This window comes from Ambystoma mexicanum, chromosome 2p (assembly GCF_040938575.1).
Source record: "Ambystoma mexicanum isolate Mex_15411 chromosome 2p, UKY_AmexF1_1, whole genome shotgun sequence".
NCBI lineage: Eukaryota > Metazoa > Chordata > Amphibia > Caudata > Ambystomatidae > Ambystoma > Ambystoma mexicanum.
The window spans coordinates 994,103,529-994,175,617 of record NC_090923.1 but is presented as its reverse complement, the minus strand read 5'-3'; the positions used below and the strand labels follow the sequence as shown (position 1 = coordinate 994,175,617).

The window sequence follows — 72,089 nt, the reverse complement described above, 5'->3', positions numbered from 1 at the left end:
ACTGGACTAGACAAGGCTACGCAGCGCCGCATTCTACCCCCTCTACCCTGCCTTCTACCCCTTTGGGCTAAGATCCCATACCTCTTTTTTCTTCACAAAAACCTAATGGCCATATAAAGGATAGGTAAGAAAAAGCCTCAGTAACATTCACACAGACCTGATTTTGCCCTCACTTTTATCTTGTGCGCTCCGTTATCTGTTCCACTTCTCCCAACCCCTCTTTTTTCACCCTCTGAAAATTTTGCAAAAACGGTACTCACGTGTTCAGTCGGGTGGTTCGAGAGCCACCATTCACGGTCTATTCACAATCTGGTCCGAACCCCAACCAAGTCGTGGCCCGCCTCGACAAACAGTTTTTAGTTGGGTATTTGGAAACAGAAAACCCTTGGACCCTCTCTTGTGTGCACGGCTGGTCGACTGCAGAGGCGATGGTTTTGCTGGGGGGCGTCCCTGATCTTGTCGCACAGCACAGGGTCTTGGAGCACCTGTCCCAAATCGCATCGCGGGGGTCACCAAATGTAAAGGCCCATCCCCGTCTTAGCACGTGCAATACAAATAAATAGACGCACCCCAACTGGGAATGAGACTAAGAGAACAGGTTGCGTGAGTTAGTCTTTATAAAGAATTGGCATCCAGAGAACTCTGCTGCCCGAGGGAGCTCTGACAAACAATACACTTACAATTGATTATAAGGGTAGAAAGCGTCATAAGTGGTGTCATGCATGAATATTACAGAGTTCATTGTGGTTGGACACAAGCTTGTGTTGTAAAGGCGCATATAGGTGCTGCTCCTCTGTGGTTGGCTGCTGGGATGGCGGGAGGGTGAGCGTCACGAGGTCCTTCTGCCTTCTGCCTTCTGCCTGCCTGCCAAGCGGGGGCTTGGCAGGCAGGCAGGGTGGCTGCTAACTAAGCTAACACAATACACTACAGTGAAACATGCACTAAATAATAGTCATAACAACTGCTTTGAGCAGATCATCATAAACCTATGAATTGTATTTGTGTAATCACACCATTACTTATTGGGACTTATATGGTGTACCAGGTTAAGGGTCTTGACCAGTATGATAACATCGGTTGAGGGTAGGTCTGGACTTATCAAAGAGGCTGGGGGGGGGTTGACGTTTTTTAGTTGCAGGAGGCAATATACTGTGACAGAGGTCTGATTTTAGCTAAGGGCATGCTGGAGTGGCCTTCATGGCAGGGTCACATATCTGGTACATCAAGAGAATACCTTGCAGGGACACAGGGTTACGCTGGCAGTAATTTTCCAACAGCGAGGGTAAGGGGGCAAGGGCAGGTTTGTGGAGATGGATGAGCTACACGACCTGGCTCAGGCTGGTTCACACACGGGACAATGATCTCAGAGGAAGAGCATGATGTTACATTTTTTTGTTGTTGCAATTGCCTCTGGCTCGAGCGTGAGAATGGAGCTGCGAAAACTTTCAGACACAGTGAGAAAGGGCGGTGGCCCTGTGCGCAGTGTGCATGGCACTGCTAAGGGGAGAGAAGCCTTTTCGTATTATCGCAGTGAGGCCTAGTTAAAAAGATGGAGTCGAGGGTGCACAAAATGGATGCCACGTGTCCCGCGCAACAGCCCCATCTATGCCAATGCCAGCATAAGGCTGATATTAACATAAGGGCGATGGAGGCGTCCCCCACCATTGGAAGAGCACATGGTCCAAGCTGTACTGAATGCATGGCGGGGGGGCCCAAACAACCCCTCACTCCCACACACTATCGCAGCTGCCTTTCCATCACTTCACCCCAACCACATTATCTCCAATTGATTCTTCCTTGTTCCTTTAATCTCAGCAGGGGTGGAAGGTGAAGCCGGGGTAACGAGTGCATTTGGGTGCTTCAAAAGGAGATGTTATAGGCTTCTGTGGATTGGGGAAGAGGCGGAGTCAAGTGTTTCTACACTTTCTGAACACACTTGGGGTGATCTACCTCTCTTTGCCCACTTTTTAGACCCCTTCATAATATTGTTCCCTTAAGTGGATACTTCTGTGAGCCAGCAACAGTGACTTAAACTGTACACATGTGCATACCTTAGTAGAGGTAGGGGAGCCAGGCGGAGTTCAGGAAATGGCTGACTGGAAGGAGTCAAGACACGGTCTGAACCAACCTCCTTGCCTAGTAGAAACTAATAAAATAAACTTCACTGGCACCTGCCTGATGTTTTGCGTTGCCTGCACTCCCACCACTCCTCTGCACAACACATAGCCCCCCTCAGAGCCTTGTAAGCAATCCAATTCATTTTTCTTAACATGCCAGATGCAACAATCATTGGGCCTCATTATAAGTGTGGCGGTGCCGAAATAAGGGTGTCGGTAACAATGTAACGGCACCCATTCCGGAAAACCACACTGCAAGTCTTCCTGCAGAGGCCGTTGCACCCGGCAGGTCTGACCTGCCAGGCGCAATGGTCCCAGTAGGCAGACTTGTCACGGAAGAACAGGCATTGTTAGCAATGGTGCCAGTGCTTCTTTGTCCCCATTCCCATGGAGTCGTAGGAATGGAGACTTACGCTTTCACCCATCTGATGTCCTGGGCCGCCGGGACTTGTAATGTCCCAGTGGCACCGGGATATCAGGCGGTGGAAAAAGTGTAGGTTTTCTCGATGCTGAAAAAGTTATGTGTGTTCAGCTTGAAGATGTACTGGCCTTCATTACGACCCTGGCGTTGGACCATGGTGCTAACAGCATCATGGTCCATGCCGGTAACTTACCGACTCTGACATGGCGGAATGGGGAATTACAGCCCCATTCCGAGGTTGGCGGGGCGGTAATTCCCCATGCCGCCATGGCCCTTCCCCATTCCCATTTTTGCCCCATAGGGCTCAATGGAAATGGGGAAGGCGCTAAGTACGGTGCCGCAAATTACGGCACCGTACTTAGCACCAAGGTCCCTTTGCGGGTTGGATTTTAACGCCTGCAAAAATCAGGTGTTAAAATCGCCAACCCGCAAAGGGACCTCGTAATCAGGCGTTAAGGGGTTAACGGCGCCGCCACCTTTTACGGCGCTGTTAACCCCTTAACGCCAGGGTTGTAATGAGGGCCACTGTGTTTACAGTTTTGTTTGGGTGTGGTGGAGAGTACATGCACATGTAGGTCTCAGAACAGTGCCCAAGGATTGACAGCGCATGGCATAATGTAAAATAATGGGTAGTGCCAGAGGCACTTCCGAATAGGGATGCTAAACCATTAGTGGCTAACTTCAAGAACTTCTCTGCGGGGCTGTTATGATTGTAATGGTGTCATCAGGCCTGATATGATTGTAACAGCACCGTCAGATCTGCTGTGATTGTAATGGCACAGTCGGATCTGCTATTATTGTAACGGCACAGTGCCATCCCCTTTTGCTTTTCAGGCATGGTGTACGCTTTTGTTGGGGACACTGCTGCCCGTAGGACTGCTATTCTTTTAATAGCATGGTGCCTGCATTCCCAAGCAAAAATGCTACACCTTGACTTTAACAAAAGCACATCTTCTGACCGTATCTGCCCCAGATTTAGTGGGGCAGTACCAATATTTCTCTGAAAGGTTGCTGTATTTTAGAGGGGACACACCATTTTAACAAAAGTATAATATGTTGTTCTTAACTGTTCATATTTTTCAGTGAAAATACATTTATCTTCTTTTCAACATTTGTATAAACAATGTTTTTGCTGTGGTTGTCCTTCATTAACTGGAACAATTTATGTCACTGTTTTGAAAACTCCCCGTCCATTTTATAAGACACTGGGTCATTACGAGGTTGTAGGTAGGTAACAGTCCTTACCCACATGGAGCAAATACTGTGTCAGTGTAGTAAAGAGCCAGCTAATAGAGGGCAATTACGAGTTTGCGTGCACAAGCTTTGCGCCATGCCGGTAATAATATTACCGGCATGCTGCTAAAGTCCCAAAAATGGCACTTAGCGGCATCATGGAAACCGCAGACAGCACTACCGGCATCAATGGATACGACATTAGCGGCCACCGCTATTAGTGGTGCCCCCTAATGGCGGTGCCCGCTAATAAGCGGAACCAGAAGTAACGTCATTGCGCCGGAACGGGAAAGTGCACTATGGTCATCTTGAAAACCACAATCCATTGCAATCCCATGGCTACAGGCACTGAAATCCAAAACCGAGATCCCAGCCTGCCAGAAAATGACACAGTCCACCCTCAAAGGTACACCTCGTCTGCGCAAACAACGTTTCTGCGACAAGGAGCTAAACATGCTGGCTGACACCCTGGCCCAGCATGCAGATGTGATGTTCAGCACAGACCTGCCCCGTGCGACACAAATGAAGAAGAAACAGATCTGGGAGGAGGTGGCCCAGAAGGTGTCCGCAGTGGGGACAACCACACGCAATACAAAAGAATGCTGGAAAAGGTGGAACGACCTGCGGCTGCGTTCCCGCAACATACTGATTTCCAACCGTCTGCAGGCCCAGGCAACAAGAAGAGAGCCATCCACGCCCATCAGGCTAGCACAATGAGAGGAGACATGCTGCTCCCTGATACACATGGAGGCCATTGAAGGGGTGAGGCGTGCTGAGACAGGAGTAACATCATCGGCTGATGAAGGTGAGTGAGCATTGGCACTACACAAAAGTGAACACACACAACCAACCCAAATCCAATGGCTGAGTCCAAATGGCAAGTTGATGACAGCAAGTACCTTTCCCATCACCACCCACCTAATGACTGCCCAACAGAAATGCCACACCCCTGTCATGGAGACACGCAACCAACCCCACTGACACAAACCACCAGTGTCCAATTCCAAACCCAAGTACCATCAGCATGCAGACACACACATGCAGCACTGCAGAGAAGCAGGCCCCACCAGTGTCACATCCCACTGCATAGTGCAGACATCTCCTCCACCAAATGTACACCAGAGCCCTAGAGTCACATCACATGGCACGCACACCCTGAGGCATGTACACCGCATGCAATCCACGGCACACCCGTTATCCACCAAGCAAACTGCATGCACAACATGGATGCACTAGAAGGATGCACAGGCACTGCACCACACACCCAACACCTGTAAGCACCATGTCTGCCCCTCCAACATGCAGACAGCAATGCACAGGACCCAAAATGTACTTAGATCAATATATGTTGGATGTCCCTACACCCATGACTCATGCCCTGCCTCTCCGTCCCACACAGGCACAGTATCAGACAGCGATGACAGGCCCACCACAGAAACAAAGCCAACAGCACCAGGCAGAAGCAGAGGGGAAGATGATGGCACCAGCCCGTGCACGTCAAGGGCCGGGCGGATGAAAACCACCACCCCCATGCCACAGCGGTCTGGTAAACAGGGGTCACAGGACATAGGACCTGAGGAGCATCCACCCTCGACACATGGGAATGTGCACCGGCCTGGGAAATTGGGTGCCATCACTGCACACCTACCACACGGCACACCGGCTCCCAAGCCCACAGACCAAATGACCCAGCACCACTGCAGCCAGCTCATGTGGACCATGAGGGTACACCAACGGCCAGCAATGGTGATGCTCCTCAGTCAATGGCCACTAGTGATCCAGGGGAGGTGGCCCAATCCGCGACAAATAGTGCAGAGGTTGATGTCCAACAGGACGAGGCTGACAAGGCAGGGCAATGTATGTCGGAGGACAATGAGGGAACACCATCCATGAAGCACACACCACAGCACTCCCTGGGACATGGGTCGTGTGGTGGTAGCTCTGGGGACCCAAATTCAGCCCTCAAATCAGTCCAACTCCAGCTCCCATACGACCATCAGCAGTCAAGGACATACGTGACCTAGAGGCCTGCATCACCCGCATGGAGAAGCTTCAGCAGTCCATGGACGAGATGTTGCAACAATTCATCACAGTAGGGGAAGCCACATGCCAGGCCCACTGTGACAGCACAGAGGCACTCACCCGTGCTGTGAACCGCGTTGATAGGCGGGTGCGCCAGGGCATGGAATCAGCCACCCAGGCACTCACACATTTGGCTGCCACCATGGCACAATGCCCTGCAGCACCTGCCGAGTCACAACCCTCGCCATCCACGAGCAGTACCACTGTAAACTCAGCTCAGACAAGCCCAGTGCATAGGTCGCTACACACCATGCGCCGGCCAGCGGAGCCACAGCCTCCATGCAAAAAGGGCTGACTGTAGCCGGACAGACATTTGGGATGGAGGCTGTTAGAACTCATAATGTGTGCTGGGACGTGGGTGTGTGGGGGAGTTGAGGGATGGGGGTGTTTGGGGGATTTGGGGCGGTTAGAGGGATGAGTGGTGGAGGGTGGTGGGAGGGGACAGGGTGGGTTGCATCATGGGTGGGCTGTTGATCTATGTAAATAGTTTTATTGATAATTACATCTCATTTGGAAACATATAACATGACTGGACAATGCTTATTGAGTGTGTCAGAATTTAATGCCAAACAGCGTACACTGCCCAGAGTCCCCTGAACCCAGTGCACAGCGTGTGTGAATTGATGCACCCTCTTCATCACAGTGCATCAAACGTAAATGTCCATCACTGATTGGCGCACAGCACGTCCCTCATGGGCATTGGCACATGGCTGATGTACTACTCTTATCCTTCATCATCCCCATCTTCACCCGATGGTTGCTGGTCAATGTCAGGTGGCAGGGGTAAGTTGCACCGGATGCACATGTTGAGCAGTATAGCACAGACCATGGTGATCTTGTCCACCTTCTCAGGCCCGTAAAGGAGTGCTCCACCAGACCTGCTGAGGCAGTGGAAACCTGCCTTCAACAAGCCAAAGGTCTGCTCGATCACACCATGGGTACGGATTTGAACCCGATTGTACTCCTCTTACCGTGCCTGGTCTGCGGGATCCGAACAAGGGTGAGGAGTCACGGATTCAAGGTATAGCCACCATCACCTGTATGGGGGCACAATGAGGTATGTGTGACTCAATTTGTGGCATTACACCTGTAGTAATCACTATCATGGGTGCAGCTATTTGGTGTTCACATGCACATGTCCCTGGATGCATGCATACAGGTACATTTGTTGCAATGTGTGCTGGACAATGGTCTGCAGGTAGGTACCTGTGGCCAGGAAGTGGTGCACAGACACTACCTTGAGTAGAGGGGGATGGCAGTGTGGATTTCAATCAGGCTGACGCTGTTGACGTTTATCATGTCCACTATGGTGGTGATGGTGTCCCAGTCCAGCCGGTACAGGGTGTGGATCTGCTCAGGGGTTAGGTTGCATGGACTGGGTCTGATGCAAGGGATTGGTGGGTGCCTATGTGGTGCCTCTGCCTGCACTGGTGGGACTTGCTGGGCCTGTCTGACCCTCCTGCATCTCCTCTGTGGTGCCTGCTGTTGTTGTTGCTGGTGTAGCAATGCAAGCATGTCCTCCATCCCCAGTATTGCTACTACTAGTGGTATCATTTTGGTGTGGGAAGGGGTGTGGTGTGTGGGTGTGCTCCTTTTGTGCTGGCCCAGACTCCATTGCCTCCCCCTGTGCTGATTGTGTGCACCTGTGGCAGTTGTGCACACTGCGCATAGCAGTTTACGGGTGCTTCGCGATGCCGATATTGCTGGCATGCCGGTATCCCGTATTAGCGCCTTCATGATGCCGGTATTTGCATGTTCGCCTGACTTGTGATGTCCTCCTGTTAGCGGCATCCCGGTATTGCTGGCCTGAAGGGCCACGTGCCTGCGCCCTTGTCGCTTTTAGAGGCACCGTTATTAGCGGTGCCTCTAATACCGGGTTCTTGGGTCGGAATAGCCTGGAGCGGTATGTGATGCTGGTAATCCTTTACCGGCATTGTTTTTCCATTGCCTCCAACCTCGTAATGACCCCCACCGTCAGAGCCTTTCGTAGCAAGATTTAGACAGGACTTGCACTTGAACAACTGCTAGACATTGGCACCTGTGCTGGCATTCTCAGCATCCAAGACCCTAGTGAGAGAAATCCTATTTACCATTTACCAACCTTAACTCTTACTAGGTTCACTGGTGGGTAGTTTGAGAACATGCCATTGCTATGCAGAATTCCTCTTTCTCTTCCATGCCTGACACATCCCCAAAGCCGGCCATCTTTCCAAAAGCACTGGCTTGTTCGTACATGCCCTTCCTTATGTGATAATGTGCCTACTGTAGAAATATGTGTACTTTTGAAGTCATCGGATTTAACCCCAACTCAGAAGACTTCTTTTTTTATTGTATATTTGGTACATTGTAAACCTCAATACATTGGTATGTTAACATAGAGTATAACAATATAGCAACATATTAAAGTAAAATACTAACAACTTACATTATTAAATTAGTACCAATGTAACCTTTCTGATGCACGGCTCTCCATAAACCATTAAAATGCATCAATGAAGATCTAAAAAAATATTTCATGACGTCAATTCAACTTAGTATTAAGAATTTCAAAAAGCTAATTTAAAAATCAAGTAGTGATATTATTGCCTTCGATTCGTTTTCTCCATACAGAAACACTTGCATCTTCAAATTGGCTGTAGACAAAACGAGAAAAATGAAAAAACGAGAACAATGAAATTGCTGATTTCTCCAATCTCATTCTTGGGCCTATTCATTCACGTGCAAAGACATCTCCTTCTACTTCTTAACAGGGAGACAATGGGCCTCATCATGGGTTGGGTGGAGCGGCAAAAATGCAGCGTAAACACTATTACCGCTGCATTACTGCTCTGCTCAATCCCGAGTTTGGGTGGTTTGAGCTAGAGGTAAATTTCCAGCTTTCCGCCCATTTTCAGCGAATTACCTCCAGCGATATTACCGCTGGTGGTAATAGTGCCGAAAAGCCCCATAGAGTCAAATGGACTCTAAAGAAATGGGGAACTACAGTGCCACCCCAACTCAGGATCTGGCGCAAATACAGCTGGGATACCACCATGGCCCTGATGAGGCCCAATGTCTTCTATAGTCCAGTAACTACTCTTCTTAGAAAGGTTCCTATAGTTTTGTTTAGAATGTAGTACATTTATTTATTTATGTATTTATTTGTCTGTTCATATGGCGCCAGATCCCGCAGGCATCAGTTTAGTTTAGGCCACAAGAGAGTTAGAACTCGCAGCAGATTGTAATATCTGGCTAGATGATTCCAGAAGGCCAGATTCCAAAGAACTCTGGGAAAGTTTTTGAAATTCATGGGCTACGGCCACTAGTAATGCCACCCTCCCATATTAAAGGCCACTGTCTGGATTTGCTCTTGGTGAGAGACAAGCACATCTCATTAACAGACAGCCTACTGATCTACTGGCTAGACCACTTTGTTCAACACTTTACCCTGACCCCTTCTATGGAGAACAATGTAGGGACTAAAGATAACTCTCTCATACTAGCCCAAAAACTTAAATATCTGGGCAAAATCTCAGGATCATAAGTTAGAGAATTACTAGCCTCTGTAGATATCACTCTAACAAGCGAGGAATTTCTTACTGCTGGGAATGAGATTATAGATTTACTGTGCATCCGACTTGGCACCCATGAAACCCAAGAGGAGAAGGGTTTCTAAACCCTGGTTCACACAAAACCTACTGCCAATGTGTAAACTAATTAATCTAACAGGGTGGAAATGGTGACAGAACCAAACCCTGGAGAGGGCTGAAAAAGCAAGAAAGGCACTGACCAACTATAAAAAAGCTATTTTTGAGGCCAAGAGAGATTTCCTACACAAAGAAATTGCAGCTATCAGTAACAAATCAAGAGAAATGTTTTATATTATATCTAAGTTTTGCCAACCCATCTGCAAGGTCTCTACCACAGTCCCATCATTGGCACAGGCCAACAGTTTTAACAAATTCTTTGAGGAAAAAAATCAAACATATTAAAAAAGACATTGCAGTCAAAGTCCAGACCTCAGCCCAAAATCCCATACGATAGATGACCGGCCAGCCTCCACCTAAAACTGTGCAGCCGGAGTAGGCAGACCCTTTGGCCTGTTTTGACTTTCACCCTATATCGGAGAACGATATTTGCTCCTTAGTTACAGCACTGAAACCCACAAACGATTCCTTATTTCCCATGCCTGCTTACGCAGCAAAGCGCATGGCTCAGGAAATCTCACCATTTCTGACTGAGTTTATCAATAAATACTTGAATCATTGGCTAGTGCCCCAGAGACTAGAAACCTTTAGTCTAACACCCTTATTAAAAAAACTAACTTGGATCCTACAGTTCTTCAGAGCTACCGACCTATTGCAGGACTTGCATGACCAGGGAAAATTTTGGAGAAAGTAGCTACCTGACAACTGCCAGATATTGGGGAAAGGGAGTCACTCCTCGATTCCTTTCAATCTGGCTTTCAACCCAAGTTTGGCACCGAAACGGTCTTGATAGCAGTACAGGATGAACTTTTAAAGGTCGCTGGCCAGGGTTAGTAATGCTAGACCTGTCCACCGCCTTTGAAACGGTCAACCATACTATCTTGCTGGATCGGTTGAGGACGGTTGGCAGAGTCTCAGAGCATGCCATTTAATGGTTTAAATAATTCCTGTCGAATCGCCAACAGCAGGTGAAACATGGTGGTTTCATTTCAGATCCTACCAGCACAGGATGTGGTGTACCGCAGGGGTCCACATTGTCACTATTACTTTTTAATCTCTATCTTCAACCACTGATGGAGATCTTGAGGCATCATGGGATGAGCCAACATTCCTATGCAGACGATACCCAGATCTTCATCAAAATCAGTGATTTTGAGGAAACCTTTGGTAGGGTCAACATTTGCCTGGAAGAGGTTAGTGACTAGATGTCTAATAACCAGCTTCAATTGAATGCATCTAAAACAGGGTTTGTCCTGTTTATATCTAGACATCTACTCACAGATTCAAAGAATTGCCAGTTCCCAATCTTTTTGGTGTAAAGGTAGGTTTTGCCTCCAGGGTAAGGAACTTGGGTTGTATCTGGCAAGACTATTTTGGAAGTGAAGGCCAAGTAGGAGCCAAGGTTCAGGCAATGTTTTAGTCACTGATACTACTGCGGAAGGTTCTGCCTTATATCCCAGATGAAAATCATGCAACTATAGTGGGGGCTCTAACCAATGCCCATCTGGACCATTGTAATAGCCTGTTGATGGGCATTTTGGCCAAACAACTTCAGAGACTCCAAAAGGCTCAGAATGCGGCTGTGAGTTTGGTCTGCAGGGTGAGCAAATCAGCCCGCATGTCTCAATCTAGTTGAGCGCTTCATTGGCTGCCAGTGGAAGAGCATATTAAGTTCAAAGTGGCATATCTTATCTTCAAATGTGACCTGAGGAATAAGATTAATCATTACCAACCTTCAAGATGTTTACGATCCAAAGAGCAGTTGCTACTGAGTATCCGCTCCTCTGCCTTTGTGTCAAGGGGGGATAGAAGATTTGCTGTCTTTGGCCCAACATTGTGGAATAGAATTCCTAGAGAGATCTGGGCCTTGGAGACTCTTCAACAATTCTGTAGGGCACTAAAAACGTTTTTGTTTAGATAACAAAATTCCATTTTGGTTGATGAAAACCTCTGCCTTGAGTTTTAAAGGCTAAAGGAGAGTTTACAACAATGCCAGATCTTCCATGGTACCCACTTACAGGACTTAATGGGAATGGGGATTTATAATTTACCAGCGGCTGACTTTCCGGGCCGCCAGGGTTGTAATACCCGGGTGGCACAGGGAAGACACGCGCCAGTGAATATTTATGGGTCCGGCGGCAACCCGGCTTGTTACTGTCGGATACGTAGTGAGCCCCACTGTCTGCCTAGTTGCTGTTTTCTGTGATTAACCCAAAAACTCCAGAGTCATGCAGCAGACGTCAAAGACAGCCATCTGGGGAGTCAATGTTATGATGCGCGGTCCTACTCAGATAACTGCTCATGGGAAGGAGTGGGCATCTGTTGGCGCAGTTTAGCTGTGGGAAATAAGGAGAAACCAGGGCTAGTAAGGTTCTAATTGATAATGATATTTAGTAAAACGTCTTTCTAGAAAATAGCACCAAGTGTTGCCTAGTATATTGTGTTGAGATGATATTTGGGCAAACTGAAAAATCCTAGTATTTTCAGTCAAAAAAATTTGAATCAAACTTAGATAAAATTGCTGTTAGTGTATTTTTATGTCTTGTCTCTGTGGTATTCACTATGGGTCAAATCCAGAATTAACTGTTGCAATGGCCTCTCCATTGGGCACCTAACAAAGACACTATCAAGCGGGAAGAACCAATATCTATACCGTTAGGCTCATGTTTTAATTTATATGACATGGAAACATTGCTAATGGCCCTGCCAATGCAATGTGAAGCACATGTGGGCGTTTAACGACTAGCATGTGTTAATGTAACTGATGCATTAATCTAGGTGTCCATTTTATTTGCACTTTAATGTTGCCGCCAATTATGTATGTGGGTTTCCTAGGATGGGGGTGCATTATCAAAAAACAGGTGTGGTTTTGTGATGGGTCAGCTTGGGATGACACTACAGAAATATCCGAGATGGCACAGTGTGAGGCATCGTTAGCTGCTTGACCATGTTTATTGTCAGAAGGATAAATAAAAGCAGGAAACACAGAGATGGGCTATGTGCTATCTTTGGCTGCCTGGTGTGCAATGCTTGGCTACTTGTGGGGGTATTTGACACGATTCAGTGGTTCATGGATTAGTACAGAAGTGAAAAGCCAGATGTTAAGAATGCAGTTGGAAAAACAGCCGTTGCCATGTTTCGGGTGTTGTGGTTTGACGGCTGTAAAGAACAGAGCTGCAGACGCTTAATGGATGTCTGGGGCGTTTGATAAGGTTTGGGGAGGGGTGTATTTTTAAAAACAGCTGATGTTGGGCGTGGCGGGCAATGATGACCATGCAGTCCCGTTCGTAATGGGCTCCGAAAAAAGCCTGGGCCGTATGTATAATGTCGCCACCTCAGGGACGCTGCTGCTCCAGCTCGCAGAGGGATCTTGGCTTTGGAAGCAGGTCGCAATGTAATGTGGCGACCCTTCCTATCCTACATAACAAGAAATTAATGTTTGAGCCTCCCCACCCCAACTGAGAGGACTCCTTCTAAGATGGTGCCGGCCGATCATATGAACAGCCACACGGAGAGATAGACTCCCCCCAGTTCCTTGGAGCTCTTTAAGGGACAGAGGAGGAAGCAGTTGTGTACCTGTAGTCCCCTGGTGTCTTCTGTGTCTTCAGATGCAAACTCCGAATCAGAAGAGGCTGTGCTTGAAACACCGCCCGACAGCATTCATTTGCTCCAGACCGCTAGGCGTAGCACTCAGGCGGTGATGGTTAGCCACTCCAGCTGCCTGGGAACTGTGCGGCTCGGCTGCATTAGTCATTGAAGTAACGAGGACAGCTGAAGGCACAGCAAAAGACACAGCAAAAGGTGCAGCAAAAGAATGACTCTGGGAGGGGAGCAGGCAACCGTCCCACTCACCACATTTGGGCTTAAACATCGCCGGGCAGCCCAGAGCCCTGGGTGTGTCCCCCTACACTAACGTGCAATTTGTATAGCCCCTAGGCGGAGGGGAAATCCTGCTGAATGGTTGGGGGCCTCAAAGCATGGAACTAGTAAGGCACCTTTACCCTTCAAACACACCACCTCACGGTCCTGAAAATTACAGAAACCTTGGCCTCCCTATATTGTCTCAGTGACATCCATTCGTATCCTCACCCAAAAAGCTATTCCAGAGGGCCCACAACTGGCAGCTATGTCTAAACAACATAAGCCTAAAAGAAATTCAGAAATAGCAACCATGTTACACCCGCCAGATAAAGGGAAGAAAGCAGAGCCCCTGATGGTTCAAATTCAGTCTCCAGATTGCCCCCAACAACACAATTAGCTACAAAAGACGATATTATGACAGATATAAAAATGGAGTTTCGTAACTGCATGGCCGAAATCTCGACTTAGATGGACTGACTGGATCAGAGAGTACTCAAGGTGGAACAGAGGCTGGGGGAAGTCGAAGATCAATCAATGGGACACTTCACAATGATTGCAGAACTCCAGCGCCAGATCCAAGCCCTAGAGGGGAAGCGTGAGAAAATGGATTCCAAACAAGAAGATATGGAGAACAGAGCCCATAGAAACAACTTATGGGTCAAAGGGGTTACTTTGCCAGTCTCGGATCAAGCACTGGCAGACTACATAGGGGACCTATTCCAAACTCTCCTGCCGCAGATTGACAATCCATTGCTCCTGTTAGATCACACTCATAGGCTGTGCAACGGTGAGGGCCCAATACCAAATTCCACCCCCCCAGATGTGATCAGGCGGCTGCATTTCTTTACAGTCAAACAGGAAATTCTAGCAGCATGCCGCACACAGGGGGATTTGATTTTCCAAATAGCTCCTCTTCAAGTTTTTCAAGATCTCGCCACCTCGACGGTATGGAAGAGGTAGTTGCTGGGAACCCTGACACTGTTCTTACAAGATCAAAAAATCAGATACCAATGGGTATTTCCCTCATCACTTCAATTCATCTTTGAGGTCTCTGGCGGAGGCAGAAGACATTCTGAGGGGTCCCTCAGGAGAAAGATGGTGACTCGTCAATGGAAAAGCACTCTCCACTGAGGTTTGACTGCCCCTAAGCCAAGACGGAATACATGGACAAAAATAAGTAAAGGTCGGAAACCTGCAGGGCCTTCATATCATATGAAATGATTGCTCGGCGACCCTTTGAGGGAATTCCTACTTCACTGCTACATGACCTGTTGGCGTTTCATAACATTTAAAAAAGTTCTGGAGTTCAGGCTTGATTCAGCCAATGCCCGGCCGAAAGCGCAATGTCAGTCAAAGGTCATAAGGGCTTAGTGCCCAGTTTTTGGTTGACTTTATTTTTGTTATTATGGTTATTGTTCATGGTTTTGTTTAATAATTATAAAACCCGGTTGGCGCCTGGAGCTAGATTTTACAGCCAGCTATATGGCACGCATGACCGTTTGATCACTCCCTCTCCTGAGAGGGACTTGGACTACCCGCTGAAACCCACCCTACCAGAAACTCAACTTTGTAACTCTCAATGCCAAAAGCTTGAACTCCCCAATAAAATGCAAATCAGTGCTGGCACGCCAGAAAAACTTGTATGGCTCACTGATATTTTTACAGGAATCTTACCTGGCCCCTTGATGTACCCCAACTGCGGAATGCGTATTTTCTGAGGTAGTTCCACGCCCCAGTTGATCCAAAAGTGTGGGAATGGCCATTTCTGTATCAAGGGTTACGCTGTTTGTCAAGCTTGACATACTGTCAGAACAGGAAGGACAATATGTCTGGGTCAAAGGTTTATTATACAGACAATTCTATATGTTTATCTCGATATATGCCCCCAATTAGGGTCAGGAGTCCATCTTCCAGGGCCTGGAGGCCGTCTTTCTTTCCTTTCTGGAGGGGCAGGTGATTATCGTGGGGGGGGGACTTCAATGGGGTTCCAGATCTTTTCCTAGACAAATCTCATGAACCCTCTACGAGAGACTTTAAGATTGTCTTGAGCTTGCTCCACTTCTTCAAGACCCTTGGGGTGATAGATACCTGGAGAGTGCTGCAACCTAGCAGTAGGGATCTCACCTTCTTTTCATCATACTTAATTCGGGAGTACATCGCGAGTACATCGCACTTCCTCCCGAATTAACCTCCTCTTGGCTACTCCCCAACTAATGACATATGTAGACGAGGTAACGATTGAACCCAAAAATCTATCCGATCATGCCTTAGTCCTTCTGAAATCCTGTTCTTTTGATCAAGGACCCCGACCTAGACCCCAACAGCGTCTTTATGACCCCATCTTAAACAACATGACATTGAGGGTCGCAATAGCGAAAGCCATTACCAATTATTTCCTTGAAAATCCTGCCAACCTCACGTCAACAGTAACTACTTGGGAGGTTATGAAAGCAGTCATTAAGGGTGAATTTATAGCCCATGCAGCAGCCTACCAAAAGCAAATATGGGAGAAACGCTCCCAACTGGAAGGGGAACTGGGCGAGGCTGAAAGAAAACTCAATTAAAGTTGGTCCCCAAAGAATCATTGGTCCGTACAGGTAGATCGGAATAAAGTGAAAGTCCTATATGCTGAAATAAACAGCCCAGTCCATATTAGCCACTAGACAGGGATACTATGCCAAAGGAAATGAGGCTAATATATTTTTGGTCAGGAAACTAGCGATCGCCAGACAACACAACTTTATAGTTGGGCTTCGAGACCACCGAGGCAGGGTGCAATATGCAGAGGATTTAAAACTACAACTGGCTGCTGCCCATCTGACCTAAACTATGTCAGCATCACCCCGAAACCTGGCTGAGCAGGCACACTATATACGAGAGGCCTCCCTTCCCCATCTTCCTGAAGCAGAATATGTGGCCTTGGAAGCTCCAAAGTCTCCAAAAGAGGTAGAGTCTGTAATTAAATAATTGAAAAATAGAGCCCACAATGGTTTCACTACCAGGTTCTAAAATCTTGCAGACTCAACTCATGCCCCTACTTACTACTGTGTTTAACTAATTTTGACGGATTGGTTCTATGACCGCCTCTATGCAAATTTCTACAACAATCCTATTGCTAAAAGCATGAAAGCACCCTAGAGACTGCGCCTCGTACAAGCCAATCTCTTTGTTCAACCTTGACGCAAATATATATTCCAAAGTCCTAGCTAATCGATTATCCGGCTCCTTCCCCAACCTATCAATCCAGATCAAACAGAATTTAACCTAGGCAGGACAGCAAGGGATAATATTTGCCAGTTTTAGCTTTGGACGCAACACAAGCATTTGATATGGTTGATTGGGCCTTCATGCAAGCCACTCTTGAGGCCTTTCAATTTGTACCCATGTTCCGTAAAATGATTCTAGCTAATTATAGTGCCCCGAAAACCTCACTGCGGGTTAATAACGGCCATAGAGTCCCTATCCCGCTTACTTGTGGCACTAAGCAGGGCTGTCCCATGTCGCCCCTATTGTTTGCCTTGATAATGGAACATCTAGCCCAAAAGATACAAAACAACCCCTCTATTGAGGATGTACCAACTGACCCGTTGCACCACAAAATATCCCTCTACGTCGACGTCATGCCTCTTACCTTGATCAATGCTCAGAACTCCTTAAAACATGGCGTTTTAGAGGTAAACTCCTTTGGAAAGATGGCAAGGTTTGAAATGAACTATAATAAATCAGCGGCCCTAGTAGTGGTGGGGTTGACTTCCATTGATGTTCGCTCCTTACAGCCACTCCATTGAATACTTAGGAGTTCGTATTGTGGCCTCTCTGGAGAAGTTCTATGCGGTTAATTTTTCGGCCCTATTTAAAGAATTAGAAACTGATCTCGAAAGATGGTCATCCCAAGAAATTTCGCTAATGGGTTGTGTGATGGCCTGCAAGATGAACCTCCTGCCACGATTCCTATACTTCTGTACCGCCCTACCAGTGGTGATTCCACAAAGTCCCCTTCTCTGCCTACAATGAAAGATGCTTCAGTTTAGTTGGCGGGGCAGAAAGGCGGGGATTCCCAAAAGAGTATTGATGGGCAGTGCGCGCCTGGGAGGCCTTAGGGTTCCGAACCTGAATAAATATTCCAGACCCGCTCAGCTGGTATGACTCTTTAGTTGGCGGGTTTCCCCAAACGCACCGAAATGGGTTAAAATTGAGCAAGCTGAAATTCTGCTTCCTCTTCACTCTCTGCCACACATTCCTCACTAAGACCGTACATTTTGGCCATCGCTGCTTTCTACCACGAAAGTCAAAGTAAAAATATAGAATTGCATTATGGGACTTAAGGACCAAAAGGTATAGGCCCTCTCACCCATAATTTTTCATAATCCCTCCTTTACCCTGGGCCTGGTGTTTGGACACTTTAGCCATTTGATTAGGGGGACCTACAGATTATATTGCAGTTATTTGATAATGGTCAGCCCCGTGCTTTTGAAGACTCCAAGGAGAGGTTTCACCAGACCGAATCAGACAGATTCACATACGCCCAACTTCGTCATTGGGTCACACACCCCTCAGTCAAACAAGGGGCAATGCGTAAGCTAGAGCCCATCTAACTCACCATGCAGGTGGAATCTTTGGGAGGCAATATGGCAAAGTATTTAAATTACTGCAGGATGACTTCCTAACCTCCCAACCCAACAACATGTCACAATGGGAGATAGATATTGGCCGACCATTTGATGATCAGATGTGGTTGGATAGCTGGAAGTGAAGCTACTTGTCCTTCTCCTGTGTGACGGACAAAGAGTGTGCCCTGAAGCTTGTACTCCGCTGGAACCTTCCCCCTCTACGGCTTCACTGTATGCAAAGGGCCCTGGGTCCCCCTTGTTGGCGTAAAGGTGGGGCACAGGGCACATACTTCCATATGTGGTGGGACTGTCCCTTGGTTAGCATTTTTTGAGGAACAATAATTACTTTTATTGAACATATCACACACGTCAGACTCCCACTTCGCCCCAAGGTGCTTCTGCTGCGCTTACCATGTCCGGGCGCTGGCCCATTTTTGCAGATGGGGTAACCTCCATATCACCACTCTAAACTATTGGGATGAAAGGGATCCTGGAGGGGGAAGAGTGGGGACAGTCGTGGGTGATGATATCTGTAAGCCTATTGCTCTATGCTCGTGTTGATTCTCAATGTTGCAACCGATTTAAATAAAGTTGTTAAAAAACAGCTGATGTCAGGACTGAAATGACTCATGATGTGTTAATAGGAAGCTACAGACTCCTAGGATGTCTGGGAATGTTGATAAGATTTGGGGAGGGGTAGCTGTGCTTTTAAAAGAGCAGTTGTGCCGGCTCTATCAGAATGTGAGAGCACTAGCAAACTGGCACTCAGAGAACAAAGTGGATTTTCTGAAGCTCAAAAGCTAACACTGGACACTGCATTGGCCGGAGGCCCAAGCTGTGTGATTAACAACAGTCTTCAGGAGCATGCTGTAAAACATGACTTGGGCTATAATTGGATCTGTTGATGCTTAAGTCTTTTGCCGACCAGAGGCCTGGACTCCTTCTGTGCACCGAGCATGTGTGGAAATAAACACTTGCCGGCTTGTGCTGGGATCACTGGGCAGCAGACTTCAAACCTTTGCTTGCTACAATTAAAAGGTAAGTGACCATTTTATTTTAAATAAGCAAAATGTCAATTTTCTATGTCAGCCCTATGCTGGTTTCTGGGGTTATTTTAGGCTGATTTCAATTGTATTTTTTTTTAAATATAAAATGTCTGGGGCTTTTTGTTCAAGCTCATGTTATTATGAGGAACATAGCAGTCGCGTTTGTGCTCGGGAACAGATGAGAAGCTGCAGGCTTACAGCTTTGGAAGTTTGGGTGGAAGAGGAGGAGGCCTTTACCACTTTGGAATCCCAAGTGTGAGCAGGCCTGTCCGATAACAGACAGTGGGAACTTATGAAATGGTGTTATTGATTTACATGTAAAAGTCTTGTTTTAGCTGCTAATGTGATAGTGAGAGTATTTAAAGAGATCGCATGGCTTGGCCGACTGCGGCCTTCTCAGGAGTGCTGGCTGCAGCATGGTAGATCACATGCTGTGTTAGCTACTAAAACCTTGGGCCGGATTTAAATGTTAAAAAATGTGGCACTCAGAGTAGGGCACTTCTACTAAATCAATGCTTAACAAACCCTCAATTTGTTAGGTTGGGGACTTGTTGAAGTGACGTTGAGCTTTGATTGATCACTTACAAAGGTTACATGATTTGAGCAATGTAATTTACATGTGAACATCTCAAACAGTGCTCCATTTCAGTTCAGTTGAGCCATAGTTGAAAGCTCATGGTTGAGCGCTATAGTGATTTTTGGTAGGGATTGTTTAAACATTATTAATGGAATAGTAAGAAGATGACAATTTCTGGCCAGGGTTTGCTGACTGTACTCTTCTCACAGGTGTGCGGCTGAGACATGTCAGATCACATACTTGCTAGTTAATGATACTTTTTTGTTTGATTTAAGCCTTTTTAATGGGTTAGTAAGGAAATAGCATTTTTGGCTAGATTTATCGCGTGGTCGCCATCTTTTGTGTACCCGTGACTTGACAGAGCTTATGTTGGGTCACTAATTGAAACTTTGGACCTGGTGCCATGTGTTTCGCTGGTATAACAACCCTATATTTTTATTGGAAAGGTCTGTGATAAACACATGAGGATATTTCTTAAAAATGAAGCAAATGTTACTTACCTAGCAATATTTTAGTGTGATATGCGGAGTGCGTATTCTGAATCCATATTTGTTTGTATTTATTTCGAGACACAGTGGATCCTATTTGTGGGAATGCGCAGTCATCAATGGTGGATCCAAGCATTGAGGATATGAAAATGTGTTCATCCGTGTATGTGAGGAATGTGTGAATGGATCAAAATAGCTCATTGGGCTCATCAAGGGCAAATGGATGGGGTGCCCCAACACCAATGCATAAGGGTGTTCTTGTTGGATCAGATCAGAGGGCCAATGGAATCTGGGAGCCTACTATGACACATAGGGCCTCATTACGACCCTGGTGGAACGGGTTAAACGGCGCCATAAAAGGTGACGGCGCCGTTCAACCCGTTCCGCCACATTACGAGGTCCCCTCGCGGGACACGGTAAGCACGCCTGGGAAAACCAGGCGTGCTTACCGGGTCCCGCGAGGGGAAGAGGGAGCAAACAACGGGCCATCTCGTAATGGCCCGTTGTTTGCTCCCTCTCCCATCCCCATTCTGCCCTATGGGGCAGAATGGGGATGAGGAGCACGGCATTACCGCCATCCGCGAATGGGCACTTACCGACCCATTCAACTCGTAATGGGCCGGTAAGTGCCCATTCGCGGGTGACGGTGACGGATGCGAGTTCGGCGGTAGTCGTGCCTGTAATGCAGGCACGGCTACCGTTCGAACTCGTAATGAGGCCCATAATGTTTTTTGTGCTTCAGCAAGGCCCAACGGTTATGGAGTCCCAACAATGGAGATTGTTTTTTGTTCTTCAAGAAGGCCCAATGGATGGGGAGGCAACAATGTGATTTGGCAAGGGTAAATGGATGGGGAACCCTAACGCAGCCAGAGAATGGGTTTGTTGCTTCATCAATTTCTATCGGAACAGGACCCCAACTACCAACAAATCATGGTACTATTTCAGCAACAGGTCTAGACACTTGCCACCATGGGAATGCCTCACCGACAGGAGGTGGAGCTTGCTTACCTCTGCCTGGTGGGCGTATTTGAACTGGTGGAGGGCCCGTGTTATGGAGGCAGTCCTGCACTCTGGGATTGCTACCGACTTGCTTCAGCATGGCGCCTTGGTTGTCCGTCCCAACAGCAACGCAAGATGGATTGGTGGACAGTACAGTTGATATAAATGTGCAGCCTTGTTTTGCAGGTGTGAGAATGGGGTCGCTTGTATTACCGGTGTCTTCATGCATGGCTTTGGCAGGGCTGGGTTGAAATTCTGCTTTAAAAGTGTTCAGCTGCCTCAGGCCAGACTGGAGCTGAAGCGTGAGCATGGGCGTGGAGATATAAATGCTGGGTCTTCCAAAAGACAAACGTTTCAAACTGGTGTAAGAAATGAGCCTGTTGTTGAAAGACGCCCCAAGTCTAGAGGGATACGTTTAAGCCTAAAAAAATAAAATTGACCTACTAGTGGGACATGGGGTGTTTCATCAATGATTTCTGCTTATGCACCTGATCTTCAGGGGGTAGCAACAACAGTCAACTGTGCTCAGCTGGGGGATGATTCGGCTCAAGGGGTGGTGGTGATTAGTGATGTTGATGCTGTTACACCTTACCCAGTAGTAACTACAGGATAAGGTCTAGCAGCTAATAACTGCGAATTCAAAAGAAATGTGGTTAACTGTGAAGTTGAGAATATTATAGATAGTATTGTTAATGTTCTACTGAGCCCATCTAACAATGCCAACGGAGCTGAGGCAGATCCTTTGACAGTACATGTAGAGTCTATTGAACAGTGTGTACCAACTCAGACACCATATGAAGACATAAGCAATGGTGAGGATGAGGGTGAGGGGGATGTCGGTACATGTGGTAAGCCAACTAATGACGGTGGGTCATTTGATGTTATAGACACAGTGGTCGCTGCTTTAAGGAATGCTGAGTATATGTCCTCTCAGCAGCTTACTGACATAGCGCACTATCTACAATACATCCCTTGAAATATTTCTTGATGACCCCGGTACAAATGTGCATAATGATGGCAATGTTGCAACTGAAAAGAAATGTAATACCTCCCTGGCTGCCCCTGTTGATGCTCAAGATGGTGGGGCCGACAGTATTGCCATTGTAAATAGCACAGCCACATGCATTGATAAGACAACAAAAACTCAAGGTACAGGTGTTAATGATTTGGGGGAGGGGTGTGATAAAAGACAGGTGGCCCCATTTACTAACAAAAGGACCTTGATGCTAGTATTATTATTATAGACGCTGAGGATACATGCAGACAAAAAAAGACCCAAATAGAGTGCAAAAGACCAGTGCAAAACAGGCAGGTACCCCTACTTTAAACAAAGTCATCAACATGTTTTGGCCCTGGTCAAAACTCTGAAGCCTTACTGTAAAAGCAAACTGGGGCAATCTGTTATCAGTGGCACTATTGAACATGTTGAATGGGAGGTTTCCACACTTAGTGGCAGGGGCTTCTGGGGCATCCATGGGCAGGCAGGCCAATTATCCCAATACCGTGATAGAAGGTGCCACAAATGTGGAACATAATACACTAGCCCCAGAGTAATCCGGTGAGTTTAAAAATCACAACACTGATTCTATCCCACAGATATCTGGTGAAAATCATGATGTAGTGATAGCTGGACCTCTTACAATCAGCCCTTCTGTCAATATGCACCCAGAAAATATGGCAATCATCAGATATAGCCGGGGGCAGCAAAGTTTTATGGCTAGCGACTAGCGTGCACACTAAATCCAAATGACCCATTGGAAAACAGACACATTTTCTAAACAATCAGCAGACCGCTAAATCACAATCTCGTAATCAGGATCAGTGTCAGGAACGTGCTCTTGCGCGGAGGTAGCACGTACACCTGTCTCCCCGTTGGGTCTTGGTGCCTGGAGTATTTACAACACAGGCCTCCGCGACCCGCCGGGGAAAGAGGGTTAGGGTCCGCTGGTTTGGATAGGTAGGGGGAGTAAGGGAAACCGCATTGAGGAATAGGAAGAGGTTGTGTATGGGGAAAGGGTAGTTGGGAAGGAGTTGAGAATGAGGCCACTTCTGGGGTTTCAGAGTTCACTGATTGCTGCCCAAGCACTCTCTCAGAATCTATTGGTTTGGTTTAATCGACCCAGATATGTTCTCTGAATTCTGGCACGTTAGGTACTGTTTATCCCATTACAATCTGCATAGTAAAGATCTCCTAACAGTGCTTACCAAACACTACTGAACCTACAAGTATCCTGGACCTTAAGATACCCAATAGCTAGCAAACACAAACATTATTTGTTGTTAAAATCAAACCATACATTATCACTAGCTACAAACACAAACAAGATGAATGCACTTAGTTTCGGATCGTGCGGAGTTGGATTCTGTCTTCAACCGACCAAAGTTCAATGTTCTAGCCCTGCCGTGTGATTGGCGGAACGCCGCTACAAAGAAATCAAAACATTAATGAGCTTGTGCCTGAGGATCATAGTACAGCTTGACAGTTTCACTGGCTCTACTCTAGTTGTCTACGACATGCAACGTAGAGGGTTAAAGGGTTAATGGTGCCGGTGCCACAACTCTATGCTGCAAGGTACGGAATCCAGCATTAGCGCCAGGCTCAAGGGTTAATGGTGCCGGTGCCCCGACTCTAAGCCGCAGGATTCGGAGTCCGGTATTAGCATGAGGCTCAAGGGTTAATGGTGCCAGTGCCCCGACTTTAATGTTGCCGAGCTCAAAGCCCAGCGCCAGTGCGAGATTCAGTATTACGGGGCTGTCATTAGTTTCACCCCACATGCAAGTTTCCGGCATTAGTATGCTCAGTGGATAAGAGTAGAAGTGCACTTATCTGCTGTCCTTAGTGGGTCCTACAGTGTTCACAGGCAGGGAGTGGCCCCGCAAGTTGGCAGCCTGCAGGAGCCCGCTGAGACACGTCTTCTCCTTCTGATGGTCCAGAGCGCAAGCGGGGATCCTCGTGTGTTCCGCGTGCATGCGCAGTAGGATGGGCATCATCCCGAGGATTCCCAGAGGCTCGCAGGCACGTGGGCCTTCTAGGAAATGGAGTGTCTTGTCCTCTTCTAGGGTCCTGAGGACTTCTAGGCCCATAGAACTGGCTCCAAGCCTTCTGCCTGCATACAACACAAAGTAGGGTCCTATAATAAGGTTGTTTACATCTCCCTTTACCCTTGCCACACCAATCCCCTACATTACTGGCATTAACAACCTGGTACTGCACACTTGCCCCAGTTAGTTGTGCTGAGTTCCTGACAGTACTCCCCCTCCCAACAGGTCCTGGTTTAGAGGGATGGTTGGCATTAAATATACAGACTAGGCAAGAAGCATGTACATTTGCAGCTGGCTCCCATGAGCGCTCTTCGGGTCCATATCCTAACCAATCCACTAAATATTGCAACACCCCACGTCGCACACATGAAACTAAGATAGCCTTTACCTCGAACTCAGTAACCCCATGCACTACTGTGGGCAGGGGCCTTTTTTGGTGGATGGATGCTGGAGCTGGTTTTAACAATGACACATTTATGATTTTCTCAACTAAAAAGAACCTAGAAATCGTGGCTGAAATTTCATGGGGCCATGTAAACAGAGATTGCGTGTAGCCAACCTTACCTTATCACCCACTTTATACTGCGGACCTGGCCGCCTCTTTTTGTCAGCAAATATCTTATATGCTTGTTTTGCTTTTTCTAAATTTGTGAGAATATTGTTCCATACATTCACTAAGTGCTTTCTGTGTGTATGAGCTGCGGGTACTGCATCAGTAACACTGTGAGGAATTGGTTGAAATCGGGGGTGATAGCCATAAGTGCTATAAAATGGGGTTACCTTAGAAGAATGCATGACATTATTGTATGCCAACTCAGCCAACCAGAGTATGTCTGCCCAAGAAGCGTTGTTATCATACGTCAAGCATTTGAGATACTGCTCGAGTGTTTGGTTCACCCGTTCTGTCTGCCCATCTGTTTCCAGGCGGTTAATCTCATATTAATGCCCATTGAATCGCAGAAGGCCTGCCAGAAATGGGATGTGAACTGTGAACCTCCATCAGAAACTATGTGCTGAGGGATGCTATGTAAACGCACGATATTCAGGGGAAAGAGTTCTACTAATGTCGCTGTAGGGACCCCCTTGCAGGGTATAAAATGTGCCAACTTACTCAGGGAGTCCACCACTACCACTATGGTGGTGAGGCCATGACAGGCTGGTAAATCTACTATTAAGTCTAAGGATATGGTATGCCAGGGCACTGGTGGTGTGGGCAAGGGTTGCAACATACCAGCGGGTCTTTGGTGATCAGATTTATTCCTCAGACAACATTCACAAGTTTGCACATACCGCTGAACGTCTTGTCTCAGCTGAGGCCACCAAAAGTGCTGCATTGTTAACTCACAGGTTTTGGCAACCCCGGGATGGCCCACGAAAGTAGAATCATGACACCATTTTATGGCTTGCTGTCGAATTGCTGGGGTAGGGAGATACAAGGTTGTGCTATGAAATGGGAGTCTATCTTTTACTGGTCGCATTTTTCTTGGATCGTTCCATTGCACTAATTCTTGAGCTGTCATTGCTTTTCGAATGTTATAGAACATATCGTCCACGGTAATGCTGCCTATGATGCGTGCAGACGGTACTATAGGTCATGGTTCCTCCTCCCTGATTGCCTTGAGATCTGGTTCCAGATAGCGGGATAGTGTATCAGCCTTTCTGTTTTCTGTTCCCGGACGATACATTACCACAAAATCATACTCAGCAAAAAAGCATTGCCCAACGCAGTTGTCGGGGGCTTACAGCTTTGGCAGATTTCAAGAATTGTAGATTTGTATGGTCTGTCAGTATAGTAATAGTATCACGGGCACCCATCAGGTAGTGACGCCACTCATCAAATGCTACTTTGATAGCTAGGAGTTCTCTATCAGCTACCACATAATTACGTTCTGTGGGAAGTAAGGAACGCGAGTAGTAGGTTTCAGGATGTAATTGTCCGGATTCGTCCCGTTGAGACAAAATTGCTCCAAGGGCATAGCTGGAAGCACCAGTTTCCACAATGTTCGGACGAGTGGGGTCTGGGTGAAGCAACACAGGGCTGTGGTAAGTGCCGTCTTCAGGGCTTGGAAACCTGCTTCTGCTGCTGCATCCCAACGGAATGCTATTCCCTTTTTGAGTAGACGAGTAATAGGTTGCACCTTTTTTGCAAACCCATCGATAAATCCCTGATAAAAATTGGCAAAGGCCAATACTGTTTGGACTTTTTTCACAGACGTAGGTGAAGGCCACTCTACGATGGCCCGAACTTTTCTTTGGTCCATATTTATGCCTTCATGGGATAGGATGAAACCTAGAAATTCTATAGTGGATTGATGGAATTCACACTTTTTAAGTTTTGCGTAGAGTTGATGTTCTCTCAAATGCTGCAAGACGGCATTCACATGCTCCTGAAGCCCCTCTTCATTATGAGAATAGATGAGAATATCATCTATATAGACCATGGTAAACACGTCCAAATATACACGCAAGACTTTGTCCAGAAAGTGCTGGAAAGCGGGAAAGGCGCGGGTGTGTTTAAGAGTCCGAATGGCATGACTTGATATTCGTAGAGGCTGAACCTTCTTCTAAAGGTAGTCTTCCACTCATCTCCTTCACGCAACCTCGCTTAATGGTAGGCTCCACGCAAGTCGAGCTTCGTGAATATTTTGGTGTCTCGTGCTTGATCTAACAGGGTGGGTATTAATGGCAGAGGGTATCTATTCTTCACAGTTGTACGATTTAGAGCTCTGTAGTTGATGCATGTTCTTAAATCCCCGGTCTTTTTTGGGACAAAAAACAAGGGAGACGATACAGGCGATTTCGAGTGACGTATGAAACCATTGGCTAGGTTTGTCTTGATATAGGCTCTTAAGTGCTCATTTTCTGCTTCCCTTAACAGATATATTCGACTACAAGGCATGGCTGCCCCAGGTTCCAAGTTTATTCTGTAGTCGAATGTTTGATGGGGTGGTAAAGTCTCAGCAGCAGCTTTACTGAACACATCTCGATAATCTTGGTGGGCTGCGGGCAAGGCGGTCTCAGTACTTCCAATTACATGTCCCTTTTTGGATGACACCTCTTGTTTGGGGTTTTCCACACTGGCATGCTGACAAAACTCAATGCAGTTGCTTGACGAGATGCGTAACGAACCTTGAGTCCAATCAATTTCGGGGTTGTGAGTCCCTAACCGTGGTAACCCCAGGATCATTCCGAATTGGGGTGCCGCAATGACATCAAACCTGATGTCCTCATGATGCTGTGGGTTGCATTTCAAATGCACCCACCTGGTTTGCCTTGTAATAAGGCCTTAGGTGAAAGGTGACCCATCCACTGATTTCACTTCTTCCTTTCGTTCCTTGATGGTTAGAGGGATCCCTAATTTGCTTGCCAGGCTCTCGTCGATAAAGTTCCCAGTAGTTCCTGAATCTACCATTAAGGACACAGGTACGCGCTGGCCTTCCCAACTAACATGTCCTGAAACCGCTACGTGTGCCACTCTTACTTGTTGTGTATTTGCAAGGGATTTAGGGGTATCTGTAGATTAGCTCGTCGGGGGCACCCTTACTGGTGAGCTTTCACATTTCCCGACTGCTCTCCTTAAGGCTTGGTAGCACAGTCTAGAATGAAATGCCCGTCCTTCCCGCAATAAAGACAGAGCTTCTCTCGGCGTCTCTTATCCTTCTAGTCCTTGGTGAGGGGGCCCACACCGTTCCTATTTGCATAGGTTCCTCTGTGGACTTTTTATTCTTACTGGGTTTGATCTGTTGGTCTAAAAGAGCCATGGGTTTAGCATCCCACTTTTGTCTGTCTTGCCCCCTATTGCTCTGTCTGTGGTCTAACCGCATGGCCAAATCAATCATAGAGGAGCATGTGTCTGGCTGCGGGTCCACCTGAGCAATGAGGTCCTTTGTTTCATCCTGTAACCTCTGGTGGAATAGAGCAAGACGTTTCTCCTGGGGCCAATCCATCTCCACCACCAACTGGTTGAATGTGGTAACGTAGGTGACTAAATCCCTACCACCTTGGCGCAGAGTGAGCAGTTCTCGGTCCTTGATTAGTGTAGCTGCCCTATGGTTGAAAATGTTACAAAATTCCTCTAGGAATGTATCCCAGTGGTACAAGAGGGCATCATCTTTAGATACCAGAGGCGTAGCCCATGATGCTGCATCACCACCAAGATAGGAAATCAAAAAGGCCGTACAGGCCTGGGTGGTGCAGAAGATATGTAGCTTAGTAATGAAGTGCAGCTGACTTTACATCACAAACGAATTGATTTTTACGGGTCCCGATGATACAGTTCTGGGGCTGCCAATGGAAGAGGGGGCTCCGTAGATACCGATACCTTTCCTGGGGTGGGTGGAGTTGGGTCCACGGGCAAGGTGGTGACTTGGGCATTAGCCTGTACAGTAAGTGTGTGCACTTGACCTGCTCGGGTTTTATAGTCATGTCTAGTGGCTTGCAATTCTGTTTTGCTTTCCCTTAATGCGTTTAACACGTCCTCCATGGTGACGTGCTACCCAGGCATTTAATAATACTTGGGCTTGCGCTCCTGTCAGGAACGTGGTCTTGCATGGAGGTAGCACGTACACCTGCCTCCCCGTTGGGTCTTGGTGCCTCTAGTATTTACAACACAGGCCTCCGTGACCTGCCGGGGAAAGAGGGTTAGGGTCCGCTAGTTTGGATCGGTAGAGGGAGTTAGGGAAACCGGTTGAGGAACAGGAAGTGGTTGTGGATGGGGAAAGGGTAGTTGGGAAGGAGTTGAGAATGAGGCCCCTTCTGGGGTTTCAGAGTTCACTGATGGCTGCCCAAGCACTCTCTCAGAATCTATTGGTTTGGTTTAATCGACCCAGATATGTTCTCTGGATTCTGGCATGTTAGGTACTGTTTATCCCACTACAATCTGCACAGTAAAGATCTCCTAACGGTGCTTACCAAACACTACTGAACCTACAAGTATGCTGGACCTTAAGATACCCAATAGCTAGCAAACACAAACATTATTTGTTGTTAAAATCAAAACCATACATTATCGCTAGCTACAAACGCAAACAAGATGAATGCACTTAGTTTCAGATCGTGCGGAGTTGGATTCTGTCTTCAACCGACCAATGTTCAATGTTCTAGCCCTGCCGTGTGATTGGCGGAACGCCGCTACAAAGAAATCAAAACATTAATGAGCTTGTGCCTGAGGATCGTAGTACAGCTTGACAGTTTCACTGGCTCTACTCTAGTTGTCTATGACTTGCAAAGTAGAGGGTTAAAGGGTTAATGGTGCCACAACTCTATGCTGCAAGGTACAGAATCCAGCATTAGCGCCAGGCTCAAGGGTTAATGGTGCCGGTACCCCGACTCTAAGCCGCAGGATTCGGAGTCTGGCATTAGCATGAGGCTCAAGGGTTAATGGTGCCAATGCCCCGACTTTAATGTTGCCGACCTCGAAGGCCAGCGCCAGTGCGAGATTCAGTATTACGGGGCTGTCATTAGTTTCACCCCACATGCAAGTTTCTGGCATTAGTATGCTCAGTGGATAAGAGTAGAAGTCCACTTATCTGTTGTCCTTAGCGGGTCCTACAGTGTTCACAGGCAGGGAGTGGCCCCGCAAGTTGGCAGCCTGCAGGAGCCCGCTGAGACACGTCTTTTTTTCCTTCTGATGGTCCAGAGCGCAAGCGGGGATCCTCGTGCGTGCCGCGCGCATGCGCAGTAGGATGGGCGTCATCCCGAGGATTCCCAGAGGCTCGCAGGCACGTGGGCCTTCTAGGAAATGGAGTGTCTTGTCCTCTTCTAGGCTCCTGAGGACTTCTAGGCCCATAGAACTGGCTCCAAGCCTTCTACCTGCATACAACACAAAGTAGGGTCCTATAATAAGGGTGTTTACATCTCCCTTTACCCTTGCCACACCAATCCCCTACATTACTGGCATTAACAACCTGGTACTGCACACTTGCCCCAGTTACTTGTGCTGAGTTCCTGACAGTACTCCCCCTCCCACCAGGTCCTGGTTTTGAGGGATGGTTGACAAGAAATATACAGACTAGGCGAGCAGCATGTACATTTGCAGCTGGCTCCCATGAGCGCTCTTCGGGTCCATATCCTAACCAATCCACTAAATATTGCAACAACCCAAGTCGCACACATGAATCTAAGATAGCCTTTACCTCGAACTCAGTAACCCCATGCACTACTGTGGGCAGGGGCCTTTTTTGGTTGATGGATGCTGGAACTAGTTTTAACAATGACACATTTATGATTTTCTCAACTAAAAAGAACCTACAAATCGTGGCTGAAATTTCATGGGGCCATGTAAACGGAGATTGCGTGTAGCCAACCATACCTTATCACCCACTTTATACTGCGGAACTGGCCGCCTCTTTTTGTCAGCAAATATCTTGTATGCTTGTTTTGCTTTTTCTAAATTTGTGAGAATATTGTCCCATACATTCACTAAGTGCTTTCTGTGTGTATGAGCTGCGGGTACTGCATCAGTAACACTGTGAGGAATTGGTTGAAATCGGGAGTGATAGCCATAAGTGCTATAAAATGGGGTCACCTTAGAAGAATGCATGACATTATTGTATGCCAACTCAGCCAACCAGAGTATATCTGCCCAAGAAGCGTTGTTATCATACGTCAAGCATCTGAGATACTGCTCGAGTGTTTGGTTCACCCGTTCTGTCTGCCCATCTGTTTCCAGGTGGTTAATCTCATATTAATGCCCATTGAATCGCAGAAGGCCTGCCAGAAATGGGATGTGAACTGTGAACCCCCATCAGAAACTATGTGCTGAGGGATGCTATGTAAATGCACGATATTCTGGGGAAAGAGTTCTACTAATTTCGCTGTAGGGACCCCCTTGCAGGGTATAAAATGTGCCAACTTACTCAGGGAGTCCAAAACTACCACTATGGTGGTGAGGCCATGACAGGCTGGTAAATCTATTATTAAGTCTAAGGATATGGTATGCCAGGGCACTGGTGGTGTGGGCAAGGGTTGCAACATACCAGCTGGTCTTTGGTGATCAGATTTATTCCTCAGACAATATTCACAAGTTTGCACATACCGTTGAACGTCTTGTCTCAGCTGAGGCCACCAAAAGTGCCGCATTGTTAACTCACTGGTTTTGGCAACCCCTGGATGGCCCATGAAATGAGAATCATGACACCACTTTATGGCTTGCTGTCGAATTGCTGCAGTAGGGAGATATAAGGTTGTGCTATGAAATGGGAGTCTATCTTTTACTGGTTGCATTTTTCTTGGATCGTTCCATTGCACTAATTCTTGAGCTGTCATTGCTTTTCGAATGTTATAGAACATATCGTCCACGGTAATGCTGCCTATGATGCGTGCAGACGGTACTATAGGTCTTGGTTCCTCCTCCCTGATTGCCTTGAGATCTGGTTCCGGATAGCGGGATAGTGTATCAGCCTTTCTGTTTTCTGTTCCTGGACGATACATTACCACTGTTGAAAATCACAACCATACATTATCACTAGCTACAAAAACAAACACGATGGATGCACTTAGCTTTGTATCGTGCGGAGTTGGATTCTGTCTTCAACCGACCAATGGTCAATGTTCTAGCCGGGCCGTGTGATCGGCAGAATGCGGCTACAAAGAAATCAAAACATTAATGAGCTTGTATCTGAGGATCATAGTACAGCCTTACAGTTTCACTGGCTGTCCTCCAGCTGTCTACGACATGCAACGTAGAAGGTTAAAGGGTTAATGGTGCTGGTGCCACAACTCTACGCTGCAAGGTACAGAATCCAGCATTAGCGCCAGGCTCAAGGATTAATGGTGCTGGTGCCCCGACTCTAAGCCGCAGGATTCGGAGTCCGGCGTTAGCATGAGGCTCAAGTGTTAATGATGCCGGTGCCCCGACTCTAATGTTGCCGACCTCGAAGCCCAGCGCCAGTGCGAGGTTCAGTATTACGTGGCTTTCATTAGTTTCACCACACATGAAAGTGTCCAGCATTAGTATGCGCGGTGGATAAGAGTAGAAGTGCACTTATCTGTTGTCCTTAGTGGGGCCTGCAGTGTTTGCAGGCGGGGAGTGGCCCTGCGGTTGGCAGCCTGCAGGAGCCCGGTGAGACACATCTTCTCCTTCTGATAATTCATAGCGCAAGCGGGGATCCTCGTGCATTCCGTGCTTGTGCAGTAAGATGGGCGTCGTCTCGTGGATGGCCCGAGGCTCGCGGGCATGCGGGCCTTCTAGGAAATGGAGTTACTTGTCCTCTTCTACACTCCTGAGGGCTTCTATGCTCAAATAACTGGCTCCAAGCCTACTGCCTGCATACAACACAAAGTAGGGTCCTATAATTAGGGTGTTTACATCTCCCTTTACCCTTGCCACACCAATCCCCTACATTACTGGCATTAACAACTTGGTACTGCACACTTGCCCCAGTTACTTGTGCTGAGTTCCTGACAGTCAGGTGCAATAGGGGTGATCCTATGGGTGAAATTAAAAACACAAGTGTTGTTACAGTCAGGCTTCCTGTCGAGAGTGGGGGGGAAGGATATCTAGTTTAGAGGGACCCTAAAGGCACTGAGTGATCCTTAATATGGTGCAGACATAGAGCCCAATGGCAGCAGTTATTTAAAATCTTCAAAAAGGCCAGGTTGGTCTTATCCAGAAATGATTGTCCTGAAATCTCACAACCACAGACCCCCCAGTGCCCAGATACTCATATGTATTAGGAGAGGGTACAGACGTATGAAAGAGTTTATAAAACATTTACAGACGTGGAGAATTATGAGGAATTTAGATTTGTAAACCTTGATAAAAATAGGCTCCTTGGGACAGAGGTTAGCCGTTATAACAGAGACCGTGGAAAACACTGGGCCGGCATGTATTGGAAACTGCTGGGATAAATTATTTTGTCCAGGCACGCATGGATGCTGATGGTTTAACCCGGCCCTTGTTTACAAGGCGATCCTGGCTGAATGTTTTCTGCATTTTATAATCTGCAGATGCTTCTGCAGAGTAAGATCGAGATCATGTGTTTTGCATCATTAAGAATTGCAGCATTAATTGTTAGTCCCCACTCCGTAAGTGCTTGTGAACCTTAAAGCAAAGTTATTCACAGCCATATTACAAAATCTAAAAGCAGATGGTTGTTAAACTTTGATCACAGGCCCCTAAATCTGCATCTGCTGTCTAGTCTCATAGCTTTAATTGAAGAACAGAGCATAACAGACACCGATACATATGAAAAAGCTTTGAAAGCCCATGAAGAGCTGGCCATTCTGACGGACACCCCTGTAGGGTTTGGAAAGGTGGTTCTCTTGAGATGAATTTGATAGACCCATCAAAATACTGTACTTTAACCAGAGTGCTTGGCAGTATTTCCTGCTAACGGAAACACTTTGTATGTTTTACATCACGATGATCATTTCTATGATATAACCCATCTAAAAATGTTCCTGGGCTAAAAACCTCTGTAAGCATTGTCACCATATTTTCAACAACAAACATAAACACAGCTGTCAGTATAATTGATGCGTGTGTTTAAGAGAGGTGTGTGAAGCGCTCAAGGTGAAACCTTCAAAATGCCTGCAATGTCACACATTTGTGAGGCTGAGGGCGTGTCTAGACATGCACATTCAGAAAATGGCACTGGGGGCTTGTTGTGTGTGAGCCCTCTTATGACTTCCCCGCGTGTGGGAAACTTCTCCTGAGAGTCAAAAGTGTAATGGGGTAATCTTTCAGGTGTGCAAAGTGTCCGTTGTCAAAACAGATGAAAACCTATGTTATATAACAGCCGGTAACCTCAAAATAAAAGCAAGTATTCTATTGTGTACGATCATGGAGGCCCGCCAAGAGAAAATAACCTACCGACCGAGCTACATTTATGCTAGGTATGTTAAAAGGCGGGATTGGTGGGAGTGGTAGTTTGAGGGTGATTCGTGTGTGGGTGATTTTGTTAGCACCTTTGTGACACCTAAATTCAAAAGCTACCTGTTGGAGCTAAAGGCTCCAACAGGTATTTTATACTCAAAGAGTGAATTAAAGTGAAGCTCATTGCACAGGCCGTTTATGTGGTAGCGTCACAAATACCTTTTATTTACTCCTTCAACTTCCTACCCATGAAACTCAGTAAACTTCTAAAAGCTTTTAGTTTCCCCATTTCAAATGGCTTCTTGCCACATCTTTTGAACACAGTGGCTAGCCAGAACTACGTAGATCCAATTCTACCCCCAGATCAATATGGCTGTCAGCCCATGATGCCTAGTGAGAAAGAACAGTTCATGATGTGGTATAAGGCGAATTAACACATACAAGCTTGTAATTTGTTCAAGGATGGGAACATTGAATTGACCCATGGGGAACACCTCCCTTTAAAAGTACCATGCTAGCTAGTTGCTGTATGCAGATCTACAGACAACTGAATCTAAAGCCTGAAACAATCACGCTGCTGCCCCAAGATTCATACCACAGGCCTCATAAATGTTATTCCACAGCGGCTTTTCAGTGGCTCTTAGATCTAGCAGAGAACGGGAACATTGCTATACAACACACCCTAACGGGCAGCAGAGAGAAATGCTACAGTAAATATGGGGTGGACGAATATACTCTGTTTGAGGTGTGGAAACAGCCCATGAATTCAACTGCTGCTTCTACCATGGGTATCCCAATTGGTAACCGGCTAGGGGTTTCAATACTTTGACAGGTAGTAATTATGAGCAGTTGCATAGACGCAGCCTGTTGAAACAGACTTCCCTAGTCAGGCAGGGTGTTTGTGTTGTCAGTATCTGAGAGCACAAGTGGTGCACAATGGTGCAAAACAATCCAAAAGAGGGAAGGTTTCTTAAAGAGAAGAAGCTGCCTGACCCCATTAACCTCCATGATGCATTATATGTGGGGGTCGTACAAAAGCTTTAAAGTTACACCATCGCATTTCAGAGAGTGAGCAAATACACTCTTTAGATTTTAACAGTCTATATCCCTCTGTGAACAATGAGAAACAATATCTGCTGGGGCACCCCAAGATCATTTGGGACAGTTTCGGAGATATAGACCAGTACTTTGGCTTGATCAGGTATAAGGTCCACCCACCCGAGGTCTTTATTTACCCATCCTACCCTATAGGTGTGCCAGTAAGCTAATGCTCCTGCTTTGCGTACATGCATTGAGACAAAACAGACCAAGTATCGGCATGCAGATGAAGAGCAAAGGCTGATAAGTACTTGTGTATGATCGAATTACAGGTCGCTTTCAAACTCGGCTATCGACAAGGGCACATTCACTAAATATGGCATTTTTAAACTATCACTCTAGAGCTCTTCTGTGGTTATATTCTGATGTTCCTCCAACAGAAACATAGGGCCTTCAGTATACTGTCACAATGTGTGGACAATGATGCTAACCAGACCTACGTGGACGATTATTACAAACATCAGGGCATACACTTGCATAGGAAGCACATCGAGGACAACCCTGCTTGGTGGCTGTTGGCAAAACTATGCCTTAATTCACTGTGGGGCAAGTTTGCACATAGAGTTAATTTGCCAAACACAACCATCATCTCAAACCCCAATGTGCTTCACGCTTATCTATTCAATAACTCTTGTAACGTGAGCAACTGCATGCTCATAGATGACGAAATGGCTGGTTCATGCTGGCAATACCCTGAGGAATATCCAACAACTTCTGACAACACCAATATATTCATAACCGTGTTCACAACTGATCGCTTGCCCTTGAAGCTGTACGCTGTGATGGCGCAATTGCAAGAGAGGGTTCTGTATCATGACAACAATAGTGTTATCTTTGTTAGCGCCCCAGGGAATGTCAACCTGCCCACCACAGATTATATAGGGGATATAGCTTCAGAGATTGCACCCGTCAAATACATTGTCAAGTTTGTATCCGCAGGCTCCAAACATACATCTATCATACATCTCTACATACGGTCAGTTGAAAGTAAAAGGCATAACACTGAACATTAACAATACAGTTGAGAGAAATGTGACATTTTAAAAGATCAGGTACAGTCCTATACACAGGGAGATACGCGTAACACCTTGCTGTCTATCACTGTTACAAAGTTGTATATCGTATGCGACAAAAAAGCGATGGGAGATTAGCATGAGCACTCTACAGAATACTCTCAGATAAAAATATGCTGGCACCAGTTGGCTTGATGCATCCTTATGGCTATTGGATACTAGGCTCAACATCCATTTGTGTGTGTACTGGCAGGGCCTTCCAGCTGCGGCAAGAGTTATTCTGTCAGGAAACTTCAAGGAAGAACACCCACACAGTGATGACTCATTTACCCACAAATATTGTGTGGCTGTATAGCTGCTGGAAGCATTTTTATAGAACTTTACAGCAGCAGTTTAAGCACCTTTCAATTTGTAGAAGGTATGCCGGGTAGTCTCCGCGACAACCCTTTACTACCGCAGAGCATGGTGAATATGATCATTCATCGACAATTTGATGATAGGGGTTGGGCAGAGTGCCAAACTTGAGGAAGCTTTTACTCCATATTCCCATCACTGCAATCTGAGTATTTGTTACATCATGCAGAAGTTGTTCAACAAGGGTAAGAGTAACAGATCTATAATGCTAAATACTAGTTATTTGGTGTTATTTAAAACCCCCCGTGATAAGCAACCACAAGCCATGATAGTGCAACAGATGCATCCATCCAAAACGCATTTCCCCATGGAGGCTTTTGAAGATGTGACCATTAAGCCCTACGGCTATCGGTTGGTTGATTTAAAAACCACAGAGGATTATAGATTGCACACTGATATATATCCACTAGGGCTACCCACTATTTACACCCGTTAAAATACATCTAGGAAACACTCTTAGCTGCATTACCGTGTTAGCAGCTGTTACAGTGTTCAACATGTCAACACGCGTACGAAGAAAGATTGCGCTGCTCAAAATGTTTGTATATGCCACCCCTCAACAATGCAGGGCCATTCTAGCTATGGCAACTGATGATCTGGTGGCCACTATTTCAAAGATTGTCTATGACACTTTAAAGGGACATGTCCCCCTAACACACTTCCAGTAAGTGTGTTGAAAAAAAAGAAGAGTGTCATCAAGAAACTGGTCAATAAGTGGATATCCATATGGGCTGAAAGAAAAGTGGTCTCTCAGGCCAGTGGATTCATAGGATCCCTCATAGGTATAGCCCTACCACAAATCACCAGATTGCCCGGGGGTCAATGATGGATCACACTCACAAGAGCTATTTGGTGGACAAATGCCAGTTAGAAAGTCTGGCATCTCCAACACCTCAGATGATTGGTATATATGGAAGGTTGCCACCATGTGAAATGAAGGCTGTTTTAAACACACTTCATTCAGTAGCGCATGATAAAGCAGCCTTACATGCAGATATTCTGCATAAATACTTAAATCATTCTAAGCACAGTGATGCAGAAAAAACAGACTACCATTATACCTGCCGCCTGATGCATCTAGTGGTGTGAAGGTCCCACCAGCGGTAAACCAGGCTGTGGCAGATGTGGTGAACACAATTAGCCTGCGCTATAAACCTAATGCAGAACTATTGCTACATAAAATGGAGCTTGAAAAGGATGTGATGTTGTGTACCGATAGACAGGTGTTAATCTACAGGGGTAGGGCTTTAAGGGGCTCAAGACTGCATGATCTAGTAAGGGGTATTACAAGTCAACAGCCAACTTCAATATAAAATAGAAGCCCCTATCGGCTGGAATTAGTTCATGCAAGTGGTTGCTGATTTAAATATTCCAACATCCCAACATCCATTGTAGGTAATATTACCCAACAACTCCTTCTGTAGAGGCTAAAAACTGGTGCCCCCGCTATGTCAAAACAACAACACAGTCCTATAGATATACACAGGTCAATCAGCCCCATAAGCAGATCCCAATCACACAGCCCTAAAGCAAGGTGGAATACCTGGGGTTTTACAGAGGGCCTCATTCCGAGGTGGGCGGTAAGGGATACCGGGCACCGGTATAGAGACCGGTGCCTGTAATCCCTTACTGCCCAATTCCGAGGTCCCTTAGCGGGAACCGTAAAGGATGTGTGGCCTGACCACACGTCCTTTACGGGTCCCGCTAAAGGACCAGGGCGCTAATAATGGGCCTGCTATTCGCGGGCCCGTTATTAGCACCTTCCCCATTCCCATTGAGCCCTATGGGGGCTCAAATGGGAATGGGGAATGGTTTGGTGAATGGGGACTTACCGGGTCCTCCAGGGTCAGAATGACCCGGTAAGTCCCAATTCAACCAGACCGGTGCCGGACCCGGTATTGGAGGCAGCCATAGTCTTTACCCAGCCCCTCATGCTACTAGGATGACCCTATCACCAATACCTCTGAAGTGCCCAAGTCTTGCAGGAAACATACATGTCTAAGTTGGGTGAATATTTGAAAGAACTGTGCATTTAAAGGTGACTCAAGGAAAGAGTCTTCCTCCTTGAACTGTGATAAAGTGACATTCAAACTACCAGAAGAAATCTAGACCTATATGTTTTGAACCCAGTCACCATTTCATAATTTTGTTTGTGATTGTTTAAGTACATTTTCAAAACAGTCAATAGTGACCTCCATTCCAGCATTTGACTGATAAAGAATATACTGTGTTGTCCGCAGGTAATAGCTTTAGAGTATTGCACTGGCAATGTAGTATAACAAAAATACTTTGCAATGCTTTTCACATAATCCTTTAAAACTCCTATGTATATGGGGTGTTGCGGAAAGTGGGCCAAGCTGTCAAACACTATTAGCCCACCTCCAACCACAGAACTATCCAGTGCATTCTGCACCGGGCCTGTGGAGCAGTGTTCACCCCCAGGCTGACCGGAACGGATGCAGGATAGGCCCATGGGGCATGTTTTGCTGGCTTACACACCATGAAATATTTTCGGAATCTGTCTATGTGTATGCAGAAATTCTTTTGTCTGTAGAGTAGCCATTAAATAGCAAAAGATATGATTCTATGAGCGGTGATCTCAAGAATGCTATTGAAAACACTCCACACTAGCAGCGAGTATGTAACGGCTAGGTTTCCTTCAACTTTATCTAAGCGCATGGGTTCCCACTCCGCAATTGGTTGAAATGTCCTGCTCATGGGTGTATGGGTCTTAGATCGAAGGCCAGTAGTTGATAGCCAAGGGCATAGTCATTGTATGTGAGTGAAACCGGTGCATCATGCATGTGCTTCCCCGTAATAGAAACTTGCCCCATGTACTCCCTGATTATGTTTGGAAATCTAAAGTTTGGAGCGTATGCTTTTGCGGGATCAAGACACCATCCTTATGCAGCGCTGCATGATTCTTGCTACAGTGATTGAATTTGAAGGCGTTTCGATCATATGCGCTGGTGTGCACCACTGTTTCAACAATCCCCATGATGAATATTGGGAGCTGTCCCCGAAACAAGTTGTCTTGGCTGGTACTTTAAGGGCTACCCTCTCAACCGGATACTTCACCTTAGATATTTGCAACTCCTCTGCATGCGCTAGTCTAATAGTTGGGGAGATGCTCAAACATTTAATGGACGAACTAGCCACTACAACGACTAGCTTGCATAGTTCAGCATCCTCACTCAGGAGACAGAAAGTGTCAGTGTTTCTGGATAGTTTCACTTTAAGTAGTTTATCCTGGAAGAAAAAGTCTGCATGTAGACATCCCAGTAAATTGAATGTTCTACTGGTCCAAGTGTGGCCGGCTCACTTTGCGACTCCAACATCTCCACCAACCAGAGCATTGGTGTCGAAGTGGCCCACAGTGTCGCAGTAAAAGAGACTGGCCGAGAGATGCCTATCCAGGGCATCAGGGCCATCATTTAATATGCTTTCTATATAGGCCCTGTATGCGCACATACTATTGCTCTGTGTTATCATTCGATCGCTCAGTGTCACGTCCACCTGGTTGAACATGGCGTTTGTTATTTTTACAGGATAGATGCAACAACATGTAATTCAAATACAGATACATGTCAGTCGAGCTTGATACATAGAATTCTATGGGGGCTAGTGGTGATACCACCGGCAGAAGTGACACCTCCATGAAAAACTGTTCTCATGCTGGTCTGGCTGGTGAGGTTTAGCTAATTTGAAGCTGTGGTGTAGGAAGGGCTTTGCAAAGCCTAAGAGACTTCTAAAGATACCGCTGAGCCCCGCTCCATACATTATGTGGCCCCTGCTAAAATACGGCTGATCACTGTAGCCGGCCTACATCTTGTAATACATCTTGTAATATTCCATATAAGCCCTGGGATCACCATAGTTCCTCACCACGGCCATTGTAACACTGTTTTACTCGTCTTTCAGCCGGAGCAACCAGAAATGCAGCCGCAGACAGATTTTTCAGTACTTAAATGAATAAACTGGCGACAAAGTGTTGGAGCTTGTGGGAACTGTGGATCTTTGCGCTATTGTTTCGATTGTTCTGGTGCTTAGTGGACCTCCTCCGTTATTAGCCTGCTGCCTGTATGGGGATCTCAGAAGGACACAGCTCCTGCTGTCCCAGTTTTTGTGGATACTTGTTTTGGTAACTGAGATCCAAAAGTCATACTTTGGTGCTGACCAAGTGATACTTGATATCTAATCAATGTTATTGGTTTATTGTTTGTAACGTGCTTCAAACAATGGTAGTCACTCTTGTGACATACATTCTAGTTGGTCAAGGCTTCCGCAGAATAAAGAATTAAAAAAAAAGCAAATGCTTCGGTTTCACTAGTGCCGACACGTGCTTCAACTTTAGGTTTTTCTCAAGGCTGCATAGTGGTGATATAAGTGACAATGTGCCAAGCGAAAAGTGATAGATAAAAATGAGGTGACAATGTGCTAATGTAAGTTAATGCAAGGAACGTGACCATGGCAAACATATTATACAAAATGGTAAGTAAACTGTCCATGACATGTGCCCGGTATGTGAAGTGTTCAATGATATTGAGTTATTTATATGCATAGTCATTTATACATTGATATTGGGGACGTTGGTTAATGCAGTATAATCAAATTGTCATGAGTAGTTGATAAGCCAAATTTATGGTTCCTGGCTACCTGCATTGACTACAGCAACCAGAATTCCCTGAGGCAAAACTTGGTATTAACCAGCAACAACTGAACAGATTGCCTCCCTGAAGATTGCAAGAGGCATGAAAGCGCTTGGAGGAGAAGATCAACTGGACTGTGGAAGGCATACTAAACTGGCAACCTGAGTGCGACCCTCACCCCCCCTTGTTTGAAATTTTATTTGGAAGTTTTGGACTCCAGAGGTGGCAGTGCACTGGAGACACATGCCCCCACTCAGGAGAGCCACACTGCTGGTATTACCACCTCCCCCCACTGTGGGATTTACATTATGTAATTGGAGACAGATTTGGTCCCTGGCTACCTGCATTGACTACAGCAACCAGAATTCCCTGATGCAACACTTGGTATTAACCAACAACACCTGACCAGACTGCCTCCCTGAAGATTGCAAGAGGCATGAAAGCGCTTGGAGTAGAAGATCAACTGGACCGTGGAAGGCATACTAAACTGGGGACCAGAGTGCGCCCCTCACCCCCTTGTTTGAAAACATTTTTGGGGAGTTCCAGACTCCAGAGGTGACAGCACCGGGTTGACACATGCCCCCACTCAGGAGAGCCACAAGGCTGGTTTTCCCCCCTGCCCCCACCGTGGGATTTACAATATGTAATTGGAGGGTGAGTTGGTTCCTGGCTACCTGCATTGACTACAGCAACCAAAATTCCCTGAGGCAACACTTGGTATTAACCAGCAACACCTGAACAGACCTCCTCCCTGAAGATTGCAAGAGGCATGAAAGCGCTTGGAGGAGAAGATCAACTGGACTGTGGAAGGCATACTAAGCTGGGAACCAGAGTGCACCCCTCACCCCCCTGGTTTGAAAAAAAATACATATATATATATATATATATATATATATATATATATATATATATATATATATATATATATATGTATTACACAGCCACGTTAGTGGCTGTGTAGTTATGGTTAAGTTGCTAATCCCATTGGAAGAGCACTTTTTGGGTGGCTTATAACTTCGCTCCCCCTGGACGAATCCACATCAAACTTTGCAAAAACGTAGATGGCCCACTCTTTCCATTGTTTTGCAAAGTTTGGTGAGGTTTGGTCCGGGGGGGGGAGTTATAGGGGGGTCCCAAAATTTCTTTTTTTCCCATAGAATGAATGGGGAAAAACTTTGCTCACGCCTAGAGCCCAAACTGCTGGACGGATTTTCACCAAATGTGCGGCAGGAGCAGCGGCTTGGTCCCGAAAGCGTGCTTTTGTAAATTTGGTGAAAATCCGCCCAGTAGTTTTTTTTTAAAACGACTAAAAAGTAGGTCACAAAAAATTAGTGATATCTATGTCCGCTGCCCGGACACACTTCCCTGTTCGCTCCTTGGGCAATCGGCTTGCGTTATGTCCGCGGACATGTGACATGTTCGCTGATTGGCTGGGATGAAGCGTGAGGTGCGTCAGATTGTTTCGATGCGCCTGCCATCTTGGATTCGTTTTTTTTGGTGTCCGCAGACATTGCGGTAAAAACAAATTAAAAAACAGAACATTGCGCAGTAAAAGAAATTAAAAAACACAATATTGCACTTGTTAAACTTATCAAATAATCTTTGGGGAGGTGAGGGGTGATGAGGATGGGATGGGATATGGCTACAAGAAGCAAAAAACAGGTGTTTTTTGTAGCAAAAGTCACACGGTAGACTTGGCGTTTTTCCACAATATGTGCCTAAAGTACAGGCCAAAGAGATTGCATTTTGGCATTCAAGGGATGGAGATGTATAATCATGGAATTGTGGACTTGTAAACACAGATTGTTGCTTCTGCAGTCTGCAATCCCAACCTTACTTTGTGGTATTACAGAGTAATACTACATTTCGAATGCCCGTTCCTCTATATTGTTTATATTGGTTGCCCAATATTTATTAATATTAAATATAATCTATTTCAGGTTTTTTTACACTCTTAATTAAAATGCTTGATGTTTATAAATTGATGTGCTGGTGCTACACTCAGAGCGCGGCAAATAAAGGGCTAATGATGTCTGTGTTAAAATGTAATGAAAATAATAATGGAGTCAGACTGGCGCCCCCTAGAGCCTGGCACCTCAGGCAGCCAGCTGCAGTGCCTGATGGACGTGGATAAGAATAATGGTTCTCATGGATGCAGTGAGGCAAGTTGTTGGAAAGTAAGAATGTATGTTGATTCTGAGTGAAGGTCACCAGCTTTGAATTTTTGCTTGCGAGCTAAGGAAGCCCACGCATCGGACACACAGTATAAGGTTCAATTGTTTTTTGACCTTGAGAGAAAGGGAACATTCCGAAAGTAATTGAATGAAAGGAGGTTTGTAATAATGAAAGATATGATATGGTTATCCATTCCAAAACTGAGCTAAGGAACATGTAAATTCAGTTTATGAAGAATCCTTGGTGCGAACGCAGTGTGCGTTATGGTCTGATTTACGCCAAAAGAATGGAAATGGTGAATATAATGTAAGTTTGATTTTCGACGATAGTATACCGGAACGAGCATGAACTTATTATTATCTGACCATTATTTCTGGGTTACATTCTATTTATTTGTTCTGTGTGGTATATTGCAATGAAACGTAAGTACAACATTTGTGTGTAGTGGTCTTTCTAACATGCATATAGGAAGTGCAGCATCGAGGTGTATGTAGACCACCACTCGGTTCCCCCCAGGTTCAACGCTAATATTTGATTAAAATGTCATGTATGACTATCTCGAATTGTGTACCACTTTCCACGTTGTTTTCTCTCTGTTGATATTTTTTCATGTCTGTGCTAATCCTTAGTTTAAACTCTGTGACGAAATAATAAGTCAATAAATTGTAATAAAGATTGGCTAGTGAGACACATTTCTGTTATGTTTTTGAAACAGGTACATCCTGCCATTCTGTGATTGTCATAGATCAAGATGCCAACTGACGGGTTCTTTAACTGGCAGCTGCACATAGTTGTGAACAACTGGATCACAGTGACTCTTTTTTGGGACGATCGCCAAGGGCCCATATGCCCTTACGCTGTACTAGTGATTAGGAGCAATATAACATCCTTTACGGTGGTCTAGCCCCAAGTTGATGCAGAAGCACTGGAATTCACTGTGCGTCCCAAGCGCTTCTTTTACCGAAAACGATCACCTTGTGTATGCAAAAAGAACAACGCGTGCCTCACGATAAACATTTTGGATCGCGAACGAAGAAACAAATTTGCAATTTGATTGAATATGGCAATAGTCGGATGTTCTCGGAGCGTTTATTGTGAAATAAAAGTACTTTACAAATTGTACAGTGTTGTTGTTTTCTTTTAAAGTATGGTTTAATATTCCGAATTGTGACATGCTGTGTTGTGAGTCGATGTGTGTTGATTTTCGGGTTCTGCGTCATGTCACGTAGGTGATTATGGGCGCGTTTGGCTACGCTGACGAGGAACGTCAACGAGAAAGGTGGAGATTATCACTAGGTTTGGTGATGTGAGGCTCAGGGGCGGGGAATATGATTTAGTGACGTCAGGGCAGTTTACCTTAGGCCGATGCAGCAATGGATAAGATTAGCACAAGATGGCCGCACCCTGCTGCCTGATTTTGCATGTTTACAAAAGAGGAAAACTAAAGTAAGGTGCATTGGAAATGTTTGTGCGATGAATCAACGTATGTATAAAAATACATGCCCAAACCCTCAGGACAATAATATTTTCTGAGCATTGCACTTGTGAAACTTATCAAATAATCTCTGTGGAGGTGAGGGGTGATGAGGATGGGATGGGATATTTCTGACCTGATTTCGAATGAGTTTAAAATGTTTGGTGGGATTCTGTCATGAGGGGGGAACATTAGAGGAGGGGGGCCCCAAAATAATGTAATGGCTTATAAATGAGGTGCCATTTGATGAATCTACACTTAATTTGGCAAACTGATAATAGATGTAGATATAAATGTTTTTGCGATGTTTGGTGGGATTTTGTCAAGAAGGAGCAAAATTAGAGGGGGTCCCAAAATATTGTAAAGGCTTCTAAATGAGGTGCCATTTGACAAATCTACACAAAGGTTTGCAAAAAGATTATAGATCTAGATATAAATGTTTTCGTAAAGTCTGAAAGGATTTTGTGAAGTGGGGGCTAGGTTATACGATGATTGTATGTGCATTCATTTGACACTTTTGAAAAAATAAAACGTGGGTGGATTTCCAGCAAACTTGCGTAAGGCGCATTGGCAAGGATCTACAAGCATGGTTTTGTAAATGTGCCAGTGTTTTATTATTTGACAAGTGTCATAATGTAGTTACAAAAAATAACGGTACACCTTTAGTGACTGAGGGGTAGCCTGTGGCCGTGGGCAGTGGCCAGATTGTCCTGTTCATGGAATAAGGTCATGATCCGGACAATCTGGCTACTGGCCATGACCACAAGGGACAAAACATAGGATTAAAGTGGCCATGTCCACTTGGGACTGGGTTTATGGTGAAGTTATTTGAAATTAGGGTAGATCTGAAAGGGAAGTAAAATGTGTTCGTGGTAATATGGTCATAGGGTTCTCTTTTTGCCTTCTGCAGGCTGCCATGGAATGTGAAGAGGGCCCTGTATGGAACCCTCGCCTTCTCTTTCTATGGTGGCCATTTTGGAAAAGGATTGTCCTTCCTACACCGGTGTCCTGGTGTAAGAAGCAAAATCCTCTTTTTTAGCACCTCGGGTTCCTGTTTTTGGAACCTAGGTTGCTAATGGCCTTCATCCCCCATTTCAGGGGCTGGAATGGGGGGATAATGGTCCAGAGACCTCGTTATCCACCCTCGTTTCACTTGGGTGATAACTCGGGCTGCTGGGCCGGGATCCACTGTTCCAGTCCCTGGAACGGAGCATGAACGCCACAATATTCCCATTAGCATAATACAAAATGCAAATGGAAATGTTGGAAAACCTTATTGAGTCTATGTACTTTACTGAGAAATATAAAGTAGATGGAGTCTATATGTTTTTTTTTAGTTCTATTTTTTAACTATGAAAGGTGGTTCCTAAAGGAACATTTATTTTGTTTTTCGATGCATTTTTTTGGGCAGGAGAGCTTAGAACGAAAGGTGGGGAGGGAAATGAGGGAAGAGGCCCCAAACACTAATATGGAGGTGCACGTGGACAGTGGAAAATGTTTCGTGTGTGTTATTTCTAAGGTAGGGGGCAGTGTTTCTCATGCTCCTTGATCACAGTACTGGTGGTGTCTTTTGGGAAGGAGGGATGGCATTAGCTGATTTTATTTTTAGATAAATATCAGTTTTACTAAAAGTATGTACTGTGTACTAGATTTTTAATGGATGAGTAGGAATAGGTGTTGGAGCTGTGCAAGGGAAGTTTTGAAGTTGAAAGTTCCTAGATCAGTAGAAAATGCAGTTCTGAACTGTCTGCAAAGCACAGATCTTATCGTGAAGTGTGTACAGGTTTTCGGACACGTCATCATGCTGCGCGCCAGCATATGGTCATTTGGCACTCTCCGGAAAGTCTGCAATGAAGTCAGATGTTCATAGACATTATGGTTAAGTTGAACTAATAAAAACCTATGAAATTCAATGAAAAAACTTTGTTAAGGGGACGTTATGGTTAAGTTGACTAATAAAAACCTATGAAATTCAGTAAAAAAACTTTGTTAAAGGGACGTTATGGTTCCAAGTAAAACCAAAAAAAAACGGAAATTCGCCAATTATGGTAAGCTAAGCAACCATAACTTGCGCCACCACCGTGCACTGCTAAGACTAACACCCAGGACATCAAAGATGACATCACAAATGTCATTGATGACATCACTGCTAACATCACATGTTTGACTCGCTGTTTTTTTCTTTAGTGATATATCTTACACAGTAATAGTTAGGAACAAAAAAATCAAAAGGTACTATATTTATAGACTTATACTTTAAATATGTTCTTACAATAATTCACTTAGGGTCCACTCATAACATATAAAACATATACATAGGAAAAATACACAATCAGTAAGGTTATCAACACTTTCTTATTGTTTTGCTGTTTTTTTATTACTGTACTTTCTCTGTGCTCATATTTGTATTTGCATTAGTTTCTTTAGGGTGCATGTGATATTTGTACATAGGGAAGTAGTAGGTTTGAAGCAGAGCAACCCTTTCTGTGCATAAAGACAATCAGTTAGGTTGTCAACACTTTCTGCTTCTACTGCTGCTTTTTTGCATACTTCACTTTCTTTATATATACTCATATTTGTATGTGTTGTTGTGTCTTTGTGTTTTGTATGTAATAATGAAATGATGTAGTAAGTGGTTTTATTAGCTACTTATTACATGTTGCACAGTACACAAAACTCTATTAAGAAAGCATTTATCATTTCACTATTCAACATGGTAAGATTATGAATACTGCACCTCCATGATGTATGCTGCACACAATGCTTATATTTATACTTGAGTAGCTTAGTTTACTGTAAAGAACTTTGTAATAGCATGCTATTTATATCAATGCATTATCTAATGCACTACATAGCTCAAGATATCTATTCCAATTATCCTTCACACCTTTTCTGTCAACATTATAATAAAAATCCCTTGTACAGAGTTTTCATGAAAAGTAAATGCACATGTGATGTTATCAGTGATGTCATCTTTGATGTCCTGGGTGTTAGTATTAGCAGTGCACGGTGGTGGCACTAGTTATGGTTGCTTAGCTTACCATAACTGGCGAATTTCAGGGGTTTTTCGGTTTTACGTCCCTTTAACAAAGTTTTTTTTACTGAATATATGTATATATATGTATATATATATAGATAGATAGATAAACTTGATCTTTTGCTCTGAATGCCTACCTATACATTTTCCCTAACATGGAAGAAAGGGCAAACAAATTAGTGCCAACCCCCATCCCATGGGGAACTAAAAAGGTTAAAATAGACCACCAAAATGTCTAGAGACAAAACCCAACTACACCCGGTTCATATGACGAGTTAGCTCAGATAAGGGAGGAGGAGTGGTGTCTGGGCTAAAACTGGCTCACAAACAATTGAAACATCAAGAGTGTTATGAAATTAGAGAGCTGGAATACATAGACGAGATTAAAACAGAACTGGATGCTATGTTACAAAAATTTAAAAATAGCAATCTGTTGGATAGTGATGAGGTTGTATTTATGAAAAAAGATTTTCCTATCACTCCGATCATGTATTTTATCCCGAAAATTCATAAAAATATCGTGACGCCTCCAGGAAGTCCAATTGTTTCCTCTAGAGAATCATTGTTAGAAAACATGTCCAAATATTTGGATGTGTTTTTGCAACCTTTTGTTAAGGATTCATAGATTAGAGATACTACAGATCTCCTGACCAAAATACAAAATATAGAGTGGAAAATACAAAATATAGAGTGGGAATCTGGCTTAGCTGGTCTCCCTATATGTAACATCATTATCCACATCCATTTTACATCACAATGGGTTACAAGCTTATACATTTTTCCCTGATACAAGGTCCGTTAGCTTCAACCAACAGAATGAAGCGATTTTAGTACTCCTCGAATTTTGTTTGGAACACAATATTTTATTGTCCAATGCTATATTGTACATACATAAATGTGCTACAGCCATGGGTTCCTGCATAGCCCGACACAGGCAAATCTGTATATAGGGTTGTGGGAACAAAAGATGGCTTGGTCGGAAGCAAATTACAACTTTGTGAGCCAGGTCATATGTTGATATAGATATATAGATGACCTGTTTCTAGTGTGGAGAGGTGGTCTTAAATCTTTAACAAAATATGTAGAGACATTAAACACCAACAATATGAATCTCAGGCTAAATTTTGAGATTAGTGGTGATCAAGTAATTTTTCTTGATTTAGAGCTATTTATTAGTGGCACCAAAATAGATAGAGGACTGCATAGGAACAAGGTAGTGAATAAGGTACCTTCCACTTCCATGTTACATGGAAAGAATCAACATCCCAAGAAGCTGAAAGCGAGTATTCCATTTGATGAAATGGTTAGAGCGAAGAGAAAATGCTTGCAAAATGATGACTTTCAGTTAGAAGCATGTAGGGTGGGGGCAAGTTTTTTGGAGAAAGGCTATAACAGACAGAACATCACCAAAGCATATAGTCAGACAGTTCATCGAAATAGACTGCCTAATACTGGAATTGTAGCCAATAATTGGTTAAGAAAGAGGATGATAAATATGATATGATATTTTATTTGTATCGCGCTCGTACACAACGTGTTTCAGAGCGCGACTAGGCAAGGGAGGGGAACAGGGGAGAACACAACACAACAATGATCTTACTAGGCCCAGTGACATCGAGAACGCGCAAGTGCATGGGAAATAATGGTTTTGAAAAGTGCAATAATTGCAAAATGTGTACATATGCAGTTAAAAAAGAGAAAGGGTATAATGACATTAATCTGAACAAACAGTGGAAGATCAATCAGAAGATTCATTGTCTGGCCAAATTTGTTGTATATGCCATAGTATGCCCATGTGAATTAATGTACATTGAATCGAGTATTTGACAGCTAAATGTACACATCCTCCAACATTATAGGGCGATTCTTAATGTAGATGTCAACTATCCCCTGTCTGTTAATTTTTGCAGAGGAACATAATTGTGATGCCTCATTGATGTCATTTTTTTGCGTTGGCACATATACCAATACACAAGAGAAGAGCCAATAGAGAACGCAAATTGTGGAAATTAGAATTCAAGCTCATAGTGACTTTCAATAAGAAAATGCCAAGAAGTCACAATACTGCCAAAGAGCTGGTGATACATTTAATGGATGATTAAACAGGGATTTTATTGGACAATGTATTTTCTGAACAAATATGGAAATATGTGATGAATGACATGTCTTAATGTTTGAATGAAATCAATGGTCTTACATTGTTGTTATGCGAATCTGCACACTGAAATAGCATTGAACTTCAAATACTTGCTAACTTTCGATTGGAATAGATTACAGTGCACAATGAGTCTATTGAATAGATATGAAACATGAGACTAATGAAATGATTTATTCTATGATTGAAATTAATGGTTTTACATTGTAGATATGCACATTTGCACATTGAAAAAGTACTGAACACCAAGTACAGGATAATAGTGTCTACTGGAACAGGATTAATACAACAGTGTTTTGCACAAATAGTATTGCACTTTATGAGACTAGGTATAAAGCACTTTATTGGATAGGAGCACTTTGTAGATCTGAAGTGTGGTAACTAATGAATCTGGTAAGGTCACTGGGGCAGGTTTTTGTCACACATTTGTATCCACTTACAGGTAAAAGGTCATGGTATTAATAACTTCAACCTTTGTTTTAAAACGGTGCCATCGCACCAATTTGTGGCTCGATGCATGCGGATGGCCCGAGTCGCAGCCATGCAGGATTACACTGCTTTGGTTTTTGATGCAATTCAGGGGTGTTCTAGGTCTGGAAAAGATCTGCGGCTACACTAATGTCGGGACTGTCGAGACTCAGATCTAGCTAGTCTTTTGGTTGTAGCTCCTGGCTTCTCTCTGGGGCCACAACCAAATGACCCAGCGTTATAGCCCCCTCAGCCGCCCTAGCAACGCCTCTGTTGCAATTATCAATATTTTGCCACTTGGCTTCGCGACCTAGTTGTATTATTATGATAAGTCAAGATAATGAATAAGGGAGTACATAATTGTTAACATATTTACAGTTTAAGAGATTAATAGATATTTTATTACAAACATAATTGTTCTGACTAATCGATAACTAGTCCAGTACATGATCAAGAATTATGTAACTGTCAGACAATGTAGAAATAAAGAAAGTCTGCATTTGTATGGTTGTACATTTTCGCCTGAGGGAGTCCCTGAATAGGGGTGGAATGCATGGCGCATGGAAGAGCATCTTGAGGACCTCACATGCGGTTCTTAAATCCATGATGACTGATATTTTCATTATGATGATGGATTTTTTATCTGAATAAAGTAAAATTGTTTGCACAAGTATTTAGGACCAAGTGCTCTTTTTAATTCAGTTCGGCCGTGAATGTTGCCATTCAATCTTTGGCTTTGGACAACATCAATAGGCTGAGCAATCGTTGATATATATATATATATATATATATATATATATATATATATATATATATATATATATATATATATATATATATATATATATATATATATATATATATATTTCAGTGAAAAAACGTAGTTAAAGGGATGTGCATTTACTTTTCATACAAGGGGTTGTGAATGTAATGTTGGAAAAAAGTATCAGGGATTATTGGGCGATGTGTAATAAACTACATACTTTACATACTTCTTCATGCAATGTAGTGTTCTAAAGAACATTGCATTGCAGTGCTCTTTCTAGTACACGAACCTACTCATACAGAAGTTTAGGTATTGGCTGCAACATACACCACAGAGGTGTTATATTTGTAATTTTCCAAAGTTATATTATAAAACGGTGAATGCTTCTGTATCAGACTTTTCCGTACTGTGAAACATGTACTAAGTAGCCAATAATGCATCACTTACTACATATTTCTACTAATACACACGAAACATAAATAAACTGCAATGCATACAAATATTGGGCTTATATATGGAGAGTAAAGTAAGCAAACAAGAGGCAGTATCATTAGCATCTGTGTATAATCTACATGATTATATTCAACCACACAAATTATTGCTGTCTTTCAGGCCTCCTTCTTCCCCTATGTATGTACATCATAAGATGCAATTAAATTCTAATGAAAGTAGTGTAGGAACATGTGAGAATAGCAAAATCTATAAATGTAATACCTTATGAAACTTAAGTTTCTAACTATAGCCGGTCAAGTGGCGCAGCGAGTAGAGCTCTCGCTTTGACATCCGTGCAGAGCTTGCTAACGCAGGTTCGAATCCTGGCAGGGCCAAACTCAGCCTTTCATCCTTCCGAGGTTGATAAATGAGCACCACACACCGTGGGTAATAATAAGCAGCGCTCAGATACCTGAGGGTTCGTAGCGCTATATAAATGCCAAATTATTATTATTATTATTAACTGTCAGTATATAAACCCATCTGGCCTAGATATGGCAGTGAACAAAAAAGAAGGGGCTAGAAATGTGATGTAATCAATGATATTTGTGGTGTCATCTTTGATGTCCTGGGTGTTAGTCTTAGCAGTGCACGGCGGTGGAGCGAGTTATGGTTGCTTTGCATACCATAACTGGTGAATTTCAGGGTTTTTTCCATTTTACTTGGAACCACAACGTCCCTTGAACAAAGCTTTTTCACTGAATTTCGTAGGTTTTTAGTAGCACAACTTAACCATAACGTCCCTTTAACAAAGTTTTTTTTACTGAATATAGATAGCATAGTGTGAATTTGATAGGTGTTTATTAGGATTCTCTTAGTTTATATACTTGTAACCTAGAACATACTGAACCCCCAGCTAGTGATTTTGATGTCCGCAGACTGTGCGCATGTCCGCACGGACGCAGTCAACATCAATACTATCCAAAAACTCAGGGGGTATCTTACATTGTTTTATCATGAAATATAAACACTGAACAAGTTCAAAAAGCAGCACATAAACACATTATATGTAGTAATAAATAAGAAGTGGAAGGTGTAAGACATCAACCGTCCATTTAAATAGCATATGCAGCAGAATGGAATGTACCAAAACAATTCCTCCAACATAATTACCTCACAGAAACTGCACAGCAAAAACCAACAGCAGACCTGCACAGCAGTAACAGCAAAACTTACCAAAAACTAGTAAGTAAACTTCATTTTTCTTATACATTTCTAAACTTTCTATATTAGGTACACTAAAAGTAATATTTTTTTTTACACAGAACTGTCCAGTACTTTGGAATGGATGGAAGATAATTTCCCACATGATGAAATGAGTGAAGACAGTGATACTAATGGTAGGCACAACACTTCTATTTTTAAGTCAATTAATAACCATTACTTTTTTTTTAGCAGACAATACAACAATACAAACAGTGAAAATAATATACCAAGAGAGACATTAGAAAACGCTCTGCAGTGAATGGAACAACAATGGATATGCTAATGAGAAATGTCAATCTTTTAAAACATTTTGTGGAGGACCACATAAAAGAAAACATTAAATACAACTGTCCACATGTACCTGTTCCCCCTCTCCATATCCCAGTCAACTATCCCCAAACCCTGCCCACCAAGAAAAAGGTTATGATGAGACTTCCATCCCTTCATCCCCTCCCATGCATCATTTACAAACCCTAATTCCTCTGTATTTGTGTCAGTTTCTGCTTCCCCCTCTCTTTCATACATTTTATATTTGTATACAATAATAAAATAGTATGTGTGTTGTTACTTTATTACTCTGTATCTTACTTTTTAAAAAAAAAAGGCAGTTAAGGTGTCCGCGGACAGTGCAGGTGTCCGGAATGTCCGTAATTAACCAAAATGGATGTGTCCTAAGGAGACTATACCTGTCCGTACTGTCCACAATCAAGATGGAACTGTTCTTAGAACACGCTCGATGTCCGGAATGTTCGCAATTAACCAAAATGTAGGTGTCCTAAGGACACTATACCTGTCCGTACTGCCAGCAATCAAGATGGAACTGTTCTTAGAACACACTCTGGAATGTCCGCAATTAACCAAAATGGAGGTGTCCTAAGGACACTATACCTGTCCGTACTGTCTGCAATCAAGATGGAACTGTTCTTAGAACACACTCGATGTCCGGAATGTCCACAATTAACCAAAATGGAGGTGTCCTAAGGATACTATACCTGTCCGTACTGTCCGCAATTAAGATGTAACTGTTCTTAGAACACACATGATGTCCGGGATGTCCGCAATTAACCAAACTGGATGTGTTCTTAGGACACTATACCTGTCAGTATTGTCCGCAATCAAATTGTAACTGTTCTTAGAACACACTTGATATCCGGATGTCTGCAATTTACCAAAATGGAGGTGTCCTAAGGACACAATACCTATTCGTACTGTTCGTAATTAAAATGGGAGTGTCCGCAGGACACAACATCAGTTTGCATGTCCGTAATTATTTAAATTAAAGTATCCTAAGAACTTCCCCCTGTTCACAATGTCCACTACCAGAATAGATATGTCCGTAGTACACTTATCCCGTCCGCCTGTCTGCAATGTTATGACGCACATTCATTTTATTTGGGTCTTTGACACTGTCCGTAGAACATCTATGCACATGCGCACCACGCCCATGGGTCCTACCAACATAGCGCCTGTCTGTAACTGTCCGTCACGCATGTGTCACACTTTTAATTAGTTCGGGGACTAGAACACTGTCCGTAGAACACCTGCATGCATGCACACAACTGAACATGCACATTTGGGTCCTACGGACAGCCTTCCCATTCGCAAACGCATCTGCAACATCATCATGTGACCGCACCACAGCCCCGCTGAGCATGTGTCCTTGTTTGCGGACACTGTCTGGGCCCCGAACATTTAAAAAGTGTTTTTTTGAGCAATCCATGGTATTTTACAGTAAAGGTTCACCATTGCACATGTTCCAGACAATGTCCCTGGCGATCTACTTACTTTTTGGAACTTTTTGAACCTTTATTTGGTGTTACTGTCAGAATTGGACTGTTCCGGTTCTTGCAAACACTCCAAGTTTGAGTTGGGCACGTCAAATTCCCTTCCGTTCCCCAACTCCTCCTCACCTGAAATCTCTTCCAGTATGTCCTCAAAATCAAAAGGTCTTCTCTTCCGATAGTCCTTCTCTTTCATTTTTTTATGGAGCTTAGATCCTTCCCGAGGAGAAGCCACCGTGAATGCTTACCAACAAGCCACACCATGACCTCCTCCTAGGAAGGAAAATACTGAGGAAAAAGCCAGGCGTGGCACAAAAAACCCCAGAGCAGAGCAATTGTAGGTGGCCTCCGGTGTGGAAAATGGGCTCCGTGTACAAGAAAGGTAAGCCAACGAAGATACACACCTCACACAGGTAACAGTGAGACTGTTTAAGCCCAGGAGCAGCAGAACACATAAGAAAGGGAAATAAAACACGGGAAGTGGCAGAGGGCAAGAGAACCAGGACCGGAGCCACAAAAAACCAGGAAGCGGAAAGAAAGGGAAAGAAGAAGCACGGAGAAACCAAGGTGCTCCTAAAGATAACAAAAGGAAGAGAAGAAGACAGGAAACAAACGAGGAGCAGGGATGCATAATAAAAAGGCAAGCAAAACTGCAGGAAGTGAAGAAAAACAAAAGTATAAAGGCAAAGCACCAGGAACTGCGTGAGAAAAACAGAGAGAGAGCGTACAGCAACAGGGAGCCTGGACGGTAGCAGTCCAAACACAGCAAGACATTGCAATGCAACGCGGAAATGGAGGGCGTGCTAATAAGCCATCCTTCCGCGGCGTGCAACAACTAGACCGTTGAGACAGGTAGAAACGTGACGGACCCTCCACGTTCTCCTGCAGGGCCAAATGCGCCACAAACTCTGGCTGCGCATGACGGTTCGATCTGTCCGCGGACAGCACGGCTGTTCGCAGAGCGTGCACCATCACACCTATAAAAGGTCACACTCTAGAATTGCTCCTCATTGTGCTTCTGGCTACCTGACAGAGCATTGCTTCTGACCTGCATTCACTGCATTGCTGCTGACTTCTGCCTGCTGTCCTCCAGATGGCGACCATGGCTGCTTCGGCTTCATCACCATCCCCACCCCCTCCACCACCACCACCTCCCCAAGGGCCTGCAGAGGGGAACAGGTGTGAGGATGCAGAGGAGATGGATGAAGAGGATGAAGAGGATGAGGTAGTGGAAGTCCCTACTACCAGCACTCGCCGTGAGTCTTGGGTGTGGTGGTTATTTACCACTCTTGATGGAGTGTCAAAAGCTTGTGCGAATAAGGTGATCTGCACTCAGTGCCGCATAGAGCTGAGTCGTGGAAAGCCTGGTTCGTATAGGTATGGTACGACATCAGTGAAGCGACACCTGAGGTCATTCCACGCGGGGCTATTCGTAAGGTTTTAACTTACGATAAACATAGTAGGTTGAGTTCCCCTGCAGCATCCTCCTTTTCCGCTCCTGCGACCACAAGAGACACTCCTGTGGGACAGCGCATCCCTCCAGCTGCCTCGCAAGTCATTCATGATGCTCTTCACCCTTACCTTTCGAAGGTCACAATAATGTGCATGTACTGCAACGCAGTACTCTGCAGGGGGGAGAACCTTCAGAGTGCTTTCGAGACTGCGGTGAAGGAGCATGAGAAGTTCTGCTACCTACCTAAATAAGGCCCACCCTACATCCTCCTCTCTCCACCTGCCCTTTGTTATCCCCGTGGTTGGTGTCCCTTCCTTACCCTCCTTTCCCCTCCTTTCCTTGTGTGTTGTGCTTAAAAAAACAAAAAAAATATAAAACAACAAAAAACTAAAAAAAAGGCTCTTTTCAGAGCCCCCTTTCACAGTTTACAAATAGAAGTGACAACTAAATAGTGCAGGGCCCTGTGCATTTTTTTTTTTAGAAGTCTGCGGACAGTCCATGGACATTAACATTTTTGAGGGGCTGCCCTATTAGAACTATTGCACTTTTTTCTGAAAGGAAGTGGTGGCTCTGAAAAGAGCCTTTTGATACTGTTTTTTTGTGTTTCAAAAACTGCAAATGATTAACACCTACTGCAAAATGTATTAATGTAATTCCAAAAAAGGTCGCAATGCATTTAGTACATTCCGCAGAAAAATCTGATTGCCAGCATAATTAAGATGTACTCCATCTCTGCGAAAAATGTATGTGCTACAATACATAATATTTTCATTGTGAAAAGAGGACATGCCAAAATCTCTTAAAAAGGCACAAACAGCCTTATTGACATTGTGCCTTGCTTTTTCCATTTGTGGACCAAATGAAGAATTCTAGGGGTTTTTCGGTTTTACTTGGAACCATAACGTTCATTTAACAAAGTTTTTTCTTTGAATTTCATAGGTTTTTATTAGTCCAACTTAACCATAAAAGTCCCTTTAACAAAGTTTTTTCAGTGAATTTCAAAGGTTTTTATTAGTGCAACTTCACCTTAACATCCCTTTAACAAATTGTTTTCATTGATATATATCTATATATTCACTACAAAAAAACTTTGTTAAAGGGACCTATCCAATTCAGTAAAAAAAACGTTGTTAAAAGGACGTTATGGTTACAAGTAAAAGCGAAAAACCCCTGAAATTCGCCAGTTATGGTAAACTAAACAACCATAACTCGCACCATCTACGTGCATTGCTAAGACTAACACCCAGGACATCAAAGATGACATCACAAATATCAATGATGACATCACTGATGACATCACATGGCTGCCTCTCTAATTTTGATGCATCGGAAAATGTAGGCCGGGTGGTTTTATTCACTACAATCACAATATAAAAATTGAAAAGTTGCTGTATATGAAAACGTTAACCTTGTCATATGTTCTTAATGCACATTCCTTAGAGTCTAGTCTCAGCTCATGATGCACATGCATGGGGCAATAGCGGGCCTCCAACACACATTTAATTTGCACACCGGAACATAAACTTTCTGATGATGCTGTTTCTTCATTACTACAGTTTCCCTGTATATGCCTCCGATTTATAAGCATTGGGTCTTCATATGTATTGTTTGTACTAGCACAATTGTGTAGTAAGTCTTGCTTTGTTAACTAGTTATTACATGTTTAACATTACACAATCACCCCTGACATCTTGCTACCAACATAATAGAAAGAAAACCTTGTGGGTAGGGACTTTTCATCAACATTCTTTTTGCATGTGATTTCATCAGTGATGTCATCAATGATATTTATGATGTCATCTTTCATGTCCTGGGTGTTAGTGTTAGCAATGCACGTAGATGGTGCGAGTTATGGTTGCTTAGCTTACCATAACTGGCGAATTTCAGGTTTTTTTCACTTTTACTTGTAGCCGTAACGTCCTTTTAACAGCGTTTTTTTACTGAATTGCATAGGTTTTTATTAGTGCAACTTAACCATAACGTCCCTTTAACAAAGTTTTTTTTTTTGTAGTGAATTTTGCAGGTTTTTAGAAGGAAAACGTAACCATGATGTCCCTTCGGCAAACTGTTTTTCACTGATTTCCATAGGTGTACAGTACTGCAAGTGAATGATAACATTACTTTACCAACATTTTTACAATGCATTTATCAGAATTCTAATTGTAACACATAACCATAGTGTAAAGGAACCTTTGACTTAGCTGCCCACCTGCCAAAGTATTGCACATTAGCATATGCTGGTGCACAGCATGGTGACGTGTTGGAAAACTCATACACAGGTCACAATAACATGTGTGTATCATTGATAGAGCGGAAGGACATTGCATGTTGTTGTACTAACTTGTAACCGCAACACTTTCCGTGCACCACTCAACAGGGTAATTGTGCAGCACAATACAAGCAAGAGAGCATACCAAAGTCTCTGAAAGAACAAACCCCATTCCTTCTCAAAAAATGGCAGTAGAATGCCATTAGCAAGCGAGATTGTACGGCAGTAAGCCGTAGTACCAAAAAAGAGGATTTGTTGTTTTCAACTGGAAAGCATCCGGCGTTCCCGTTTGAAGAAAACAAATCCTTTTCCAAGATGGCCACCATGGAAAGGGAAGGTGGGTGTTGCATAGAAACCCTTTTTTGCTTTCCATTATAGCTGGCAGTACATATTGTGTGTAAAAATTTGCATAGAGAAGGCAAAGCAGTAGGCTTCTTACATCTGGACAAAATACTAACAAAGTTTTTGAAGTGAATTATGTCAGAAATAGTGAAAGAAGACCATTGCCACTGACCTTTAGACACATAATTTTGTAAGTGTCACAGGTCGAAAGGTTTGAAGATGTGTCCAGTGGGAGGGTCTAAGCATGTATTATTTTACAAACATTTTTGTACAGCAAACATTTGTAGTGCACCTTACCTCATTTTTACTCTTTTAGAAAGATAGCAAATGTAACAACTTAGCGTGTGAAGCCTGAACTAATCTTGATCATTGGGGCATCTGGGATACATAAATTGGTGTGACGGCACAAAAGCATATTAGATGGGTCTGACCGTTGCGCACCCAAACCAAGTGGTATGCAATACTGTTCGCGGTAATGTACCATGCCAGCATATGGAAATGTGTAATGAATATGCTGGGATCTACAAGGTAGCATGACACATTTTGAAGTAGAAGAGCACATTTTTTAAAAAAACCACTAACTTGTAAGAATTAGTATCGTAGTTTTATTTCACAATACACTGTGCGAAATGGTCGCCTTATTCTCATTTGCATAGAAATTGGAAGTTTGTGTCTGTGCTGGACAATGACATTGGTAATGGTGATGGAGTCGTTGTTGGTTTGGAACACAGAAAGAATGCGTTGTTGGCACACTAGTTCTTTTCCTCTCACATTCATTGGCATTACGAAATGAATCGCTGTGATGTAGTGCATCAGAAAGGATGGTAGGTTATTGAAAATGTTAATGTTACTGGCCATGTTGTTGTTTACCCAGACGGAAACTGTGCGTTGTCGGCACAGTAGTCATTTCCTGACACATTCATTTGCAGGACGACGTCAATCGCTGTGATCTACGACACCAGAAAGGATGGAGTGTTACTTCCTATTGCGACAGCTGCGTACGGGCATAGAGGTCCAATGCGGTCATCCCATTCAATAATGATGGACAGACAACCGGTAACGAAAAGTTGCATTTGACGGTTAAAAAAAACATCACTGGGACATTGGAAGCCGTGACAATCGCAATAGGGAAGGAAATAGCTGAGGGAGAAAGGAAAAAAACATATCAATACAAAACCTTTGCAAAAAGGAAAGGTGCAACACATAACATTTGTAATAAATAGTAATGTTCGATGGGGAATTGTAGAACGACCATACAAATGGTGACAATATGCAATCTGCATAATGGGTAAAAAAAATGCAATGGCACAGAAATGTTGTATTTCAATGGAAGGAAATGTAGTGACATCCTACAGACGGTGGCAATATGCAATCTGCATAAGGGAGGTATGCCAATAGTAATATACAAATTGTTGTATGGTAGTAGCTAAGCAGCAAAGGGAAAAATACAAAAGGTAGCAGTAGGTAACCTCTGCAGAAATCAAAGTTGTAATAGATAACATTTGAAGTACATATAAATGATAAGATTGGAAAGGGCGAGCCATTTTTCAAACGGCGAGAATGTGCAATCTGCATAATGGGAACAAAAATTGGAGCGGCACAGAAACCTTGTATTTCATTAGTAAGAGCACATATTGTTTGTGGGAAATTAACAAGGTAAAGGCAATTTGCGGTACAGGTGTCAAAAAGAAACTTACATTATGTCTACAGGCTCCATTGCGTCCGCTACAGGTAGAGAGTAGGTTGTTTGCTGGAAACCTTCTTCGGGAACTGATATTTCATGTGTCGTACAAAGGTTTTTGAAGGATAACATTATCAAAGGGTATGTGGTTCAAACTGTGACTCCCTGAATTCTTTCTGTTGCTTCCCTGTACCTCAAGGTCAAAAAACAACGGACCCTTATGGGTTTTGAGACATCAGCGGCCATACGGAGCGTGTACTGCAAAAATTAAACCTAATGACCTTCACTCAGAATGGAAATACATGCTCTTTTTGCAACAACCTATCATCAGGCATTCATGAGAAATGTTACTCCCATACACGAGCAGAAGCGCTGTGTGTACGAAACAGTGCAGGTGGCTGCCTCAGAATGGAAACGATAGGACAGCAGTCTGCCCACAGGACTGTTGTTTATGTCCTGTTACATAGATGCTGTAAAACCTTGTTGCACATTGACTACCAAGTTCCACTTTACGGTATGACTGTGGCAACAAGAATAAACCACTGTTTGACTTGCTACTGCCACATGTGAATGACACTCACCTTTCGACACAGTGTCCCATAAGTGTTTGTTTGCGGCGATATCTGCGTACAACACAAAACGAAATTAACATGGCAGGCGTATCGAAAGAATGAGACGCTCTGCACGCTGTGGCGGAACCAATCGGTCAAAGCGCAACTTGTTTGCGTGCAGCATGCCACGGATTAGCCAATTGAAACCTTTTACACAGAGCAAACAGGAAAGTGTGACCGCGAAGCGGACATAGATATCACTAATGTTCTGGCAGCTATTTTTTGGTCATTTTAAAGAAAAGTATTGCACGGAAGGGCACCAACTTTACAAAAGCACCCTTTCGGGCCCAAGGCCCTGCCACTGCCGCAAATTTCATGAAAATCTGTGCAGCATTCTGGCCTGTAGCCGTGCGCAAAGTTTTTCCCCATTCAGTCTATGGGAAAAAAAGACGTTTTGGGACCCCCCCTATAACTTTTTCGCCCCAGCACCAAACATCACCAAACCTTGTACACTAATTTAGAGTGGGCCATATACTTTTAATGCAAAGTTTGGTGAGGATTCGTCCAGGGGCACCGAAGTTATAAGCTGCCCAAAAAGTGCTCTTCCTATGGAAACAGCAACTTAACCATAACTACATGGCCATTACACGGCCTGCAGTAGCGGCTGTGTAGTTATGGTTAAATTTCTCAACTCATAGGAAGAGCATTATTTGGGTGGGTCATAACTTTGCTCCCCCTGGACAAATCCTTACCAAACTTTGCAGATACAGTATATGGCCCACTCTGAGTTCCTCTTGTAAGTTTGATGAGGTTTTGTCAAAGGGGGTCAAAATTGTAGGGGGGTCTCACTTTTTTTTTTCCATAGACGCAATGGATAAAATAATTTGCTCACACTTACAGCCTAAACCACTGGAAGGATTGTCATAAAATTTGCAGCAGGAGCAGCGGCTTGGTCCCAAAAGCGTGCTTTTGTAAATTTGGTGTAAATCCATCCAGTAGTTTTCTTTAAAACTGGCTAAAAGCAGGTAAAAAGAAATGTGTGATATTTGTGTTCGGTCTGCAGACTCCCTTCCCTGTTCAGTCCGTGGACGGGCATCCGATTGGCCAAAAGAGCAACATGGTCGGACGTGCCCACTGATTGTATGCTGAAAAGCGTGAAGTGTGTCAGATCTTTGGGAACACCCGCCTGTTGGATTCACGGACATCCACGGGGGTCCACGGACATCGCTGTGAAAGCATATTAAAAAACACAACATTGCACTTGTCAAACTTATCAAACAATCCCTGGTGAGGTGAGGGTTGATGAGGATGGGATGGGATAAAGGCATAAGAAGGCAAAAAAAAGGCATTTTCCACCCCCTGAAGTCTGCAAACTGTCCGGATGTTCGGGTACAGCCCTGTTATGTTTGCAAACACTTCAGATGTTCGGGGATATCTATGCCTATTTCTGCATAACAGGGTTGGTGAAAAACACTTTTTGGATGGCTTATAACTTTGGCGCCACTCAATGAAACTGCATGATTGTGAATGGTTTTGCAAAGTTTGGTGGGATTCTGTCATGAGGGGGCAAAATTAGAGGGGGGGTCCAAAAATATTGTAAAGGCTTATAAATGTGGTGCCATTTGACGAATCTACAAAAAGGTTTACAAAAACATTTTATATCTCGATATAAATGTTTTTGTAACATTTGGGGGGATTTTGTCAAGCGGGGGCTAAATTAGAGGGGGGTCTCAACATTTTCAAATGGTTTATAACTTTGTTGCCATTTGACGAATGTGGACAAAAGTTTCCAGAAAGATTACACCCAAACTTGAATGTTTGTGTAAAGTCTGAATGGGTTCTGTCAAGTGGGGGCTATGTTATATGACTATTGTATGTGCATACATTTTGACACTTTTGAAAAAATAAAAAATGGGTGGATTTTCAGTAAACTCATATAAGGAGCATTGGCAAGGACCTTAAAGTATGGTTTTGCAAATGTGCCAGTGTTTTATTTTTTGACAAGTGTCATAATGTAGGTACAAAAAATAGTGATATACTTTTGTTGACTGAGGTATAGCCTGTGGCCATGGGCAGTGGCCAAATTGTCTGGGTCATGGCATAAGGTCATAACCCAGACAATCTGGCTACTGGCCATGACCACAAGGGATGACAAATGTGGTTAAAGTGGCCATGTCCACTTGGGACCGTCTATGTGGTAAAGTTATTTGAAAGTGGGATAGGTTTAAAAGGGAAAAAAATGATGCTTGCAGTAATACGGTCATAGGGTTCTCCCTGTATCTTCTGCAGGCTGCCATGGAAAGGGAAGAGAAGCTCTGAATGGAGCCCCACCTTCCCTTTGATGGTGGCATCTTGGAAAAGGATTTTCCTTCCTACAGCGGTATGCCACAGGCGTCCAGCTGTAGGAAGAAAATGCCTTTATTTTATTTTAGCACCCCAGGTTAGCGCTTTGGGAACCCGGGGTGCTAATGGTCTTCATCCCCCATTGCAGGGGCTGGAACTGGGGATAATGGTCTGGAGTCCTCATTATCCACCCTTGCGTCTCTTGGGACGATAAATTGGGCTGCCGGGCTGCTATCCCCGTTCCAGTACCTGGAACGGGGGATTAACGCTGCATTATTCCCATTAGCATAGCACAAAATGCTAGTAGAAATGTTGGAAAATCTTATTGAGTCTATGTACTTTACTGAGAAATGTAAAGTAGATGGAGTCTACAAGATTTTTTTTTATATACTTGTATTTATTGGTTTTACATAGAAATCAACATCAAACAATATAACATCCCCCTCGCCCTCCCCCCTCCCACCCCGGGGGGGTTCGTGGCATCGTGCTTTCAAGGATTTCCTTTATGCATTGAGAATGTCTGATACTTTGATATTATGGGGGCACCATTGTTCCATAAAATCTGACTGGAGATAATGCAGAGTCCCTTCCCATTTCTTTGCAAACTTGTCCCTCGTTCCTTGGATTATGTGGGTGATTTTCTCCATCGTTACCTGGGCCCATACCTTCTGTAGCCAAGTGAAAGTCAATGGGGTGTTTTTATTCTTCCAGTTCTGGGCAATTGTTGTCCATGCCGCAATGAGAAGTCCCATAAAGCTTCTCCACTGAGATTTATTGTATAGCCTTGTTATGTCATCTCTAATTCCGCACAGCCACACCCCTTCTCCAATCAGACCCACATCTGGGAACATTCTACCCATCTCACCCTTGACTTCCTCCCAGAAGGGCTTGAAGCCTTTACAATCCCACCAAATATGTTTCCATGTTCCTACTTCATCGCAACCTCTCCAGCATTGATTAGATATGTTGGGGAACATAGAATGAAGTTTTTCATTGTGTCATTATTTTAATCCACATTTCAAACACCTCGGAAGGCACCCTCAACTCAAGAAAAAAAAAGGGGTACAAAAGACCTGACCACAAAAAGTAGAGAAGAAGGAAAGTGGTCTAAGAGAAAAAGACCATCAAAACTTCCGGCACCGCTACTATCCTGCCCCCTAAAAACATTCTTTACCCAACAGTACAAACGCAAACTAACAGTGGACTCAGAGGTATCAGATGCAGAGATGCTCGAAATAGCGAAAGAAATCATGCCAGGATCAAAACTAAGAAAAACAGATGATACCCAATCCAAAATCGCCACACAGATGGGGAAAAAAATTAAACGGTGTTGCCTGCACAGAAAACAGCAATGAAAGAGAAACCAAAGCCCAGTCCAAGAGCGGGGAAGAGGATCAGCCTCGGGAAAGACAAATGGAATCCTCCAATCCCAAGATCCCGTCGGACACTGAAACTTCAAACTCAGAGCCCAAAAAGAAGCAAAAAACCCCAATGACAAACAAGGACGAAAGGACAAAGGCAACCGTAGAAGTTCATATAGCAAGCCTGTCCTCGGAGGAAACCCAAAGACCTGTAGACCTAACTGATGACAGTGAACAACGGCCTGTGTGGACGAAGCCGCACTTGGTCATGGAACTACAAACAGCGGCCTTACCATCCATAAGGAACTGGGAACTCCAACGGACACCTCGGAAGCTACAGGCAGGGAGAACGTCAACAAGTCAGGACCCGACTGCACAAATAGAACACCGGGGCCCATACAGTATAGGTATGTCAAAAAGAGCTGAGAAAACCCAAATCTCACCTAAAAATCGCCGGCTAAGCGATATTGCCGCGGCCATTCACAAAGACACCTCAAACCAGAAACCGGACATGATAGCAACCATGTCGGCAATGTCAATTGTACTAGCGCCTTTCTGCAAACTATATGAAGCACTAAAAAATTAAATACAGGACAATACAGCAATCCTCAGAAATATGAGCGCAAAAATGGCCCATGTAGAAAGCTATATAACGGTCATAGAAACACAGAAAAATATCCAGGAAATAAACTGGGAAAGAAAAATCGAGGCGCTTGAGCGAAAAATTGAACGTCTAGAACAACAAACTAGAAACCCTACACCACCTCAGGGTTCAAACCTGGGAAAGCCTCTAGAACTCCGAACACAGAAGCTGCACAGTGGAACAACAGACCCGGAAGCCCGAATCCAGAAAGTGCTCAGTGGGATAAAAGGCCCGGAAGACAGAACAGAAAAGATCCAGACAAACCTCTGTATAAACAAAAAAAAAGAAATAAGAGCGAGCACATCCGGCAAACCCCCTGGAGTCACTAAACTACTACCAGGACAATTGGTCATAACTCTAAAAAAAGGAGAGGGGAAAACAGATGAGATCGTAACCCTGGATGATCCCTGCTCCCCGAAGAACATCACCCAAAGATCTCCACGAACAGTGGAAGAATTTATGACAGACTCGCCGCTAATGAATGTATCACAGCACCAGGAATCCACTGACCCGGATAACAGAAAACAAGACGTAACTTCCAACGTAACAGCCAAAAAAACGAGGGAAGTAGAAATCATTAGTGAAGAAAAAGGAGCCTCGTGTGAGGAAAAGGCCAAATGGGAAGAATCGAAACAAAAGGACAAATCCGGAAAGAAGGGCGACGCAATCACGTCCACCGGCACGTATTTGAAAGCAAACATACCATCAAGATGGAAAGAGAGTGCGAGAGATAGAAGTAATCCGAGTCTCCAATCTCCCGTGGGAGAAAAGAGGAAAAAGGAAACGACAAACAAGAGCTACACCCGCGTATTTAAACTCGAACAACAAGTTATCACAAAGGAGTACTTAATCTTAAACCGACCAACCATCCTTCAGATCATGAAAAAATCAAAAACCCTTAGGGACGTGAGGTCAAGAGACATCGAGTTGGTTGAGCCTTATCACAAGGGCAGGACGGCGAAAGCCTATTTACATGTAAAGGCTGAGAGCATCATCCACATGGACAAAGCAGTTTTTGAGGAAATGGCAGCAATGGGACTGCAGCTGACTGAAATGACAAAGACCAAACGAGAGGAGCAAGATTGGAAAAAAACAAAACTCAAAAATTACAAAGCGCACTATCACTCAAAAACAGAAGATCTATACGCGCACAACCGATGGAACAAGACGAAGGACAAAGAAAATGCACATGAAGAATTCAAACAAAACCGTAGAGACAACTCACGAGACCAGAGAGGGTCCTTGAACCACGCAGACCCAGACTCGCGCAAAAGAAGTAACGTGGACGACAATCGTCATCAACACGAAACTGGACCAAACAGAAGGAGTGGAAAAGAAAATCGAACACCACAGCCAACTAGACATTCCATCGCAAAAGTGAACGACCAGAAAAGCCCCCAAAAAACACGGAACTTCAGACCTTCAAGAGGCCCGTGGGACTGGTTTACATCTACCTGGTCTAAGAAAACTATGAAATAGCAGCGAGCAGGGCCGGGCCTCGAAACAGTGGGAACAACGTCGACCATCAAGAAACGGCCCGACAAGGATCTTTTCATCCTCGGATCCTGGAACACCAGAGGACACAATCACCTAACTACGCCGGGAGATGTGAACTTGGGTTTCTTCGACATTCTATGTCTACAAGAGACATGGCTGCTTGAGAAACCCACCTTGGATGGATTCTGCTTGGAAATCGCAGCAGCAATGAGGGGACCCCTAGGAAGACCATCATCTCGGCTGCTAACGGCGATAAAAAACAGCCTGGGTCTAGAAGTGCCGAAGAAATGGAGAGAATCATATGAAATGTTAGTGACCCTTACCACATGGTCCCCATCCACCCAGAACGCCAAGAGGATAAAACGCAACATTTTGGCAATTATAAATTGCTACTGGAATCCCCAATGAACAACCGTAAAAGAGTTCTGCTCAACGATGAGTTCGACCATCGATCAACTATATGAAGAGTTTGATGAAATAGAGATAATGGTATGTGGGGACCTCAACGCAAAATGCAACAAAGAAAATCAGGGACCGTGGACAGACGCAGCTTTGTAACGTGGAAAAGCCTGGATGGAAATAATCAGCTCGAGAAACCTACAAAATACAGCTGCCCTATTCCCCAGCCAATTGAACATTCCAACTTGGGAACGAGGTGCCTCTAAAGCGACGTTAGATTACATCTTTATCTCCGCGGCCATAGCAACAAACATAACAAGATTTGAAGTCATAAAAATGGCTAATAGCGACCACAACCTACTCACATGCACTTGGCAGGGGTGGAAACCAAGGAAACCGGTCTACTCGGCCACAGTGAGAACGAACGACCCAGCAAACACAGCTATGTCTAACGGAAGTAAACCTCAAACAAATAAAATTGGTCTGGGAGGAAAAAACATCAGCTAACCAACTAAGCAAGAATAAAGAGAGACCAAATTATCTAGCTCTGCTGCTGCCATACAAGAAACCGGCAGGAGCCAGAAGGACGCCCCAACCACACACTGCCCACGCATATAACAAAGAGCTGGTACAACAAAGAAAACTAGGGCGCAAACTAAAAAGAAGGGCAAAAAACTCAAAAAAAGAACAAGACTGGCGGGAGTGGAAAACTGAAGTAAAAAGATACGCAAATTGGCAGAAAGAAACTAGAGCAGCGCAATACCAACCAGACGCTGAAGAAATGCTGAGAACACTGGCAACAAACAAATCTAGCAACTTCTGGTCATTAATCAAAAAAAGCAGCCTTACATCGAACTCAGCTCCGATAAATGCTGTCCCAGAAGCGAAATGGATCGAGTACCTATCAAGGGAGTTTGAAGAACCCAAGGAATCAGTAGAACAGACTAAAACAACTGCAATCATGACCTGGGTATCCACCTCAAACCCGGAAGTTATCAAATTAAAAATCAGAAAATTGAAACCATCTAGAGCTCCAGGTCCAGATGGATTAACAAACACCACCCTCAAGCAATTTCCAAAAGAATGGGCAGAACTGATTGGAAGAATTTTTGAGGAATGCGAAAGAACGCAACAAATCCCAGAGTCCTGGCTAAAAGCAGTTATCGTCCCGATTCATAAGAAGGGTTGTCGGGAAGATCCAGTAAACTATAGACCAATCGCATTACTAGACATTATGGGAAAGATCTTCTCTTCGATCATTCTGGACCAGTGGAGGATTTGGGAAAAATCAGCAAAGTGTAAAGACACTCTGCAAACCGGCTTCCAAAAAAATGGATCAACAGCTATTAACACCTTGATAATTAACATCTTAAAAGCCAAAGTAAAAGAAGGAGCACCCAAGATCTATCTGGCGTTTGTTGACCTGTCAAAAGCTTTTGACAAAATAGATAGAAACCTGTTATGGAAAAAATTGGAAGCCTGGGATTGTCCCAAATCAGTGCTCGACCCTCTAATCGCACTACACTCGCACACAACTGTAAGAGTGAAGCTTAATCAAGAGGGCACCTTATCGGACGAAATCCAGGTAAAAAGAGGAGTAAAACAGGGCTGCCCGTTTGCGCCAGCGCTCTTTATCGCCTTTCTTGGTGACCTGCAATATGCTGAAGAAAACATCAGAACATTTCCGCCAAAAATAGGGAAAACCACCATCTCCCGCCTACTATACGCTGATGATGTAATTTTGATCGACAAGACTAAGGTGGGACTGCAAAGGAAACTAACAAATCTTACAGAATACATTGCGACAAATCATCTAGAGATTAACAAAGATAAAACAAAAATCATGACACTTGAGAAAAAATCGAAAAAAGCAACAAAAGCAGAGTCATGGCACTTAGATGACAAAAAAATTGAAAAAGTCAAAGAGATCAGATATCTAGGGTTCGAACTAGACAACTCAAAAACTGATCAGGCAATGCAAGCAGCAATCTGGGACAAAGCGAAGAGACTGGATAGGAAATTTGGCAAATTTTCGCTAAGCCCAGCAATTAATTTTTACAAATCGAAAGTTGTGCCGACGCTAATCTTTGGAACAGAGGCCTCACTTAGCATGCCTCAGACGATATGGAACAAAATAGAAGGTATGATCTGGAAAGCCGCTTTAGGGCTACCTAAATCAACGGCAATTGCGGCTACCAGAAGAGAGCTGGGACTGCTATCATTGGCATCGATAGCTGAGTTCAGTGCAATGAGACTATTCAGAAAAATCATCTTAGCCGACTACCTGCCATTATACGCTTCGATCAAAGAAGAACTGGAGTACGGTAACTGCGCCGCCTTCAAAAAATGGGCCAAAATCAGAGAAGAAAGTCTATCGGATATATCATGTACAGAAACAGATCTAAAAGAAAATCCGGATAAAATCAAACGCAAACTCGAAGAAAGGGACTGGATCATGACGTTGCAGGCAGAAGCTGACAACAAACTATTACAACACCTTCCGCCCACGTTCAACAAACTGAAAGTGCCAATCAAGTATGTCAGCAAGTTTCCAGAAAAGAAAAAAAGACTGCTGTTCATGAAAGCGAGACTCAACATACTGCAGACAAAAGAAATACTCGCAATTCGAGGCATGGCGGAAACCAAACCTGCCTACTATGTAAACACACGGAGAGCGTGGAAACGCTCAGGCACCTGGTGCTAACGTGTACCTGCACCAAACAAAACAGCATCATTTATCTGCTACCACTGATTATGAACCCCCTGTTGGCCCAGGAAGACGATATGTGGAAAAGATTAATCTCCGGAGAATCTACACGGTGGACGGTGGCCATGGCGACCCTTGTTGAACTGGCTTTCACACAGATCAACGAGACCATCCGTTAAATCAGGCAACTTTCATGCAGCAAGCTTATTGGCCAAATCGCACGACAACCTCTTTTCTTTTTTATTTTTATTTTTTTGGGCTGTCGCATCCCGCACTACCCACCTAGTTTTTGATCTGTGGAAAGCCTTTTTAGAAAGAACCTGGAAAACCTTTTTAGAAGAACCGGAAAAGAAAAACTATTCAAAAACAAATTCTCAAAACTTCCTTTAATAAAATTACAGGTTCACCTGAAACATAAATCAAATAAATAAATTTAAAAAATCCACATTTCTCTGGTCTGTGCCGAGCGGGTCATTTTAGGGATCATTTTCCACAGATCCTCCCACTGACTTTTCGTTGGTTCCTCCCCTAGCGTTCTGCCCCACTTAATCATGTATGACCATTTAATTTAATTTCCTCCTCCTGTGAGTTTATGAATTTATACAGAGTCGACACCCATTTTTTTGCCCCTGTGTTGGAAATGATGTATGTCTCAAACGGTGTAAGAACCCTAGTTGCTGCTTTGGCGATGAGCGGGGAGTTTAGCCAGTGTTTCAACTGCTCGTATCTATATTTGTACAGGGTTCATAGTGAAAAAATCGAAAACAAAAAAGGTTGAAAGTCAAAATGTCGAATGTTTAATACGTTTTTTATTCGAAATGGGGGTGTTCCCCCCCCAACCCTCCTTTTTAAAAAAAATGATTCAAGTGACCTATTTTATTTGTCCACGAACATTTTTTTTTTTTTTTTAAATATTTTTTATTTTCAAAATAAAACAATACAAACCAAACTTGCAGCATTATACAACACAACCGTAAACATCAGTTAATCCCATATTACTGCACTTCAAAAAAGAGCTTATCAACCTTACAGTTCTGTGTAAACTTGGTGAGGCTGGGCGTCGTTTCCTTCCGAGGCAGCAGGGTCCACTTCCGTGCTAAACAGTCCCGTAATTAACATCCTCCAAGCCGCTAGGTTGCCCACATCTTCTTCCCCGCAATTGCTACACGCTTCCTGCCATACCACTGTTTCAGGCTCCGCCCACTTCTGCAGGTCCCGCCACCATATCTCTATTCTTGGCCCATGGCATTGCTTCCAACTCATAGCTATCCTTCTCTTAGCAAGTACATACGCCAGGTCTCTCAGTTTCCCGAGATGTTTGGTGTTCCGTGGTCTGGGGAACCCTCCCAGGAGGCAGGCCCAGGCCGTGTCAATGCGTAGCAGGACCCCTTTATCTGCTAATTTCTGTGCCACTTCCCCCCAAAAGCCTTCAATCACTGGGCAGGACCAGAACATATGTGTCATGTCTGCGTCTTCTTCATCGCATTTCGGGCATGCTTGTCTACCTGCGTTCGCAAACTTGGCTATTTTCTTTGGGGTCATATATGCTCTATGCGTAATGTATAACTGTATTTGCTGCAATCTAGCATTCCTGGACACTTTCTTATGGTATCCCATGGCCCGTTCCCACATCCCATCAGTCAGCTGCGCCCCCACCTCCGCTTCCCAGTCCAGCCTCAAATCCATCAAGTCCTTCCCCACCCGGGTCATCACCACCTCATATAGTCTAGAGATCTCATGTCCGCCCTCTGATATATCATATATCGTTCCGATCAGTGCGTCCGGATCTTCCGCCAGCACCGTCTCCGGCCAAGTCTTACGGATGATCTGTACCAACCTTAGGTACGTAACATATTGGCCCCCGTGCAACCCTGTTTCTTCTCCCAGGTCTTCAAATTCCCTAATGGCCCCATCCTGCCATATGTCTCCCAATGTGGCCAGCCCAACCGATTCCCAGTATGTCCTGATTATTTTCCTAAGCTGGCTGTCCCCCATAGTTAAGGCGACCAACGGCACCTGTGGGGAACACGGGCACGGGCTCTCTATTAATTGGCACGCTCTGCGCCAAATTCTCCACCCCAGTAGCAACATACTTGGGCGTCCATGCAAGTCTGATCTAGGGACCCAGACGATCTC

The 72,089-nt window shown here is 44.3% G+C and overlaps 1 long non-coding RNA gene across 1 annotated transcript; it reads left to right on the top strand.

Annotated features, from left to right (window-relative positions):
* The first annotated feature begins 18,747 nt into the window (after positions 1 to 18,747).
* On the top strand, positions 18,748 to 44,450 carry LOC138567005 (uncharacterized). The gene is made up of 2 exons (XR_011302081.1): positions 18,748 to 19,048; positions 44,044 to 44,450. It is a non-coding gene; the product is annotated as an uncharacterized lncRNA (long non-coding RNA).
* The last annotated feature ends 27,639 nt before the right edge of the window (positions 44,451 to 72,089 follow it).